Source organism: Squalius cephalus, assembly GCF_949319135.1.
Source record: "Squalius cephalus genome assembly, chromosome: 9".
Lineage (NCBI taxonomy): Eukaryota > Metazoa > Chordata > Actinopteri > Cypriniformes > Leuciscidae > Squalius > Squalius cephalus.
In genome coordinates this window covers 24,921,740-24,982,687 of record NC_137130.1, presented here as the reverse complement: position 1 = coordinate 24,982,687, position 60,948 = coordinate 24,921,740, and the positions used below count along the sequence as shown (strand labels likewise).

General features: G+C 38.1%; 1 protein-coding gene across 1 annotated transcript; it reads left to right on the top strand.

Annotated features, from left to right (window-relative positions):
* Positions 1 to 1,478: 1,478 nt before the first annotated feature.
* Positions 1,479 to 30,848, top strand: fn1a (fibronectin 1a). The gene is made up of 46 exons (XM_079881611.1): positions 1,479 to 1,797; positions 2,002 to 2,127; positions 2,281 to 2,418; positions 2,519 to 2,650; positions 3,166 to 3,303; positions 3,573 to 3,731; positions 3,900 to 4,097; positions 4,208 to 4,390; positions 5,094 to 5,270; positions 7,062 to 7,217; positions 7,311 to 7,439; positions 7,646 to 7,789; positions 10,194 to 10,315; positions 10,435 to 10,603; positions 10,771 to 10,956; positions 11,091 to 11,219; positions 12,316 to 12,405; positions 12,506 to 12,706; positions 13,792 to 14,070; positions 15,062 to 15,325; positions 15,436 to 15,530; positions 15,691 to 15,859; positions 15,953 to 16,039; positions 16,434 to 16,625; positions 17,098 to 17,370; positions 18,813 to 19,004; positions 19,112 to 19,201; positions 20,211 to 20,477; positions 20,574 to 20,690; positions 21,338 to 21,502; positions 21,621 to 21,776; positions 21,908 to 22,021; positions 22,635 to 22,904; positions 23,911 to 24,098; positions 24,512 to 24,599; positions 24,679 to 24,858; positions 24,957 to 25,046; positions 25,309 to 25,497; positions 25,639 to 25,728; positions 26,640 to 27,094; positions 27,960 to 28,098; positions 28,184 to 28,351; positions 29,235 to 29,360; positions 29,461 to 29,567; positions 29,647 to 29,763; positions 30,034 to 30,848. Exons 1-46 carry the CDS (start codon positions 1,668 to 1,670, stop codon positions 30,100 to 30,102), a joined length of 7,443 nt encoding a protein of 2,480 aa, XP_079737737.1. The 5' UTR covers positions 1,479 to 1,667; the 3' UTR covers positions 30,103 to 30,848.
* The last annotated feature ends 30,100 nt before the right edge of the window (positions 30,849 to 60,948 follow it).

Here is a 60,948-nt window from a genome sequence, read left to right as displayed (position 1 = left end):
CTGCTTACTGACACCATTGCTATCATGTTTGGAACATATTTAGTGATATAATCTGTAATTCATTCTTTCTTAATTCCCAATGTGTTTCCCCACTGAAATGATTACATCACCCCAAATATCAGCCTATGAACATTTGAGACACATCATCTAAGTGTAGCAAAAAAATAAAACATTGCGGTTCCAGTGTTTTTTTTTATTTTTATTTATTTTTTTATTGACAACATACTGTAGTTTCAGCCTTATCCTTGGGAAGACTTTTATAAAGGTCAAAACAGATGCACTGTAGGCTTATATGCATTTTCAGGTGTTTTACAAGGGGTCCATGAGTGTAAAATATGCAAGGTTTTGGAACTTTATAAAGTGTAATCGGGTTGCCTTAAATTAATATATTCAAAATTCAGCCTCCTAGCTTGGTGGAAAAATGTCTAAACAAAGTTAAAGCCAAGAAGTCAAAGCAATTTTGCAGCCCTGAAAGCCCATAGTTGCAATTTTGCAATACTATTTCTTTTTCTGAAAACAAAAAGCAAAAATGGTTTCAAATCATGATTTTATATATATATATATATATATATATATATATGACAACATATGTTTTTGCATTACTTCAACTCATCAAAATAAGTTAAGCCATTTTAAACTTTATTTTTTTTAAGTTATACGAGATCAAACTAATTATTTTAAGTCAGTTTAATGTAATTTAAGTTGACATGACTTACACGGCGCCGGCCAAGTTGATTGTACTTTAAAAAATTAAGGCAGCAAGTTTTTTTTTTTTTTTTTTTTTTTTTTTTTTTAAGTGTATTACATTTATAATTACAAATTGGCTTCCTAAAACACTTTTAAGGAGGAAAATAAAATAAAACATCATTATTATCAACGATAGAGTCTATGAGGGTTCAATACTTTTAGTATGTTGGTAACTAGCCATGTAAACTCAGAACTGAAATTATTTGTCTTTTATTTACCAGTTACATCTGTGGTATAAGTTCTCTTTCAATCTTTATGCATTTTTAAGGGTGACAGTAAACTGAGAATGACTTTATTTTACCACCAGGGAAGTATTATTAAAGTTAAGAGTTTGTCTAATTGGTTTCAGATGGGTGCAGCCCTGAACCATCTGTGAACGAGTCAACGAGACATGGACATTCATGCACTCCAACTGTAGCATGATCTCTGTTAGATTAGTACAGTCAAAGGCTTCCTTAAACGGACAGATTTGGGTCATTATTGAACTCTGGCGTTTGGATTAACAATATTTATAAAACAAAAGCCAAGTACACTCTATTGAGAGTGTTTGTTTGCAAGCGCTAGCTTTGGATTCAGTATCATCTTAAAGTTTTTACGCAAAAAGCGAGCTTCAGATTGGGTGTCTGTGTGCACGTCTAGTCGACGCTCTCATACGCGTGTGCACGAGTAGTTCCTCCTCCAGGGCGGAATGTTGAGGTCAAATAAAAGCGCTCCGCACATCTGAGCTCTCCGCAGAGGTGTGCGCAAGAGCTGGAGGGGCAGGACAGGCACAGGGAGGGAAACGCACAGAGGGAACTTGGAGACTGTAAGCGGCTGTAGTGACCCTGAATCCCGCAGCCAGTGTATTACTGCGTCTCCTGGAAGCTCCATTGGAAAGGAAGGCTTGGCTACTGTTATACTGTTTCATCTCACCTGTGAAAATGACCGGTGGCCCGTTGGGCACGGCGTTGGCAGTGGCTTTGCTCGCCTGCACTGTGCAGTGTATGCCGAAAGGAACGGGGAAACATAGGAGACAAGCTCAGGAACACTCGGTGTCATCCGTGTCCCAAGGTATGCGGTCCTCCGTTTGTTTGTTTTTGTTTTGATTGTTTTGAAATGGGCAATTAAGTGGTTTTACGCACGCAAATTGTTACTTAAAAGCTGGAAAATGTACTCTAGGGATTCGGTATTTATTCTTTGTGTGATCGTTGTTTTTTTTGTTGAGAAAGTTCAAATATTTTAGAGCTCAGAAGGGTTTTGTTGTGTCCTCTGCAGATGGCTGTGTTGAAAATAGTCAGTTTTATGGAGTTGGAGAGCAGTGGGAGCGCAGTTATCTGGGCAGCACACTGATCTGCACTTGTCATGGAGTTTCTGGTATAAAGTGCAAATCGAAGCCTGATGGTGAGTGCCTTTACATTGGTTTTATTCTTTGGGACACAGCACTGGAATTAATGTTTCCTGACTTGGTTGAATTAATAACCATATAGATATATGACAAGTTAAGTTTGAAGTACTGAATAGTATGAAGAACAAAGAGTCCATGTCTTTTCCCAGCTGAAGAGACCTGCTATGATAAAGTAAACACTCGCTCCTATCGGGTTGGAGAGACGTATGAGAGGCCCAAGGATGGGATGATCTGGGACTGCACTTGCATTGGCTCTGGCAAAGGGAAAATCAGTTGCACCATTGCAAGTGGGTAGACTGGAACTTTCCTTCACTGTACTTAACTGCACTTTGGGAATTATACTTTTGGGAGTTGTGCTGCTGTTTACCTTCTTGGACTCTGTTGTAGACCGCTGTCATGAGGGAGGGCACTCCTACAAGATTGGAGACACATGGAAGAGACCCCATGACACTGGAGACTACATGCTGGAGTGCGTCTGTTTGGGAAATGGGAAAGGAGAGTGGACCTGCAAACCTGTTGGTGAGTTTGGGCATTTAAAGACACTATCAAGCTGAGAATTTGATGGATTTTTTCTGTGTCTGCTTTGATATATATGATAGTATATTTTTAAACATTATTAGCAGATTATATTTAGCAGATATATGCGTTTAAAAATGACTTTCACTTCCAGGAAAATGGACCAAAATAACTGATGACTCATCCTGCACTACACAGATTTTTGTCCAATCAAATACTTTCTAGAATGAGAATCTCTCTTCCCTTAATACCACCTGTAAGCGACTAGCAAGTAGCAAATCATGGTTCATAACAAACTTTTTTTTTTTATCGGCCCTTCAATATGTCCCACCCAAAGTTCCAGTTTCAATATGAAATATGTTGACACAAGAAAGAATTTGCAATTATCAAGTAATTTAATGGGCTCTTTAAATTAATTACAGTGGTTTTGTTTATGATGGAAAGGAAATTAGATGTGTCATATTAGCAGTAGTATTAACATCATGTTATTTAACCCTTTTTATTCTTTTGCTTGATAGCGGAGCGCTGTTTCGACAATACAGCTGGCATGTCCTACATGGTTGGTGAGACCTGGGAGAAACCCTACCAAGGCTGGATGATGGTGGACTGCACCTGCCTTGGAGAAGGAAGTGGACGTATTACATGCACATCCAGAAGTAAGAACTCCACCCCTTTTAAAATAGTGGAACAGTCCAAACCACACAAAACTCCCTTCCATCTGTCCAACTGGATTTCACTTTAATTATCCACTCAAAGTGCATTTAAACCTCTGGCATCAGCGCAAGAGCTTTTTTAACTGGGCAGAAGAGGGAAAAGCTTTAACTTTACTGTGTTTTATTAACCAGTTATTTTGTTTGTGATGAAGAACCACAACATGGTTTCTGATGAGAAACGTCTGCATTGTATGATTGTTTGTGCATCACAGACCGCTGTAACGACCAGGACACACGCACTTCTTACCGGATCGGAGACACGTGGAGCAAGACAGATTCTCGTGGACATGTGCTACAGTGTTTGTGTACTGGAAATGGACGTGGAGAGTGGAAGTGTGAGAGACATGCATCACTGCACACCACTAGCCTGGGTAAGAACCTCACATTTTTGTTAAAAGAAATAAAATTTAAATATCACATCAATTAAAAAATTTGAAATCTTGAATTAAATACCCCCTACTAGTTTGCAGTGGCCTGGAGAATCAGTGTATGGATGTAGAGACAAAATGTGTATCCTCATGTGTTATTTTGTGCTCTAGGGACTGGGTCTCGTGTGGTGACCAATGTCCAGCCTGTGGTGTACCAGCCACAGGCGGTGCCTGAACACCCCGCGGAGGGATCCTGTCTCACAGACGCAGGCATTTCCTACGCCCTGGGAATGCGGTGGATCAAGACCCAAGGCAGCAAACAGATGTTGTGTACGTGCTTAGGGAATGGTGTCAGCTGTGAAGAGTCAGGTTAGTGTCTTTATTCATCAGGTTTGTCTGTGGTTTTATGTGAATGAATCTGCTGCTGTTCATTTAGAAAAGAAAAAAAAATCATTGTCTCTTTTCTCATGTGTGCATAGAGAGCCAGTCCCAGGTGTATGGTGGGACCTCAGGTGGGCAGCCGTGTGTGTTCCCTTTTGTGTTCATGGGGAAAACATTCTACTCCTGCACGTCTGAGGGACGCAGTGATGGGCAGCTCTGGTGCAGCACCTCATCTGACTTTGAAAAGGACTACAAGTACTCCTTCTGTACCAACAACCATGGTAAGTGTATATATACTACCATTTAAAAGATTGGGCTCGGTAAGGTTTTTATTTGTGTCTTATGACCACCAAGGCTGCATTTATTTGATCAAAAATACAGTAAAAACACTATTGCAAAATATTATTCAATTTAAAGTTTTCTATTTTTAATATGTTTTAAAATGTCCTGTGATGGCAAAGCTGAATTGTCAGCCTCATTACAGTTTTCAGTCACATGATCCTTTAGAAATCATTCTAATATGTTGAAAACTGTTGTGCTGCTTAATATTTTGAGGAAACCATGGTGCCTTTCTTTTTTGAAATTTATTTGAAATAGATTTTTGTAGCATTATAAATGCCTTCACTGTCAATTTTGATCAATTCAATGCATCTTTGCTAAATAAAAGCATTCATTTCTTTAAAACTGCTAGTGCAATTCTTAAAAAAAGGATATCTACTTTGATTTTCATTAGATTTTTTTACGTCTACATCTTTTTTCTTTTCTTTTTTTTACTATTCATGTCATGTATAGTGGTGTGGTTAAAGCACAGGACAGTTGGTTCTAGGTTGTTGGTTCAAGCCCTGAATGAGCCATGTACCCATAAGCAGGCTCTTTTTTTAACCCCAGGATCTTTTTGAGGGATTATCCCTGTCATTTTTTGGAAGTCAAAACCTCTTCTTGGAACTGCTACAGTTTTTCACTGGTAAATATCTTTATTTTTAGTTATGGTCACAACCAGAGGAGGAAACTCCAATGGTGCACTCTGTCAGTTCCCGTTCCTCTTCAACGGCCGTAACTACACCGACTGCACCGCTGACGGCAGGAGAGATGGCATGAAATGGTGCGGCACAACTTATAACTATGACCAAGAGCAGCGGTTTGGCTTCTGTCCCATGGCAGGTAAGTGCCAGTTTTACACTAGCAATAAGAGAGAGAGAGAGATAGTAACAGGTTAGGACTTGACTGGAGCTTGGCACTTAAGAAGATGGAGAACTATAATGTTATAAAGGCACTTTATTCCTGTAAGTATCCAGGTCTGCGTTTCCCAAAACGTATCGTTACCTAAGTTGATCGTAGAGGCCATTGGTGGGAACTTTTGGGAAACACAGCCCTGGATCTTAATAACGTGCATTGAGCAAATCATTTTATCTTAAACTTCTACTAAGATATTGAGGAACGTTGCAGTCCATGTCCCATGCTTTTACTTACTTGAGGAATATCAGCAAAAAGACTGAGTATATAAAATAAGTGACATTTCATGTGTCTCACTGCTTTTTCAATTACTTTGTGGTCTGTGCTGGAGAAGATCTGGTAACAGTTAAGATGAGGACGTTAACTACGTGGAATAAAGATCACTCCGCACCTATTCAGCCATATTTACATAAACACCTCATTCTGCCTGAGCTTTGATGGGTGTCTCTGTCACCAGGGTGCCAGTTAGAGCCAGGCGAACCCTGGGGAGTTTATGAGATTTAGTGATCTGACATAGATTGAAACCAGAGCTGCTCTTTGTGTTTCTTTGACGTGTTTGTTTTGTAGGGGGTAGGGATTTCTGTCTCAACACAGGAACCATTGTCATGAATCAACTTTTTTTTTTTTTTTTCAGTATAATAAGTAATATATTACTTGCCGTATTGAATGTGAACAATGTGGAAAAGAACTTTAAAAACTAGTACTTTGGAAGCTGCAGCTAATGTTTAAGCACGGATTTCTGCCCGTCTGTTATAGCCGTGGCCCCTCAGCTGTGCGGGGCTGCAGACGGAGAGAGGTTGGCTTTGGACCAGAGTCTGGCTGGCAGTGAAGCATATATATCTGGCTGCTCTCCAGGGCAGCTGTGTAGCCTTCTCCACTCTTAACCTTGGAGATATTTCCTCACTCTCATCCTCTTTTATTAACCAGATACACCAATCAGTGATATCCCAGTTGAAACAATGAGGCTGTTTGTGAGGAACTGCCTTGAGCTTAATGGATCTATGGTCATTAGAATTGAGTTTTAGCTGTTTGACCCTAATTGACCCCCTAATTACTCTTTTGGCCATTAAAAACTCAATTAACTGGATTTGGTCTCTTCCTCAAGCTAAATTATTAAATTTGGTGTTAACTTAAAAGTGAAACAAATGTCACTCCTAGTCCTGTCAGGATTATGCATTTTGTGCTGGCGATTAATTGTCATACAAATAAATGTTGTTAATGATTTAAAGAAAATTACGTCATTAATCACTCACCCTTATGTCGTTTCCTAACCCGTAAGACTTTCGCTCGCCTTCGGAACACAAATGAAGAATTTTTTTTTTCTTTTTATCTGAGTGCTTTCTATCCCTCCATTCAAAAGTTCATTCCATATGAAGAAAGGTCTTTGATTGTAATAATAATTGCAATTAGATCAAATCGGGATCGAATCGGTACTCCTTCTAGTTCCCATCGGCCCGTTCACACCAAAGATAATAACTAAAACTATAACAATAAAGACAATAGTTATTGTTTTTGATGTGAACGGGCCTTTAATGTTGTTCTTTGAAGGAGTTAGAGGGTGGTTTTTGGGAAAAGTCCTCAAGTGCTTCCAAAACCAAAACGAATAGAGATGTTCTTGTCTCATTGGCTAAAATGCCTTACATTTTTAAGAAGGACAGTTGAGGAGAATTTAAATGTGAAGGTTTGTGAATAATGTTGATGTTGATGGGTTTCCACCAGCTCATGAGGAGGTGTGCACCACTGGCGAGGGTGTGATGTATCGTCTGGGAGATCAGTGGGACAGACGCCATGATATTCTGGGTCACATGATGCGCTGTACGTGTGTGGGCAATGGCCGTGGGGAATGGAGCTGCATTGCCTACTCACAAATCAAAGGTGAGCGTTGTCATCTCCAATTTGTAAGTGATGAGTTTATAGGAAATATGTATCCATTATTTATATGTTCATGCATGTCTTTTCTTCTTTCAGACCAGTGCATTGTGGATAATTTGACATATGAAGTAAATCAGACTTTTACTAAACAGCATGAGGAAGGCTACATGATGAACTGCAGCTGCTTTGGTCAAGGCCGTGGACGCTGGAAGTGTGATGCTATTGGTGAGCCAGCCACATCTATGGTTTCATCAATTAGAACTGAAATGGATAATTTGTCTTCATTTGCTTAAATGAACTTTTCTTGAAACAATTAGAGTGCCTCTTCCTCTAAATTGTAGCCTTAGGATTAGCAGTTTTAGCCTTTTTCCCTATAAATGACTGAGCTAATGATTGGAAAATGACCGTGTTACTCCGATTTCCATTTTCAGATCAGTGCCAAGAGCCTGAGACTAGAGTGTTCTATCAGATTGGAGAGTCCTGGGACAAACTCATTCAGGGAATCCACTACAGATGTCACTGCTATGGAAATGGCATTGGAGAGATGAGCTGTGAGCCTCAGCAGTCTTTCTCTGGTGAGTAAACTGCATCTTTTTGAGAGATTTTTTTATTTTATTTTTTTATGAGGCACATGTTCCCTCTCTCGCGCGCGCACACACACACAGTATGTGGGTCACACTGTGTACTGCTATAAGTAGTCTTGTGGGCATGGGTGGGGAGAGGTTTGGAAGTCAAAGGCTTCCAGATGTTTACTGGGAGCAAGTGTGCTGTTTGCCATTTCTCCCAGGTGTTTTGTTGGAGTGGTGATTAGGATTTGCTCTTCCTTGTGATCTTTTCTTTTACAACGGACAAATGCTCGTCCTCTGGCAGTGTTTGAAATCAAGGATGTTGGTTTTAAGATGCCCTCATCCACACCTTGATTTGGGTGGGCCCATGCCTTGTGTTTGCCGTCTGTTCTTTTGAAGTTCCCTGGATGGAGAAAGGCACACACCCAATCAACACAGCTGTCTAAATCACCCCCTGCAGCCCTTTTGGCACTGTTTGTTTGTCTTTGAGTTTCTTCCGTCCTGTGTTGAGAATTAGTTTGAATTTCAACCAAACCTGTTACTTTTTCTGCTTGCACAGCATCTGTAAAGTAATTCAGAGATTATGTACTTTCCATTGTTAATGGTTGCCTCCGAACTTTTGTAGAGGAAAATCAACAACTAGGGTTGGATGGAATGACGGTAGAAACTTAACTTTATTATCCTTGAAGGCAATTCTTTATGTAGACATCAGTATGCATACACATACTCATACGCTGCTAAACAGAAACGTGTTAACTGGTCATGTAAAAAAAAAAAAACATCCAAGATTAAGAAGAAAACTACAGCATACTCTTGCAGTCTAGACAGCTTTGTTGATTTGGGAGTGGTTTTAATTTGACGTGTTGCACAATGCCATGCCAGGCCTGTTTTTTGCCTATTTAATGATGACTTCAAATAATGGCTCATCCAGTTATATTTGTAATTCACTATTGTTTTGAGTCCTATTGTGATAATATAAAGCTGGTTCCGTGCTGTCTTATCATTTGTTGGTTTGTTATGTGATCTATACACTACCTTTAAAAAGTTTGGGGTCGGAATTTTTTTAAAATATATTTGTCCCTTATGCTCTCCAAAGCTGCATTTATTTGATAAAAAAAACACTGCAAAAAACAATAACGTTGTGAAAATATGATTACAATAATAATAAAAAACTATTTTAGTATATTGTAAAATGTAATTTGTGATGGCAAAGCTGAAATTGCAGTAATCATTACTCCAGTCTTCAGTGTCACGTGATCCTTCAGAAATCTTTGGTGAATAGAAAGTTCAAAAGAACAGCATTTATTTGAAATATAAATCTTTTGTAATATTGTAAATGTCTTTACTGTCACTTTTGATCAATGTAATGCATCCTTTGCTGAGTAAAAGTTTTAATTTCTTCCAAAAGAAGACCCCAAACTTCTGAACGGTATAGTGAATATGATATAATATGATATACAAGTTTTTGTACCATTACCGTGATTTTGGTCATATTCCCCATCACTAATGACCAGTACAGAATGTTGTTTATATTAATCCATTCCTTTTTATCACAAAATTAATGTGTTGTTAATAATATGTATTTATACACAACCACTAAATTCCCCCACAAGATCTGACAAGGTCTGCATTAATAAAGTTTTTCCCTCTTTGTGAGAGCTTGTTGGGGTCAGAAGTGCTCCCTTTGCTCATTGAGTGAAAGCAACCCCAGAGCAATATCCCTCAGTAATGGCGTCCAGCTGTGAGAAGGCTGGGAACAGTGGGAGTGAGGCTGGTGCAGGCTGGCGGAACGTAATGCAGACTAAGTGAACTTTAAGTGCTGTACACAGACTACCCCCATGGCAGTAATTGGGAGAAATGGGGACCAGATTGAAATCAGAAGCAATTTGAGGATATTGCTACATGAGGCTACAAGACACTTGAAGAAAAACGAGTTTTAAAAACAGTGTTGAGAAACTTTGTTGGTAAATAATAGAGATTTATCACTTCAGAAAAGTTGCTGAGGGTTTCTGGATTTAAAGGTTTGAAAGCCTGAGACGGTGGTGGTGGTCCTCTCATCCTCATGTCTTAGTGCTGAAACTGTGGTAAGAATCTCACAAGCTGGTGCTACGTTTCCCATTTCAGCGTTTCCCAAAAGGAACAGAACACACTAACGCTACAAACAATTTTTTTTCTCTTTCCTAGAACACCTTAATGTATATTTAGGCCAGAAAACATCTCGGTTTGTTCTCAATATGCGAGTTGTGAAAACACTGTTCAAATACTCTGTGTTTGTTGTTTTATAGTATTAGCATGATGAGCTACTGGCATGGTATTCTCTTAAGACATAGTTTACGTATTGTAATTTGCAAGTATGTGTGCTCTTGGCTGTAAATATTATTTAAATTCTGAATATTTTATATACCTCTATCAGGTGGTCATCGTCCAGTCCAGGTGATTATATCAGAATCTGGCAACCAGCCCAACTCCCACCCCATCCAATGGAACGCCCCGGCTTCTGCACACATCACACAGTACATACTCAAATGGAGACCGGTGAGTCTCTTTTGAGACGCTATAAACTTTAGTGGCCCTTTGCTCTTTGAATCAAATTGAAATCTGTAGTCATTCAATAGTGTGTGATAGTTGAGCTGCAACCTACTTATTTTAAACAGAAAAACACCCATATCCAATGGATGGAGGTCACTATTCCAGGCCATCTGAACTCATACACCATCGCAGGACTGAAGCCAGGAGTCACTTACGAGGGCCAACTCATCAGCATCCTGCGTTTCGGACGTAGAGAAACCACTCGCTTTGATTTCTCCACCGTGCATGGCTCACGTAGGCTATTCATTCATTAAACGTGCATGTGCATGTATTTGTGAAACCACAGTTTTCAAGCATAAATAATTATTCATCAGCAAGTTTTTGAATGGGACTTGGTGTATCCAAAAACTGTATGTTTAAGAGCATGTTTGCTAATGTACCCATTTCCATAACCTCCCTAGTGGCTACCTCTGAGGGATTTACCACCCAGCCCCCTCCGATGGTGGACACCTCTGAGTCTGTGACTGAGATCACTTCCAGCAGTTTCGTCATCTCTTGGGTGTCTGCGTCTGACACAGTGTCTGGATTCAGGGTGGAATATGAGCTGAGTGAGGAGGGAGGCCAGAGAGGACAGCCCATGGTCTTGGGTCAGTATGTGCATCTCAAGTGTAGTGTCATTGGTTTAGTCAAATTAGACTAGTAAACCTCATTTGTCCACAATTCATTTGTGGAAGTTAAAGATGTCAATGTTTGTAATGTTATCTTGATTATCCGTTTCCAGACCTTCCTCATTCGGCTACATCCGTGAACATCAGTGAACTTCTCCCAGGAAGAAAGTATACTGTAAATGTGTATGAAGTGACAGGAGAAGGAGAACCCAACCTGATCCTTACCACTTCCCAGACTACAGGTGAACCTTTTCTCTCTGTCTTTCTTGGTTTTTCTTGTTCCCTCTTCCTCTTTCATCCTCTTTATAAAAATTAAACCTACTGGGAAAGCCATATATGACTTGACATATTTTTGAAAAACACACCAAGCGCAATGTTCTCTCACCATTCCTGATTTCTAACACGTGTTCAGCGTGTTCTTTAAAACACCAGGTGTAAAAGGGTATGTGTCTAACTCATGTACTTGTGATCCGATCGACCAAAACACATCTTAATGCCAGGTGTAAACAGGGCCCTAAAAAGCATAAAGGGGGTCAAAAATACCAATATTACATTTTTAAACCAATATTTATTTTCATCTTAAGTAAAAATATAAGAGTATGGCAAATGTTTCATTTCATTTGTTCACTTCTGATGATATGATATATGATATGATATGATATGATATGATATGATATGATATGATATGATATGATATGATATGATATGATATGATATGATATGATATGATTAGGGCTGTCAAACGATTAATCGTGATTAATCGCATCTAAAATAAAAGTTTGTGTTTACATAATATATGTGTGTGTATATAGTATAATTATTTTCTATATATAAATACACACACTTGCACATATATTTAAAAAAATGTGTTATTTATATATAAAATATTTATATATAATATAAATTATATATACACAGTATATACATGCAAATATTTCTTAAATATATACATGCATGTGTGTGTATTTATATATAGAAAATAATTATACACTGTACACACACATATATTATGTAAAAACAAACTTTTATTTTGGATGCGATTAATCGCGATTAATTGTTTGACAGCCCTAAATATAATATAATGTAATATAATATAATATAATATAATATAATATAATATAATATAATATAATATAATATAATATAATATAATATAATATATAAAACAATTAAATGATGTCTAACAACTTAAATCTCAAGCGTGTTTATGTCAGAAATTTCACTGCTGTAAAAAGTCAACTCCACAACATCTTCCACTTACAAATACTCTTACTTGCAGTATTTGATTGTATGATGATGTGATCATTTTAGCTTATGTTTTGGCTAATGCTTCCACAGCTCCTGATGCTCCTTCTGATCATGAAGTGGAGGATGTGGGGGAGACCTCTCTGATTATCAGCTGGTCTAAACCTGTGGCTCCTATCACGGGTAAACACAGGGTGTCTTTAGTAAAAAACAAACCATTATGTGACCTATAAATAAATTTTACACAAAACACAGATGATAAGTGTATATCTTGTACATTTAGGTTACCGTGTGGTGTACACCCCATCTGAAGAGGGCAGTTCTGGCAGCACTGAGCTGAACCTGCCTAACACTGCCACCTCAGTGACCCTGGGTGACCTCCGCCCTGGTCTGCTCTATAACATCAGCATCTACTCAGTGGAAGACAGTATGGAGAGTGAACCTATTTTTGTTCAAGTCACTACTGCTGGAGAACCACTGGCAGGTATGAAATCAATTCATGGGTGAATCTTGAAAAACTTGGATTAAATATATATATAATATGTATATGTATACTGTATAAAATTTATAATGGTGTGACATTGCAAAAATCTGTGATTTTCCTAAAATAGGCTTCTATCTTATTTAGTTAATATTATTTTATATTTATTTATTTTTGATTTGGGGTGAATTATGACCTTGACCTGTTCTTGACAGGTTTTATGAGATTCACCCACATCTTTAAAGAAGAGATGTGTTACATGACCTCAGATGTGTGTCAGGAAACATCTGAAGATAATAACTTCTGTTTAACAAATGGTTTGATCTTTGGGGTGCAGTGGAAACATAGCATGATGTCATCAAGCCATAAATGTCTTTTTATTGTTTTCTTTTGAGTGAATTTAGGTGTTTTGTCTGGCAGCCCAAAGATAAGATCACATTTGAGTTGAGTCAGCGAGTCGGCGTCCAAACGCCTGTGAATCCTTATAGGGTAATATGTCGAAAGTGTGTGGATTTTGATTTTGTGGGGACTGGCTTGGAGAAAATTACAGAGTTCTGACTGTTTCATACTGATCTGGTAAATCAGCAAACATTGCAACTTTACAAAAACTGTCTGAGTCTCAATGAGAACGTTTTATCTAATACATATTCACATTGACTTTAATAGTATGCTCTGATTCTTCGAAGGTGCAAATGCGTCAAAAAGGGTTCAACAGTTCGGCTTTACATGTAATGAGGTTTTTGATGTCTGCTGAAATATTATGGCTGCTTCTAAAACAAACAGTCCTGAAAGCCTATTATTCTTTTCCCTGTCAGGCCGTCTGGTCTGTCGGTAGGGTGTCTGAATTCCTTTGCTCAGATGAGCAACTTTTACAGAATGGTAAACACATGTCTGAATGAGAGGCTACAATAAAGTTAAGCCCTTCAAAGGAAGGTCACTCAGAATCAGGTTTGTGACTCAAAAAGGTAGAAAGAGTCATGGTTATGTTTTGTTAAGGAGCAACCTTTTATTTCTTGAAAGTATTAGAATAGCATGAAACTGTATTCCAAGGTCTGAATGAAGAAAAAAAAAATGTTTTCTACCCACAGAGGAAGTTCCCTCTCCAACCGATCTGCAGTTCTTTGAGGTGTCTGACTCTAAGATCACAATCACCTGGACCGGTCCATCCACTGAGGTGTCTGGGTACCGTGTTTCTGTGGGTGAGGTGGGTCCAGATGGATTGACCGAGAGAGAAACCCCGCTCCCGGTGACACAGAACAGCTATGCTGAGATCACACACCTCCAGCCTGGAACCCTCTACCGTTTCTTCATCTTTTCTCTCAAATCGGGTGAAGAGAGCGAGCCACTGGTTGGAGAGCAAGCTACAAGTGAGAAAAGCTACATTTCTACAAAAATAAATAAATGAATATAAAAAAAATTGACTTGAGAAACAACATTGCAATATAATTTAATATAATATAATAAAAGCTATTTGATGATTTTACAATACAAAAAATCTTGGCTCAGTGTTGCTATTATTTTTGGGGTAACACTTTATTTTGATACACAAAGCCTATTTCAAAGAACTAGCTATGTCGAAAACCGGCGTTGTCGCCTCGCGTCGGCTGCGTCTGGACCAAAAAGCTGCGCTTGATCACACAGCACAGACTACAGCCGACTGCAAACTAGCACATGCGTTCTGCGCCTGCGTGTAAGGAATTAACTGTCTATATCAGCAGGTAGCTCATGTTGTTATGAAAATATTCGCGTTTTGGAATGCACCGGTAGGATAACATAACATTAGATCAGCCTTCTGTCTGTGCCGTCTTGACTTACTTGCTCTCTTTCATCACTTTCGCTTTAATTCTCATGCTCTGACTTGTTCACTAAACTGAACATCCAATCAGGGTACCCACTCTCACCAACGGCCCCAACGCCAAATTTCAACATGCTAAATTGGGCAAACTGCCGCCGACGAGTGCCGACGCAAAAACTAGACGTTGTGAGATGGCCAACCATCGGCTTGGTGCCTTTAGACATTCTGTTGACTATAAGTAATGTTGCACCTACATGTCAACTAACTCTCATTAGAGTATGTGTAGACTGTGCTTAAAATCTACTAACTCTTCATTGGGATGCTCCCCCAACAGACATTCTACTTACTATAAGTAACTTTGCAAGTGCATGCCACATTATTCTAACCCTAACCCCTTATTCTACTAACCTTACCATACCTCTAACAGCCTACTCAACTTATTGAGAGTTAGTTGACATGTAGGTGCAATGTTACTTATAGTCAACAAGGGGACCATCAAAATAAAGAGTAACCATTTTTGGCACAATGATGCGTGCTAACCCTGTACATCTTTCTCTTCACAGAGCCTGACCAACCCACCGATATTCATTTCACTAACATTACCGAGGACAGTACTGTAATCCTCTGGTCACCTCCTAGGGCTCAAATCACAGGTTACAGACTTTTCCTGACTGTTGAGGGCTCAAACCCCAAACAGCTGCGTATTCCCGCCCGCTTGTCACAGTACACCATCCTCAACTTGCAGCCTGATACGGTGTACACTGCCACTCTGCATGCAGAAAAAGGCAACGTGCTTAGTGAGGGGTCCCTCGCCACATTCGTCACACGTGAGTTTCTGTTTGCCTGTCAAAACACTTCCAAATACATTCATGAATCATTAACGAATCATTAAATCATTAAGTTCTAAAGCAATTGTTCTGTATTTTCTGGCTTTTAGTTCAGCCAATGGGAAATGCTCCTTACTTCAGCACTGATGTCACAGACACTTCCATCATTGTCTCCTGGATCCCTGTGCCCAAAATTGGATACAAGGTAGGTTACCGTTGAAACACACCACTGAAGCAGCTATAGGCCATTACCTTTTGCTTTAACGGCTACTTTGAGAAAGCACTAATGAGAAACAGGCTTTTGACATTTCTCACATTCTGACACCCTCAATGCACAATGTTTACGCTTTAATTTTGCTCTGCAGTTAACCGTGAGGCCCAGCCAAGGCGGAGAAGCCCCTAGGGATGAGATCTCCGAGTCTGGTAGTGTCGTCATCTCAGGTCTAACCCCTGGAGTTGAGTACACCTACAGCGTCCAGCCGGTCATCAGCGGTCATGAGCACGGCAACCCCATCACTCGACGGGTGGTCACTCGTAAGCGCATTTTTCTGTTCTTATTATATTGAGCTTATTAAAGATGTGGGAGTGTGAGAGAGAAGTTTCTCACACTGTTTTATCTGTCTATAGCTCTTTCTCCACCCACGGATCTGAACCTGGAGTCCAACCCGAACACCGGAGAGCTGACTGTTCAGTGGAGCGATGCTAAAATCCCAGGTTAGTATCAAGGGGGGGGCGCCATCGCATTTTTCAAGTGCGTAAATTATTGTATATCATGTGATTATTTTTTATTTTTTTCACACATGCACAAGATATTCATAACATACTCCTCATTCGGAACCACTTTGCCTCTAGGACCACTGCTGTCAATCAAATCGTGAATACTATGTATTTGGACATGCTACTCTTTTGGCGCACTCTTTTTGCATAGTATATAGTAGGGAAGTATTCGATGTTGGCACAGCGACAGTGTTCCAGTAATTACAAACAGCTTAAAAAGTCATGGAAATAAAATAAAAAAATGCAGGATTACTGTGTAATAAAAGAATGTGAAGCACTCTCTCAAATGAGCTCATGTGTTCCCTTGGCAACACTTGTTCTGTTCCCGTAGACATCACGGGATACAGAGTGACCTGCACCCCCACCAAAGGACAGCAAGGGAACTCTGTGGAGGAGTTTGTGAAGGCGGGACATAACTCGTGTACGTTAGAGAACCTGAGTCCAGGAGTGGAGTATAATGTCAGCGTGTTTACTGTGAAGGATGACATGGAGAGCATTCCTGTCTCCAGCACTGTGACTCCGGGTAGGCATAAGAGCTTTTTGAGAGACAAATCACCCCGTAACTCAATAATTTTGCATCAGTAACTTTGCTTAAAGCATGTGTATTGTAATCAGTGCAGTCCTTGCTTGTAATGCCTATTGAGGCATTAAATACAGAGAACATGCAGATTACTAAATACACATTGCTTTCTCAATAATGACCAAAAAATGTGAAGCAACAATAAAATCAGCATATGTTTCTGTTGTCAGCTGATTTTGGCAAACAGAACATAAGAGCTCAATTTCTTTCACAATTTTGGTCTGTATTTTAATAAATAAAAAGAAATGGCATTAGAACTCTGATATACTCATATCACAAATTCCTAATGCACATCTCCATGGTTCAGCATTCACATGAACTATGAAGGATCTGTTTTTTTGGCCAATGACTTACCTCTGCTACTCTGTGTTGTGTCTGTCTGTGTTGGGCCTCTGGCACTTTCTCTCCTCCCCAGATGTGCCCAAAATAACTGATTTTAACTTCATCAACATCACTGACTCCACTATTGGCCTCAGCTGGAGTCCTCTTAACTCCACCGCCGTTACGGGCTACCGCATCACGGTGTTGGCTGCAGGGGACAGTGTCCCAATCTTTGTTGAATTTGTGGAGCCCACGACAGGGTTTTACACCGTGCACGGCCTGGAGCCCGGTATTGATTATGACATCACCGTCACCACAGTCACGGAAAACGGAGAGAGTGAACCCATCACCATCACCCAGCAAACAGGTAAAGAGTGTGGGGAACTTGTACGGACTTGATAAGTAACTTGTACTTGTACGCTGAACAAAATGTCTCCAAGACTTTACATATATGTATGATGAAAAATAAGGCTTTAAAAAAGCCTTAAGGCTCCAAATAGGGCTTTTTTTTATAATAATATTAATAATAATAATTTTGTTTACACCAAACTATTTTTTTCATATATATATATATACTATACTATACTATACTATACTATACTATACTATACTATACTATACTATACTATACCATTCAAAGGTTTTGGATCAGTAAGATTTTTTTTTTTATCTTTTTGAAAGAAGTCTCTTATGCTCACCAAGGCTGCATTTATTTGTTAAAAAATGTAGTAATAACAGTAATATTGTGAAATATTTCACAATTTATTTATACAATTTAACTGTTTTCTATTTGAATATATTTTAAAATGTAATTTATTCCTGTGACGCAAAGCTGAATTTTCAGCATCATTTACTGATCACATGATCCTTCAGAAATCATTTTTATATGCTGATTTGATGCTCAAGAAATGATCAATGTTGATAATATATTATTGATATTGTTGTTGCTTAATATTTTTGTGGAATCTTTGTTAAATTAAAAGTTCAAAAGAACAGCATTTGTTTGAATATAAATATATTGTAACATTATAAATGTCTTTACTGTTACTTAAGATCAATTTAATGCATCATTAGTGAATAAGCATCAACTCCTTCCAAAAGAATCTTCCTGGCACAAAATTTTAATGCATATAAAAAAAAATGCAATGCATATTAAAAAAAACGGGTTAGAGTTGGATGTTTTTTGGGAGTAAAAATAAATATAGTACAAAAAGAGATATATTTTGTGCACTTTTAAATGAAGAAAAACCTGTGAATGTAATGACCTGTTGGCCCAAATGAATTTGCAGTAAATCTGTGTCTTCATACTTGTTGAACATTCCTGCTCTTTGTTGCTACAGTATTTCTTTATGTACATATGGCAGCCATATCCCTGTTTGAAAGTGGATTGAGGAAAAACTAGCAGCTGTTTCTTGTTGCAGCACTTTATCCTTCTTTCCTTATTACTCTTTTTATTTTTTTCCTCTCTCTACCACACTATTTTATGTCTCTTTTTCTTCCTCACTCTCTTTTTGTCTGGAGAAAACTGATGTGTAGACCCACATGGCGTCAGTATGTGTGCCTTCTGCTTTTCACATAAACATTTTCTAATTCTGTCCTCCACTGGTTGCTTTTTAAAAAAATGAAATAAAAATACTATAATAGTATATAAACAATACTAAAATAACACAGTTTGAGAGCCTTCCACAAATGGGACACTGAAAATATGTCATTATATTATTGTAGATGTTTTACCAATGTTTGATGCTTCCAAAACACAGCTTTTAAATGGAAATAAAAAATATTGCACTTGCCTCCTGTCTCTTTTAGCTGTCCCTGCCCCGTCTGGCCTGTCCTTCAGTGGAGTGACTCCAGACAGTATGCTGGTGTCCTGGACTGCCCCTCAGGTCCCCAAATCCTCTGATATCAGTCGCTACATCATCCACTATCATCCGATCGACGACGACGATGACACCACTGAGCGCACTGTGGAAGGAAGCGAAAATTTTGTCGTTCTTCACCGTACGTGACTTTTACAGCCGAATTGATTTATGTTTGTTTGTGCAGTCCTGTCTTTAGTGTCACTAATGAAAAGGTGTTAGTAATGAGTCTCTCTGTGTGATTTTTAGATCTTGTTCCCAACACTGAGTACCTGGTGAGTGTGATTTGTGTCTATGAGGAGAGAGAGAGCTCACCTGCGATTGGAACTCAGAGAACAGGTAATAATGATGATTTTTTTGCTTTGACACAAGCAATATGTTCTATTCTGGGAGATATGGTTTAGCGTAGACCGAACTAATTTCTCTTTCCGTAATTATCCTTTTATTTCTGTGCATGAAATGAAATGAAATATCCCTTAAAGTTTTAGAAAACATAAAATAATGCCAGCTAAAAAAAAGAAACTAACAAGTGGAGATTTCCATTCAAGAATGTTATTTGTTAATCTGTACATTTATTATGAACTTTTGAATATTTTAAGGAGTGTTTTTTACTGTGGCATCTAAATTGGTATTGGTATATCATGAAATATCATCTATAAATATCAGCTCTTCTATCTAGTGTCCTAAAACAATGTTAAATGAATCTTTTAGTTAAATCAGGGTTCTCTAAATCAGTCATTTTTAGGACCATCAACTGTATTTGCCTGGAACAATATTTGTGAAAAATTCTATACAAGAAATTTTAATTAAAGTTTCTCGATAAACTTTATTTTACAGTGTCCGTTACATATGTTACATGTACTTACCATAGTAATAACAGTAAATTGTGCATAATTACATGCAACTAACCCTAAACCAAACCCTAACCTTAACCCTATGGTAAGTACAAGTTGTTAATTAATATTACTCAGCACTTAATTATATAATTACACAGTAACATGACACTTTAAAATAGGTGAAGTTGTTACAGTGTAATTACATAAATAGGTACTAAATAATATTAATTAACTACATGTCCTTTCTATAGGGTTAGGGTTTGGTTTAGGGTTAGTTGCTTGTAATTATGGATAATTTACTGTTATATTACTATAGTAAAGTGTTACCTTTTATTTCAATATTTTTTCAATGCTTTAATTGTTTTTATTTTATGTCCTTTTATTACATTTTATTTATTGTCTCAAACAGCATATTTGGGTTTTAATATGAAAATATCTAGCTTTACCAAATGGGATCATCCTATTTCAAGCCTGTTTCATTGGTTGACTAAGTCATGCATTTTACTTCACAGTCTTTGACGCTCCTGTCGGCCTGCAGTTCTCTGATGTCGGCACCAACTCCTTCACCGTGCGCTGGCAGGCTCCTCAAGCCGTTATCTCAGGATACCGTATCCGCTACCAAATGACCAGTGGGGGACGTGCTAAGGAGGAGAGACTGCCCCCATCAAGAAGCCATTTCACCCTCACAGGCCTGACCCCGGAGACGGAGTACATCATCAACGTCTATGCCGTCAGCGGATCCCGCGAGAGTCTGCCTTTAACTGGAACCCAGTCTACCAGTATGCTGCTACATCTCTTCCTCTCTTTTGACTCCTCATTGTGGCTCACTTTAGATCTTATTAGTACTAATTGTCTCTCATCACTGTTTCTCTTAGTCTCTGATGCCCCCACTGACCTGGAAGTCATTTCCTCAACACCAACCAGCATCACAGTTCGTTGGGACGCCCCCTCGGTCACTGTGAGGTACTACAGGATCACGCACGGAGAGTCAGGTAGGTCATTGGATCCTGTTGTTGATCATATAATGTTGTTGAGTTCACGCCAACGCAAATATTCGGCACAAAAATTTGGTCCGATTTTTGCATGTGATTGTCTGTTCAGACCAGTTTGTAAAAAAAGCAGTAGACGGACTGAATTAAAATACTAATTCACTCTCTGTGCATAAATACCCTGGTTACTTTGGGACACAAAGCACTATGTAAGTTTACATTTCAGTATTTGCATGTTTTCCTGCCATTGTTGCCTGCTTTAGTTAGCTTACGTACTAGCATAGCATACAGATACCCAATTAGCCTGATAGCTTAGCTTACACATTTGCACTTACCTTACATGTATTTGCATTAATCTTTTTGGAGTTACGTGTAAATTAAGTGTTAAAACATTTTAGATATAAAAATAACAATGTAACGTTCATTTATTCGTTTAGTGGGCCAGCTGTATTCACAGTGCAATAGAAAAGTGATTAGAACCCCTCTCTGTAAACATTTTTTTTGCATTGACAGTGTGCAAATAATCATGATGGTCTGATGTGAACAGATGTATTAACAGTCATTCATCCAATTTTTGCACTGAATATCTGTGTTGGTGTGAAGAGTTTGTGTCTGTCGTCGGCTAAATCATTCTAATTTTTCCCATGCAGGAGGGTTTGACGCTCCTCTGGAATTTACTGTCCCCGGCTCCCAGTCTACTGCCACTATTGAAGGTCTACGTCCAGGCACCGATTACACCGTCACCGTTTACGCTGTGACCGGCAGAGGGGACAGCCCTGCGTCCAGCACCCCCATCCATGTTATACATAGAACAGGTAAACCAACGCATCTGAGAATCTGAGTCTGTCGGGTCTTTGTTCACTAGTTTGTCAGACTTTTTTTGAGGATTTAGGAAGTCAAAAATGTATAAATGGACTTCTTTTCTTTAAACAGATATTGAGTCTCCACCAGGGATGGAGGTGACTGACGTGAAGGACAACACTATTACTGTACGCTGGAGTCCGGCGGTTGGTCCCATCACAGGTTATCGTGTCACAGGAACTCCACTAAATGGACAGGGACCCGTTTTCTCTGAAGTGGTTGCTCCAGGTAATATCACTCTCAATACAACTATTGTGTTGTGCCTTCTCTTATGTACATTTGAAATGAAGGAAGTAATGTTGTCAAAGTGAGAGTTAAGTTTGTGTGTTTTTATTTTTATTTTTTATGTGTAAATCTAGACCAGACTGAAATGACGTTCTCTGGCCTGATGCCGACAGCAGAGTACACCGTCAGCGTCTACGCCCTAGGCCAGGACGGAGAGAGCCCCCCTCTGGTCGAAAATGTACTCACAAGTAGGTGTACAAGCTGAGAAAAATAGTAGAAGGATGAAAGTGATTGGTTCCCTTATGAAACATAAGTACACTTTAGTATACTTTTAAAAAGAGAGAGTACTAGAAATAATATCCTTTAAAATAATATAAAATAATGTTATCATACACTTAATTGCATGTTAATCGTAATTAAATTAAAATCTATTATAGGTTACATGTATATTAAATGCAATTAGCTGAACCTTAAAGTGCTTTTTTGACTTGTTAGGGTTATTAAAGCATAATAATTTAAAATGTACTTTTAAAGTTAATGTTTAATTTGATATTATAAAATGTGCACAAAAGTGTGTTACGAAACATAGTCACGAAAGTCATGAAGTACACTTAAAATTTTGTATATGCTTTTAAGGGTTGAGGTGCACTACAAGTGCACATTCAATATGCAATTTAGCACACTTAAATTTCACAAAGGATATTAAAAAGACACAAAAGTGTCAAAAAATGGTATCAATTCACTATAATTCATTGTTTGTAAATATTAAAAAAGTGCTTGCAATGTAAACAGTGCAGATGTAATGACATAAGGTTTAATTGAAACAGATGAATTAATAGTTGAAAAAATTTCTCTCTCTAGCGGTGGACAAACCCAAAGACCTGTCCTTCAGTGACGTGGACTCAACTTCCATGCGCATCTCCTGGGAGAGTCCCGATGGCGTGGTCTCCTCGTACAGAGTGTTGTACTACAGTCCTGAGGAGGGAGAGAGAGAGCTGTTCCCTGTCCCGAATGGAGATGATGAGTCTGCAGTGATCCGTGACCTCAGACCGGGCACAGAATACACTGTTAAAGTCATCGCACTGCATGACCGGACCCCCAGCCCTCCTCTGGTGGGCACTCAGACAACAGGTATTACATTCAACAACTGCACTATTTAATAACATGTCCACCGACGTGCATTTATATTTCTAACTATAATAATTATTGACATGCATAATCATATTTTCAATATTTGTATTAATATAGAATTTTAATTTAATCAGTATATTAAATATATTTATTTATATATATTATTTTAATTAATTATTATTAGTAGTAGTACGGCTTATTATTACTATTTAATCAGTTTGCACTATAAATATTTGATGCATAAGTTCTCCACTGTTTTATGAACATGAATGATACCTACAGTAAAATCATTGATGCAATGATTGATACAATGATTTATAAGCTTATCTTGAAACATGAATATGAATGAGGCTACCTATTATGTATGGTTATTATTATTATTATTATTATTATTATTATTATTATTATTATTATTATTTCAAATGTTTGGGGTTCAGTAAGATTTACATTTTTTGAAGAATTTATATTTTTATTTAGCAAGGATGCATTAATTTGATCAAAAGTGACAGTAAAGACCTTTGTTATTTTAAAATTGCGAATAAATGCTGTTCTTTTAAAACTTGTTTGTCAAAAAAAAAAAAAAAATCCTGAATTTTTTTTACAAAAATATCAAGCAGCACAACTGTTTTCAACATTGATAATAATAATAATAATAATAATAAGTGTTTCTAGAGCATCAAATCAGCATATTAGAATGATTCCCGAAGGATCATGTGACACTGAAGACTGGAGTAATGATGCTGAAAATTCACAGGAATAAATTACATTAACTAATTTTCATTTTAATATATATATTATACATTTTAAATTGTAATAATATTTCACAATATTACTGTTTTTACTGTATTTTGACCAAATAAATGCAGCCTTGTTGAGCATAAGAGACTCAAAAACAATAATAATAATAATACAAAAATTGTATCCACCTAGCAATCAGCAATGTTCTTCAAAAAAATCTGGTAATATAATTTAATGTTTCTTTTAATATTCTCTTTTCTTTCTGTAGCTATTCCTGGGCCCACCAGTCTGCAGTTCTCCCAGGTGGGTCCAACATCCTTCACTGTCTCCTGGTCTTCCTCTAACGCCAGGCTGACGGGTTACCGTGTGGCCATCACCCCCAAGAGCAAGAACGGCCCCACTAAAGAGGACAACATCACCCCTGACTCCACTGAGTTCCACGCCACTGGACTCATGGTGAATAACCATCTCACACTGGAGAAGTTCCTTTTCTCAAAACTAGTGACTAGTGTAGAACAAACTACTTCATTCCTTGGAGTCTTTGCATCACACTTTTAATGCTAGAAAGTAGCCCTTATAAACAGCACTGAGGGGTTTCATGGAAAGATCACTATTGAAACAGCTGTTCCTCAAGTTTTGAGGCATTTACTCTTGATTTTAGCTGTGGTTGTGGGTTACTGGTACTCAGAGAGCAATGCTAATCTCCATCAGGCAAACCTCACATTGTATATCTACCTTGTCATTTTGGTCAGTGGATAGATCAAAGATTAAAGCCTTCGCCAGATTGTTTCAGAAAATTATATGGTATTTTGTGGAGCACATTTTCAAGGCTTAGCTTCATTTTTTCCCCCTTGTATGCGTGTTTATAGCCTGGCACTGATTATGAAGTGGAGGTTTACGGTGTGAAGAACTCTCTCACCAGCCGTCGTGTCAAGGGAGAAGTCACAACACCTGACAGTAAGCCACGTCTCTAAATCAGACCCAAATTCTTCATGTGTGCGCTGGCCAAAACTCAATCTAGATCTCATTTTCCCAGACATCAGTCCACCTCGACGTGTCCGTATATCCAATGTGAAGGACTCCTCCATCACTCTCACCTGGCGCTCTAAGACCGAGACTATCTCAGGCTTCCTGGTAGAAGCCACACCAACCATGGGCGGCCATAATCCTATCCAGAGAACCATTGAACCGGATTCACGCACCCACACGATTACTGGTACTGTACAACTCCACACAGCTATAGCAACTTATTTAACAGGCTGCATTTGCTTGGCAAATCATAATTTTATGATCATATGATTCTGTGTCCTATAGGTCTGGAGCCAGGAACAGTTTATAAGATCAATATCTATACGCTGAGTGAAAATGGACGTAGTGAGCCTTTCACCCTTACAGCTACTACAGGTACATGTATAATATAATATAATATAACATAATATAATTACTTTAAAGGTGCTGTATGTAACTTTTTCACTCTACTAAAGCATAAAAATACCATAATATGTTTGCATCTATTGCAGAAACATGTTTAGTTCACATACTCATTTCTCTGAAAAACATGACGATCTCCGATAATTTGAATTCGACTGCAGTACCTATTTCGACCACTAGTTCACTAGTTCACTAGTCATTCTTACAGACTGCACCTTTAATATTTTTTTTCCAGCGAAACCAGTTATTAGCCCACCTACAAACCTCCATTTCACCTCTCTGACTTCTACTTCGATCTCCTTCACCTGGGAGGCTCCACGAAGCACTATCACTGGATACTACGTGACCTATGAGGAGGCTGGAGACCGTCCTAAAGAGTTGACCCCTCGACCCCAGGCTGGCAGGACCTTCGCTTTTATCTCTGGTACTGCTTTTTCTCAGTTTATGCCTTTCATAATGTTCTACCTTTTGTTTCTCCTTATTTAAATGTATTTAAACTTTTTTCTTGCCTTTGAATTCACTTTTTTTTTTAGTAAACCAACATTTTTGTGGTCTGTACGTGTAGGTTTGAAACCAGGCACAGAGTACATTATCAAGATTGTTGCATTAAATAATGCTCAGAGAAGCACTCCACTGATTGGAAAGGCAAAAACTCGTAAGTACACCTTTATTAACATTTTTTTTTTTTTTTTTTAACTACTGTTCAACAGTATGGGGTCAGTAAAACAATTTTATATTTTCTTTTATGCTCACCAACGCTGCATTTATTCTATCGAAAATACAGTATAAATTGTAATTTTAAAATGTAATTTATTCCTGTGATAGCAAAGCTGAATTTCTAGCAGCCATTACATAAATCATTCTAATATGATGATTTGCTGCTTAAGAAATATTTTAAATTATTATATTTGTTGAAAACAGTTGTGCAGCTTAATATTTTTGTGGAAGCTGCAATAAATGATTTTCTTTTTACAATCCTAATGAAAGTTCAAAAGAACCGCATTTATTTGAAATGGAAATCTTTTTAACATTATAAATGTCTTTACTGTCAGTTTTGATCAATTGGATGCTTTTTTGCTGTATAAAAATATTAACAATATGTTTATATTAATTACAATTTTTATATATTAATAAAATAACTCTTACTGACCCCAAACTTTGGAACTGTAGTGTACTTCCACATCTACATGTTGAAATTAATATTTGAAGTATTTTGGGGGTGTTATTGGCAGTCTGTTTATATTATAATTCATTTTATAATTAATTTCAACTAAGCTATTTAATGCACATTACATAGCAAAGCTGGAGCTTTTATTTTGAAAGAAAGACTTTAAAGATACAAATTTTTTAATTGCTTTAAAACTACACTATGTAACGTTTGCCGTTCTAGCGGTTAATGATGTACTCGCTCATTATATACATTTTGCAGTTGCATAGTGTACCTAATTCAAAAGAAAGAAATGCAAGGCTGATCTAAGCAAAGCACAATTAATTAAATGTGCTTTACATTGCCCTCTGCTGGCAAAAATGTCTCATTTGCTTGCCCCAACACAATTTTTCTGCTAGAACTGGAAAGTCACCAGCTGCCCCCTCAGCTCCCCGACCCCAGCCGGCCCCGCCATGACATACTAGATGTCCCAGAGGACAATGACCACTTCAACAACCATGTGCAAATGCTGGGGCCAAACAGACACAACACACTGGGGCAGCAGGGCCAACACATCTACACTGAATATCAGAGCTTCAACCTGGGAAACAACGGCCAGCAGCCTCATCCCCCAAACCACCGCGAGCCCCTGGTCTACATCCCTCTGCCAGGAGCAGATGGCCAGAGAGTGCCAGTGGTGAAGGTGAACGAGGGCCCTGAAACGGGCTTCCCCTTTGGTGGCCTTTACAATGAGACAAACCTGCCCCAGGAATCTCAGACCCAGACCACAATCATATGGCAGCCTGTCCCGCACACCTCAGAGTATGTGGTGTCATGCAGTCCCATCACAGAGATCAATGAGAAGAGCTTCCAGGTGAGTAAACTAGCTGACAATATTGTGGTATTATATACAATATATAATGCATAAATGCATAAATAATTAATAAAAATCACAATTAATCACAAATATCAACACTTGCTAATAAAGCCCCAAATCAAGATAATTTAAAAATTACACCATTAAAACAATGGTCAGTAAAAAAGTTGATTTGAGCCACGTGTAGAAGGACATTTAAAATGAAATTACTATTAATTCTTTATTTAATAATAATTATTTATATAATTAAGTAGTTTATATATGCACTATTCAAAAGTTTGGGGATGAGAGTTTTTTAATGCATTCATTTGATCAAAAATACAGCAAAAACAATAATAATGTGAAATATTTTTACAATTTAAAATAACTGCTGTAACTATGTCTATATAAATATATTTGTATTTTATTATTATTAATACTCCAGTCTTCAGTCACATGATCTCATGTGATCTAATTCAGAAATCATTCTGATATGAAACATTACTTATTATCAAAACCGTTTTTAAACTGTACATTATTGTGGCAGACAAGTAAATTACTTGTATGCAGAGAGACATTTCAGGGGGCATTATTAAATTATTTAACTATTAATAATTATATACATTTATTTATTTTGAAAAATATTTTTATGCAATAAATTGTATTAAATTTACATTTAAATTGCCAGTGCTAATTAATACATTGGTATACTGAAACAATCACACAGTTTAAACACTAAAAATCAAAGTGCAAAAATGTACCTGTTTGGAAACTTACAGTATAGGTCCTAATTTATGCAACTTCTAGCTGTTGATGTTTACATATTTCTTTCATGGTATGATATTTTCAGTGATTATTAATTCGAATGCTCTCTCCCCTTCAGATGCGTCTGCCTGGTACGTCCACTAGCGCTACACTGATCGGTCTAACCTCTGGTGCCTCCTATAATGTTCTTGTGGAGTCTGTCAACGGAGACCAAAAGCAGAAAGTCCTCGATGATGTTGTGACTGTTGGAAACAGTGGTAAATCATCCAAAAGCCAAACAAATTTCACATAACCACATTTAAGAAGTTTACATGCTTGACCTTGACCCCTGATATGCTTTAGTTCCAGGTGCTGGAGTGACTCCCTCAAGCAAGGATGTGTGCTACGACACATTCACTGCCACCCAACATGAAGTGGGCGCTGAGTGGGAGCGCATGTCTGAGACAGGCTTTAAACTCTGGTGCAAGTGCCTTGGTCTCGGCAGTGGTCATTTCAGATGTGATTCATCCAGTGAGTGAATGAGCAGTGCCGCTAAATGCTAAACACCACTCCTCTCTCTAGCATGGGCAACCGTTTACCATTTCAATAATGTGTCATGTTGATTTAAAGTGCCCCTCTTATGCTTTTTCTTCGGATATGACCTTTCATGTAGTGTGTAATATAGCTGTGAATGTACAGTAAAAGGTCTGCAAAGTTTTAAAGATTAAAGTGCACGATAAATGGAGTTATTAGGGGCTTTCGAACCTTTTCATTGTTCCTAGAACTAATGGCGGAAATACTCGCTTTTTGGCGTGTCCACATCGCAGGAACTGGAAACGAGTTTAGTTCTAGGAACGGCCTTTTGAGGGAACTAAATTATCTCCTACTTCAGTGTAACCCAGCACAATAGGAACTACCAGTGACGTAATTCTACACTGATTGGCCGAACGCATGCGAAACACCAGCACCCGCCTTTAAAAAAAAGCTGTGTACACATGCAGATTAGAGCCTATATAGTATTTACTCCAAGAACTAATGGGTGTTTCGTTTCCGACACGTGCTGTAAGCGGTACTCGGTTATATGTCCGAATAGGGACAAATATTAGAATATAAGAAAATAACTTTAATTAGTAAAATCCAAATTTTGCCCCCATACTTTTGCCCATGTTAGCTTTTTCCTGACATGTTTGTAGAGGTTTTCAAACATGACAGTCAGCGATGAGGTGGCTCATGTCTCAGATTTGTATTGTCAGCCTTTAACCAGATGATATTAAACTCTGAGACCAGCTTATTAAGTGCAATAACCACTGTATGAATGTTTGTGAAGGATGAATACACTGGAAACTCAAATGTCTTTCTCCACACACTTCTGAGTGTTTATATTGCCAACCAACACGCATCTCTTAATCTACAGAGTGGTGCCATGACAATGGCCACAACTACCGAGTTGGCGAGAAGTGGGACCGTCATGCTGAGAACGGTCACATGATGAGCTGCACCTGTCTGGGAAACGGGAAAGGAGAGTTTAAATGTGAACCCCGTAAGTGTCGGTTTTTTTTTACAGTTGTGTCTAAGTAACTTTGAATGTTTAACTGTAGTTGTAAATCGATTAGTTGATTGACAAGCATTGTCTGCTGTAGATGAATCCACCTGTTATGATGAGGGGAAGTTGTACCAGGTGGGCAACCAGTGGCAGAAGGAGTATCTCGGAGCCATTTGCACTTGTACCTGCCACGGGGGACAACAGGTAACACTAGGTCCTATGTCCTAGTTTCCACACTATACATGTATATATTCCCATGTTTAAAACCACGCTGTCTATCCAGGGCTGGCGCTGTGAGAACTGTCGTCGTCCTGGAGCTGAAGTTGACGCGGACCTCATTCAGCCTCCAGTGCGCACTGATGCTTTCGACCGCTACAGAGAGAACGCCCTACGCAAACTAGTGAGTCTTTTACAGATGTGATACCCAATTTGTTGAGAATTTTTTTTTGAAAAATTTTATTAATCTTTGATGAAAGTCAGATTTGAGGGTAATTATATCTGATAATGTATATTATTATGCACTATGCATTACCGTTCAAAAGTTTGGGGTCGGGAAGAGGTCTCTTCTGCTCTTTTATTTAATCATCACATACATTTTAACATCTGGAGATTTTGTAAATGTTTTGGATTTTGCCATAAAACAAGTGCACTTTTTACTTTTGCCCTACAGAACATCCAATGTCCCATCGAGTGCCTGAGACCGGACCTGTTAGCAGATGCCCAGAACCCTCTAGAATAAATGCGCATATCAGTTTTGCCCAATACTGGAGAGGACACAACCCCCAGAGACTGTATCTAGCACCCTCGGTGCCTCTCTGTCCTTATTTTCACTCACACTGCAAACTCTGTCCTGCTGCTTCCACCTGTGACATCACGCCCAGAGACAAAACTTCTCACTCTTCTGATTGGTTGAGTCTGCAGCCAGTCTCCCTCTGCACGGTGGATGGAAGGACACCATCCGTCTACACCGAAATTCCACTGGTTTGAAATTTGGCTGTTGACATCGTATACGCTAGAAACTCAAATCAGTGGAACATCAGCAGAGAATCAACAAATCTTGCCTTTGTGTTTTTCAGTATTATTGCCTATTGTTTGATTGTGGGTTTTTTTTTTAATGATTTTGTGACCTTTTTTTGTGTATTTTTGTCAGTGATAAACTTTTATTGGTGTTCTTTTCTAAAACAAGCACTGTCTTACAATGAGAACCTTTGTGCCTTGTAGGCATCCTTTTTGTATGATGTAATATTCGCCCCTCCCTAATCTGATTGGTTGGTTGAAATCTGTGGCCTTTGTGTCTGCCAGGAGACAAAGGAAAGCACTGTTAATGAAGAAGTGAACTTTTTTTTTCTTTTATTTATCCCTTTTATGTATGCGTTTTGATGGAATGCAGATTATGGGTGTATACTGTTCTTTTTGTTTGTGTTTTAGGTGCCAAAGTCTTAACTACTGTGGACAAAAATACTTTTTAATAAAAACATTTTTTTTACAATGTTTGAGATTCAAAGCCTATCTGTAAGAAGCTTTCAGGGCACTAAAGCAGCATTCAGCTGGTGTCTTTTTTCTTGTGGTCTAATAGGTACATGAGGCTAAGAGATATCAGCATGCAAGGGTGTTCAGGAAACTTGTTTGAAAAGTAATTATATTTGTAATTCCATATGGGGATAGTGGTGAAATGTGTAATATTCTGTTATGTATTGAGGGAAAAAAAGATAAAAGAAATTGTGGCCCAATTCGTTCACACAATTTATTAATTCGTTCCCTTGTTTTAGGTCAGTTGTGGCCACATTGTACAAAATGTTTCCCTTTTTTTAGTTTTAAAAATGGCACAAATGTAGGTAAATTAAAACATGGGAGTGATTTTATTGACAGAATTTAATATTTGATTATTTTTTTATAATACATAGGCCTATAATAACATGCTCTTCACATATTTTCACTTAAATGTTTGGATTACAAAAATCAAATCTGAATTATTGGAAGAGCAATCATTTTCCTAGCTGTGAAGTATTTTTTAATGGAAGTATGTTTGAATGGAACTCTTCAGATATTTATCCTTCAGTGATTTCTATTGCACGAACAGATGGAGGTTGGCTGAAGCTGAAGCCATGCATGGAAATATGAGTAAAACGCAGGAATTTCTCTTTGAGTGAAATCCTTCACTTTGTTTCTTTTTGAAGATAATACTAATTTGTGTTCCCATGTTAAAAAAAATTGTTGGCTATACCGGTGATTTGGCCATGAATTTCTTTTCAAACAGATCCATTCTCTGGCTCCTCTCGAGACTGGGCACATTTTATTGGAATCTCGTTTTCATTTACATTTGAGCTTCGGGACAAAGGGGAGTTTGCTTTTGAGCTTCCAGAACAGCAGATCCAGCCTGCATATTTAAAAAAAAAATAAAAAAAATCACATAGTCAAATGTCTTCATTGAAAACCATTTCATAGTAACACAGATCACAGATTCATATACTGTACACTGAAGACTGTACTGTACACGGCCAAAAAAAAATAGGCAACTGCTTAAGAGTTCATGATTGTATCATTATTGCAGTGATTATTATGTTTCTAGCATGTTATATGTTTGGCAATAGTTCTTCTAACCCTAATTGATGGAGCGTGTAGCTTTTCATTTCTTAGAAAACCATGTAGGAAGACGCATCATGGTCATATTTCAGGTTAGGATGACAATGTCAAGATTCATCAGGCTCAAATTGTGAAAGAATGGTTCAGAGGGAGCATGAAGAATCATTTTCACACATGAATTGGCACCTCTGAGTCCAGACCTTAAATTCATTGAAAGTCTTTGGGATGTGCTAGAGTACAGAGTGCTGGACTTTAGCATTTTCTAAATTCAAGATATCTTGAACAAATATGTATGCACCTCTTGATGCAAATAACATAACAACATTTATTTCCATCTAGAGGTATAAAATCCTATATCCAGGGGGGTTTCTCTGTTACCTTTTAAATCTTCAGCATATGCTCGAAATCATGACTTGCAAGAAGCTACATAATTTCCTTGGAGGGAAAGCAAATCCAAGAACAAAGTATTAGGCTGGATCCGAAATCGCATACTCTTTTGAGTACTGATTTTGAATAAGTAATTACTTCACGACCGCTAAAAAAGTACGTTCTATAGTAGGCTATGAGTGTGTCCATTATGAATGTAATCTGAATACATCCGCCATGCTTTCATTATCATGTGACCTAGCGTAAGTTACATCGCATCACTGCTATTCACAAATCCTTTCCTGTGGCCTCATGGGATAGTAAAGTGTCCATCGCATGCATACTTCAGAATCTCACCTGAAGTAGTTGGTCATCTAGGTACTTTTTGCCAACTCTTTTATGTTTCTTATGCCACACGTGAAATTTGAGGCTTGAGCTTAACCAGTGTGTGACAGACAGACATTTTCTCCCTCAGATAAGACATTTTAACATTTTGTTTTTCAACAAACCTGGTCAGTCCAAAATCCTCCAAACATGAATGACCCTGTTGCTAAACTGATGCAAAATAAGGCACAAGTTTTCAGTTTTCCACAGCAGAGGGCAGTATTGCTCTTTACTCAGTTTGGGACTGCCATCTCACCCTACATCCTGCCTTGTTTCTCAGATTGGACATATTCAATGAACCAACTGTTGCATTCACTTATACAGTTTTCCTTTGACATATAATTCATAATCACTTCATTCAGTCCATGGATTGCAGAAGACAACTTATTTGGATCATTGTTATTAGGCTACGCCAGTTCATTGAGATGCCGCTCCACTCTACGTTGTTGCCCAAGGTAAGGTAAGGTTAGTTTGTTTTTTATCTCTGTTACTGAAGTAAGTTTTGGCCAGAGGTGGACAAAGTACACAACTTCCTTTCTTGAGTGAAGGTACAGATACTACTGGTCACATATTACTCTGTTACAAGTAAAAGTTGTAAAGACCTATTTTTACTTAAGTAAAAGTACAAAGTTCTCATTTTTAAAAGTACCAAAAGTAAAAAGTAAATGTCAATGCATTGTTATATTATTGTTGCATTGTTGTATGTTATACTTACAGTACCTTATGCAGTACAGTATGAATCTATGCCTGCCTATATCCTCATATCAATATCAAATTTATTTCTAGAACACAGTTCCAGTGGGATTGAATAAGTGCACTAAATAACGTCCACAATGGTTTCGGACACCCAAATGGCTGTTCCCTCAAATAGTGCCTATTTAATTTTTTTGGGCTTTTAGTATGAATATGTTACCCTTACTGTTATCTATAAGCTAATGTGCTCCAAAACAATGACAATTCGCATTTAGAAGACCAAACCCAACGTTGAAAATGAAAATCGGGTTGATGTCAGAATCCAACGTCAGTCTGGTTCTGACGTAAACCCGACTTTCATTTCCAACCAAAATGCAATCCCTGCAACCAAAATCATCCCGACTGACGTAACTACTTTCTACTCAAGGACCTTGACAGAAATGTAGTGGAGTAAAAAGTACGATATTTGTCTTTCAAATGTAGCGAAGTTAAAGTAAAAAGTTTCCAGAAAAAATCAAGTAAAGTACAGATACTCAAAAAGTGTACTTAAGTACAGTACTCAAGTAAATGTACTTTGTATGTCCACCTCTGGTTTTGGCCTTGCCCTGTCTTATTGGATCCAACAGGTTTGCAGAGGTGCAGTCAAGGAAAATAACAATCTCAACCACATCTGATTGTCTTTAATGGAAACGTGCAATTTCATTAGCCACCATTAAGATGTGCATTGATAATCACAGATTTCTTTTTCAAGGATTTCTTGGGGAGGACTAACAGGGTTTCAGTGAGCGATTAAACACCACATTCAGGCTCACTATTTTCAGTCTTTTGAAATAATGTTGACCATTCGTTCTGAATTCATTTGACTTGAAAGTAGTCTATAATCTAAAAAGGCTTTAATGAGGGATCCACCGGCTCACTTTGAATTATAAGAGTGTTATTTGAAGCCACAGAGCGTGTGAAGCTCGAAAGCTTGTGAAAGAAGTAAAATGGTAATTTCCATTGTGTTGTTCAAGATTACATCTCTCCATTGCCAATACTCTCATCCATCTTTAGGAATGTGATTGATTAGTCTGCATTTCCCAGCTTGTCCATCAATTAATTTATATGCCATTTGTGTGTATGACCAACACATCTCTATTAATCTTTCCTAGCACTCTCACTGTTTTCCTGGAGTCTTGCTTTCAAGTATGGAATTGATCAATGGCCTATGGTTTTGTGTAAAAACTGTTAAGATTTATGAGTCTGCAGTGATCTGAGTGATGAATGCTCTGACTCTATGCGTACACTTTGTGGGTCCTCATTACATGTGATTGCTACATAAATGATTCTAATCAATATTAGCTCTGAAAAGAACCCCTTTTTTAATTAGCAGAAGCTGGTGTTTTGTGTGTGTGTGTCTCTTTTAGTCAGCGTGACTCGCATACAGTGTACAGAAAGCGATTTTGAACCATTCAAGGTGTGACAGGTTTGACCTTTGACCCTTTCTTATAATTCCATATCACTTTCTTCTTTATATGTCATCCTGCTTTTAATTTATGACAAATGCAAAATGGTTTACAGAAGTGTTGATGCACCAAGTACTTCTAGAATATTTACCATTATCCTCTAATGCAGTGGACAGATGTGACAATAAAATGACAATATTTGGAACCATTTTTCAAGGACAATAGAAGTAATAATGAAATTACACATAAAAATGCTCTACTTAAGTAAGTCAAAAAAGCACTAATTGCAATTAAAATAAATTGAAACTATAATACATTTGATTTAATCGCAATTAACATGCAATTAAGTGACCTAAAAATATTACATTCGTTCACACTTAAAGTACAGCATTTTTTTAAGTATATTATGTCTTTAATACTCTTTTTAAAAGTAAAGTAAAGGTTTTTTTTTTTTTGGTTTTTTTTACAAGGGGTTACATGACGTCTCTGTGCATATTATCTGATCATGCTCTGTTCACTTTGTTCAGTTGTGATTCACTTATGTTTATTTCCTGGAATTGTGCTACAATGGCTGAGGATCATCAGTGTCCGGAGCCTCCGGAACTCCTGTCTATGCACTAATTAAATTCTCTCATTCATTCCATGCTGCCTGCTCTTTCAGATCTTAATTAAGGAACATGTTTATGAGAGCTGTTAGGTCAATTTAATTGGAGCGATGGCTTCTTAAGCTAGCAAGTGATTACCTTTTTACACACGTTTTGGAACTGGTAAATTTGACTTTAATCCCTAGTTTGGTTTGACAATTTAACTCCTAGTCAAAGAATATCTGTCTATGTCTTGTTCTTGTTTCTGAAAGATTCAAAGCAAAGCAGGTGAAAGTTTAGAATTCCACTTAAAGTTCATTCTCTCAAAGATAAAAGGAATTACATGATCTGTGATGGGCGCTGGTCTCTTTACAACAATGTGACAACAACACTGGTGTCTGAGACACAACTGAGGTTGTAGACCCCCTGTACCCGCTTGCGTCTGACTGTAACAGGTCTTGATAGATTACTCACACAGCGATTTGGCTGCTGGCCTGTTATTGGAGCCCCGTTAGGCGCTCTCGCCCTATGGCTGGTGATTTACTGCCTTATGTCTCTATAAATCAATCTGTGGCGAGTCCGTGGGCCTTCCTCTCTACCCTGCCGTGACGCACTGAGCTACTTAATGTCAGATGCTCTATGATGTATGGAGGGCCAAATATTTGATTTGGCGAAGAAGGAAATTCCTCGGCCGTCTTTGGTAGGATTTTAACATATTGGTTATTATTCTGTGAAGTTGAATAAAAAAGGATACTAGGGAGAGATAAAGGTGTGTGTGTGTGTGTGTGTGTGTGTGTGTGTGTGTGTGTGTGTGTGTGTGTTATTACAATTGACAATTAAGGTGGTTAACATTTTAGTTGACTGGTCTTTCGTTAAATGGCAGTCATAGCAAATTAGCTCAAGAGAAATATGAATAATTAATTATAACTCGTTGTAAATTATTATAAAAATTTGGATCAGTTAATAACTTAAAAATGTACTTAATGTAGCAGAATTAATACCACAACCAACTAGCCTATTTCGTCAAGCGAACGCTCAGAATTAATTATTTATTAATTCTAAGAGATGTTAATTTCCGGGGTAAGGCAAAATCTGCATGATTTGGTACTCCAGTATATGAGCATGAACCACAAACAACTTTACATGTGACACGAACAAGACTTTATTAACTAAACGAAACACTTAGACTAATCTAACATACACACACATGCATGTATACAGTTTAGCAATGGAAATAGAGATAAAAAGCTGGAAAGCAATAAGTTATAGCATTGTTTGAAATTGAGCAGACCAACAGCCTTGAGCAAACCATCAGTTTCTTAGTTTTAACACACCCTTCTTTAAAAGGGGTAGGGATACTTAATGTATCAAATAGTGAGACTAAGTTTGATACGTGCATGTCTCGCTCATTTGAATAAAACTTCCCAGATGCAATTTGTTGAGGCTCCAGTTGATCTTTGCTGATGTTGTCTTGATGAAAGAGAACCAGTTGGAGTCTTTGGTGAGTGGAAAGACAAGGCCCCAGCCTGGCACAAACTTAGGGGTCCTTAGAAGACTAGCTCAGCATAATAATAATAATAATAATAATAATTCGTTACATTTATATAGCGCTTTTCTAGGTACTCAAAGCGCTTTTACATGAAAGGGGGAATCTCCTCAACCACCAGCAATGTGCAGCATCCACCTGGATGATGCGACGGCAGCCATATTGCGCCAGAACGCCCACCACACACCAGCTTATTGGTGGAGAGGAGACAGTGATGAAGCCAATCAGTATATGGGGATGATTAGGAGGCCATGGTGGACAGAGGCCAAGGGGCAAATTTGGCCAGGATGCCGGGGTTACACCCTTACTCTTTTTCGAAGGACATCCTGGGATTTTTTTTAATGACCACAGAGAGTCAGGTCCTCGGTTTAACGTCTCATCCGAAGGACGGTGCTCTTTGACAGTATAGTGTCCCCATCACTACACTGGGGCGTTAGGACCCACACAGACCACAGGGTGAGCACCCCCTACTGGCCTCACTAACACCTCTTCCAGCAGCAACCTGGTTTTCTTAGTAGGTCTCCCATCCAGGTACTGACCAGGCTCAGCCCTGCTTAGCTTTAGTGGGAAACCAGTCTTGGGCTACAGGGTGATATGGCTGCTGTGAAGCATCATCTTCACGTCAGAATCGGCCGTGATCTTGTGATCAGTGATCTTTAAAGTGTGAAGATGTGACACCCTCTGGAGATGAGTGAGCCAATAAGAAGTTGTTCATTTGAAAGGAAACTTTACGACTCTTTGTCTTCGAGCATGGATTGGGTGTTGATGCAGAAATTATTAAAGATTCTTGTAGTACTAATAGGTTGCATTGGTATCAACATATACACGATTATTTAGATCATCATAATACAAATTTGTTGGTGCCAAACATGGTATAGGTCAGGGGTGCCCAATCCTGCTCCTGCCGATCGACTGTCCTGCACAGTTCATCTCCAACCCTAATCAAACACACCTGCCTTTAATTTTCAAGTGATCCTGAAGACCTTAATTGGTTGCTTCAGGTGTGTTTGATTAGGGTTGGAGATGAACTGTGCAGGACAGTCAATCGGCAGGAGCAGGATTGGGCACCCCTGGTATAGGTGATGTTACTTTAACTGGTGGTTCTATCATAAAGTATGCATAAAATGGTATACAAAAGATACTATACAAGACAGCAATAATCTTACACACAATGTCCTGGAGATATGCATGTTCCTTCATAGAAGGTTTTCTATGAATGAATGTGGAGGAGACCTTTTTTATGGGCCTTATATGTTTCAACCGGGGAATGGAGTGAGAGTTGACTTTTTACATTCTTTTTGATCGTAAAACCATGGTAAACAGAGGCCTGGTTCGATCATTTTGGGGGGTTGTCATAGGCACCTTGTTTTGTGTTTGGGTGAGGGGGTTTAAAGATTATTCGTTAAATATAACAAATAATTGTGTCTGATTTGTCTCAGTCACTACACAGTATAGCATTCACTGTCAGTATGGCTCTACTGCAAAATTCTTAAATTCAGTCTCTTCCATCTTATGTGGGCAGACTAAGAGCCAAAGCCTGGGTGCTTTTCTCTTTTTTCCCTTTCCTTTTTACCCCAGCAGGCCCATATTCTGAGATTTATGCAGCAGAATATGGACAGATAACCCTTCATCTGTTCACCATGTGAATTATTCTCTGCTCTCACTATCTGTCTCACCCTACACAGCCAGGATTCATATGGCTGCATGGCAGAGGGAAGAATCTGTGTCCTTCACAGCAACATGGCCAGTGTGTGTGTGTGTGTGTGTGTGTGTGTGTGTCCGGCCTGCCTGCTGAAATGTGTCAGTTGGTCTTTCTCAACTTTCCATTCTCTCCAGATTGCAGCACAGACTGCAAGACGTTAACGTATTCACGCCACATTTCCATTCTTCCTTTCAGAAGTGTCGTGAAACAGGGTATTAAGACGTTATCTGAAGGAGCTTCATCTCTGCAATGAAACACCAAATCAAGAAAATGTATCTTTTGGCTTGTAAAGGATTACTTTGTGCATTTTGTTCTTTAAATGACCTGTCATGAAAAAGGAAAATGTCTTCTCTCTGTCTGTTTCTCTCTGGGTTTTGGTTACAGATGTGCTGATTTGCTGGATTAACCTGCTGACTCGATCTTTCCTTAGCAGACAGACAGGAAATTAAAACAGAATCATTTCTTTTATAAAGTCTAAACTTCACCTGACCCCAGATCAGAAGCTCTGGCTTCAGAATGTTAACTGTAGAGTTCAACAGAATCAGAAACCTTTACTCTTCCCTGTTGTCCACCCAAAGTCTTAATCTGAAACCTTACATCAAAGACACACACTTGTCCTCCCTCAACAACATAGCAAACACAAAAGAAAATCCCCATTTCAGACTTCCATATGCTTCAACGACTCCAGCTGTTGGATTCTGGAACATTCATGTATATTTTAACAGTGGGCCTACTTTTTTTCCTCGATGTGACATAATAGTTTTTGCCACATCATTTATTTAGTCATTGTTATGTTTTCAGTCACCGTTTCGGTTCCACGTGAGTCAAGCTGTATTTGTTTAATTTGGGGTGACAAATGCCAAGTTACTTTTTAATTACACGTATGAATCGCTGTGTTATTAAAAAACAAATTCGTTCCCAGATTAAGGGTATAATGAGCATTATTAGCCGGTTTCATTACTGAAATCCAATCTCGCTTTGGCCGGTGGGGGAAAATAACCTTCCAGCAGAGCATAACGCTCGGTCTGAAAGCAGTTTGATGTCTCTGCTGCAGTCTGTCTGAGTCTACACATAATGCCTTTGGAATGTTGAGCGCTTTTTGAACATAAATTAGCATTTAGACAAACCATCAGCCCTGAAAAGAGCAGTTTCACTTGTTAACTTGCATCTAAATGGATGCTTGGCTCCATTGTGGACTCTGGTATAAGGCAGGCTGCTTAGTTGATGAATTTGGGTTTAATTCTCTTCGGAGACGGTGCACAGGCTTGCGGGCGCCGTTTGTTTTTCCATGGCTGACATTCATCTCCCTCCTACCTCTGCTCTTCTCCACCTCCTCGCCGCATACTGACATCCGTCTCCTTTATGTTTGAGACATTTGACATTTCTAATGTCATGCATAATCTTGACAAACAATCTTTTTCGATGCATGGAAAAAAAACCTTGCTATTTCTTCAACTGTGGTGCATTAGTTCAAACCGAGACGGCTATGATGATGATAATAATGTCACTAAATGGTTCAACGTTACAGGGATAAATTATTATTTATGCCCGTGTTTTCCGCCCCCGCTCGCACCCATCTCAAGGAAACGTGGCGTACTGTCTGCCGTTTGGGTTTCATTTCATTAAGCATTTTTAATTTTGCTCGGCTCATTCATTAAAGGGAAGAACAAAGACAAGTAATTAAAGCTAACAAGGCGGATCTAGTCACTATTCAGCTCAACTTTAATACACCTGAAGAGTAAATAATTAGAGCATGATATTAAAAATGGAAAGATAAAAGTGTCTGTCGTGCTCAGGGTTGTGTGGAAAGACAGAAAGGAGGGAGGAGGGGTACAGGTAAGCTCGTCAATGAATAGTGAAACTGTTAACCGATAATATTTAATTGTTTTCTTGGCTTCCTCTATGGCTAAATATAGCTTGTACTTGTAAGAGTGGTTTATTTTCTCTGAATATTACCCTATGCTTCACAAGGAAACACTGCAAAATTCTGTTTTTAGGAGAGAAAAAAAACCCACATTTTAACATCTGTTTTTTATTTGCAAAAAATGTCCACCAAAATAGTCATGTGATGCAATCAACATGCAGTAAAAAACATAAAACAGGAAACAATGTCATGTCTCTTACAATATCAGATAATTTAACCTTTTTATGACAAGGCAAGGTTAGTTCAGGTTATGAAATATCAAAACAAAATATTTATTAATAAATTAATGAATTAATCATTTGATCAATCAAAGAATTTACTGACACTGAATCACATCCACAAATACAGTACAGGCCAAAAGTTTGGACACATTACTATTTTTAATGTTTTTGAAAGAAGTTTCTTCTGCTCATCAAGCCTGCATTTATTTGATCAAAAATACAGAAAAAAATGTAATATTGTGATATATTATTACAATTTAAAATAATTGGTTTTCAATTTATTATACTTTAAATTATCATTTATTTCGGTGATGCAAAGCTGAATTTTCAGGATCATTACTCCAGTCTTCAGTGTCACATGTGACATCCAGTCAATCACATGATCCTTTAGAAATCATTCTAATGTTCTGATTTATTATGAGTGTTGGAAACGGTTCTGCTGCCTAATATATTTGATGAATAAAAGGTTAAAAATAACTGCATTTATTTAAAATAAATTTTTTTTAATATAAATCTTCTTTATTATCACTTTTTATCAATTTAACACATCCTTGCTGAATAAAATTATTGATTTATTTAAAAAAAAATAAAGAAAAAAATTACTGACCCCAAATTACTGACCAGTAGTGTATATTGTTGTTATAAAAGATTTCTATCTTGAAAACATTTGCTTCTTTTTTTTTCTTTTCTTTTTTCTTTTTCTTTTTTTTATTCATCAAAGTATCCTAAAAAAGTATCACAGGTTATGAAAAAATATTAAGCAGCAGAACTGTTTCCAACTTTGATAATGAATCATCATATTAGAATGATTTCTAAAGGATAATTTGATAGACTGGAGTAATGATCCTGAAAATTCAGCTTTGCATCACCGAAATAAATGATAATTTAAAGTATAATAAATTGAAAACCAATTATTTTAAATTGTAATAATATATCACAATATTACATTTTTTTTCTGTATTTTTGATCAAATAAATGCAGGCTTGATGAGCAGAAGAAACTTCTTTCAAAAACATTAAAAATAGTAATGTGTCCAAACTTTTGGCCTGTACTGTATATGTTGTTGTTTATAAGAAAAATGCACAAGACACAACATTACTTGACACTGAGAAAAAACAATGAAACCCACAAGTGCAAATTGGGTAATTCTGTTTTATATTTTAACAACTGCTTATTAATATAAAAAAAAAAATCACCAAATCGGTTATGTGGTGCAACCAACATGTCAGAAAAAAACAAAACAAAAAAAAAAACGAAACCAAGAAATTATGTCATGCGAGGCCCCTTGTCTTTGAAATATCATATAATTTGACCATTTTATGACAAGGCAATGTTAGTTAAGGTTGTAAAATGTCATGTGGTGTGACTCAAAAACATAATAACTATGAATGAATGAACAGACAAACCAACAAACTAATGAATGAATGAATTAATGCTGATTCACATCCATATGCTGTTTTAAAAGAAACATGCATGAGAAAACACACTATGATACTATAGAGTCCAGTTACCAGTTACTTGACATTCAGAAAAGCAAGGAAAAATACTGTACATTTGGGTAATTCTGTTTTGTATGGATAATATGTTTACTATACTGTAGCTCTACTAAACTCTCTTGCAAGGTCTAAATTCTTGCTGAAGGTGATCCATACAAATTTAATGGCGGCTCTATCCTGTAATGCTTGCATGGTCGACCATCTGTAGGATTAATTTCAGACTTTCATATTGGACTGGTGAGGTTGGGATCTTTGAGATGACCGAAGGCTTCAGTAAACAACGATTGTTGAACCATTGCCATTGATGTTAGGCTGTCCAGACAGGGGTCAAGAGCTACAGACATACTTGAACTTTTACAGAGAACTCCCAACGTCCCATCGGAAGGTGGAAACTTTCTCTGTGAAATAACTGAAAATGAAACCGCAGTAATAGGGTTTTGTGAAAACTTCTGTAGACTTTATATTTCCATGCGCAGAAAAGAAACTCTAGAAGCTTTTATGACTGTCCATGTGGCGGTGCTGTGATCACGATCAGAAAATCTTACATATGGAAGCCATTCGATTTGTACTTTCCATACATTTCTACATGGTTCTTGGGTAAATTAGCATGTTGAAACCATGCTGTGACTGAAATACAGTGAGGAAAATAAGTATTTGAACACCCTGCAATTTTGCAAGTTCTCCCACTTGGAAATCATGGAGGGGTCTGAAATTGTCATCGTAGGTGCATGTCCACTGTGAGAGACATAATCTAAAAAAAAAAATCCAGAAATCACAATATATGATTTTTTTAAACTATTTATTTGTATGATACAGCTGCAAATAAGTATTTGAACACCTGTCTATCAGCTAGAATTCTGACCCTCAAAGACCTGTTAGTCTGCCTTTAAAATGTCCACATCCACTCCATTTATTATCCTAAATTAGATGCACCTGTTTGAGGTCGTTAGCTGCATAAAGACACCTGTCCACCCCATACAATCAGTAAGAATCCAACTACTAACATGGCCAAGACCAAAGAGCTGTCCAAAGACACTAGAGACAAAATTGTACACCTCTACAAGGCTGGAAAGGGAAAGGCTACGGGGAAATTGCCAAGCAGCTTGGTGAAAAAAGGTTCACTGTTGGAGCAATCATTAGAAAATGGAAGAAGCTAAACATGACAATCTCCCTCAGACTGGGGCTCCATGCGAGATCTCACCTCGTGGGGTCTCAATGATCCTAAGAAAGGTGAGAAATCAGCCCAGAACTACACGGGAGGAGCTGGTCAATGACCTGAAAAGAGCTGGGACCACCGTTTCCAAGATTACTGTTGGTAATACACTAAGACGTCATTGTTTGAAATCATGCATGGCACGGAAGGTTCCCCTGCTTAAACCAGCACATGTCAAGGCCCGTCTTAAGTTTGCCAATGACCATTTGGATGATCCAGAGGAGTCATGGGAGAAAGTCATGTGGTCAGATGAGACCAAAATAGAACTTTTTGGTCATAATTCCACTAAACGTGTTTGGAGGAAGAAGAATGATGAGTACCATCCCAAGAACACCATCCCTACTGTGAAGCATGGGGGTGGTAGCATCATGCTTTGGGGGTGTTTTTCTGCACATGGGACAGGGCGACTGCACTGTATTAAGGAGAGGATGACCGGGGCCATGTATTGCGAGATTTTGGGGAACAACCTCCTTCCCTCAGTTAGAGCATTGAAGATGGGTCGAGGCTGGGTCTTCCAACATGACAATGACCCGAATAACCAATTATTAGCCAGGATAACCAAGGAGTGGCTCTGTAAGAAGCATATCAAGGTTCTGGCGTGGCCTAGCCAGTCTCCAGACCTAAACCCAATAGAGAATCTTTGGAGGGAGCTCAAACTCCGTGTTTCTCAGCGACAGCCCAGAAACATGACTGATCTAGAGAAGATCTGTGTGGAGGAGTGGGCCAAAATCCCTCCTGCAGTGTGTGCAAACCTGGTGAAAAACTACAGGAAACGTTTGACCTCTGTAATTGCAAACAAAGGCTACTGTACCAAATATTAACATTGATTTTCTCAGGTGTTCAAATACTTATTTGCAGCTGTATCATACAAATAAATAGTTAAAAAAATCATACATTGTGATTTCTGGATTTTTTTTTTTTTAGATTATGTCTCTCACAGTGGACATGCACCTACGATGACAATTTCAGACCCCTCGATGATTTCTAAGTGGGAGAACTTGCAAAATAGCAGGGTGTTCAAATACTTTTTTTCCTCACTGTGTATTAGCTACAGTTTATTAATATATCAGATGTCTCAGATCCCTGATTGCTTTTTTAATTTTGGTATCTTTTTCAAGAATGTATTACACCACACTTTTGATAGAGGCTTTTAATCTAAAAATGAAGGGTAGGATACACAAAGCAAACACGGGCCCATGTTTATGCATGCTGCGTTTTAAGAATTGACATTCATATTGAAGAGTCATTGACACAATGCTCATTTTCATCCATATTAATTACATTAAAAATTCAATTCATACCTAGAGTGCCTTGAATAGATTTTTTTTCTCTGATTAACCAGTTTTTAATTTCTGAATGAATTAATAATCATAATAATAATAATAATTTTGATATGGGTGTATAATTTCAAAAATGTTAGTGTAATACAACTGTCCTATCATAACAATGGGGGAAAAACATTAGTAGTTTTCCATAATCAATTATTAATATTTGTTAAAGTCCACCAAATTAAAGTTATTTGCTGTGGCCAACAAAATCACATGGTGCAACCAACATGCAGAAAACAGGAAATGGTGTCATAGAGAGGTCCCTTGCAGACTCTTGTAATTGTGTGTCAAGGTTATAAAATGTCATGTTGTGTGACTTCCCATTTGTTAAAAAAACAACACAATTAGATTTTTGACATCCATTTACATGACAACAGCGTTTTGGGGGCCTGAAAACGCAAACTTTTGAGAATGTATTTCAAAGTGCAAGTTTTTGAAAACAATACCGTTATCGTCTCCATGTAAACTAAAAAAACACCAATTTGTGAAAACAGTAACGTCATGCGGATGTGTATTACATGTTCAGTCTAGGCGTGTAGTGTTTCTTTACAAAGCGACATCGCCAACTACTGGCCTGGTATGAATAATACAGCGTTTTCGCGGATCCGTGTGAACGGGTATCATTTTGACAGCGTTGTCGTCTGTACACAAAAAAAACATAAAGGAAGAACTTTTCCATTTTTAGGACATCATTGTCGTGTAAACGTACCCTAAACCAGTTGTAGAGGTTAGCACTTAACCTGCTCCATGCATTTCATCAAGGCAAGTCTGAGTTCGTATTCTGACACTTTAGAATGTCAAAAGCTTTTCTGAACACTCTCTTGTGAGAGTGATGAACCTTTACTCAGAAGTTTGGCTGCCACTCATTCTTATCTAGAGAGCAGCATTTCACCTCTTGTGCCACAGTTACTCACCTCTGCACCCTGATCTCCCCATACCCTTCTTCACAGAGGAGAGAGCAATATTTAAGTGGTTTTAAGGGAGTAACAAAATGAATAAGCTCTTCTCCTTGAATGGGTGTCAGAGGGGTTAGGCACAGTCTAAGGCTTGACATGCCCGTGGAGACCAGGCTCTGTGGCAGTGCAGTGGTTGACACAGTCAGCCTTGGGGCCTCTAGCTCAGCTTGTCACTCACCTTGATGCTCCGCACAGGCCAATAATTACTTTTCCAATCATAGCAGCCCAGCATCCGACCAGAGGGACCCTCAGTCAGAAACACGGTACACAACACATCTCTTTTACTCTTTAGTGTCTCTCTCTCTTTATTCTTATAGAGCATTTCAGTGTGTCTCACTCTTGCACTCTTGCTGAAAACCAACTTAGGCAAGCATCTTTTTGTGCTGGTTACGGCTGGTTTTGTGCACAGGTATGTTGTTCGGCATCAAAGTAGGTGTCAGGTCGGACCTGTCGGTGTTTCTATTGTGATTTTAGGTCCTGGCAGTCCAACATCATTGAGATTTTTCACTGTTTGTTCCGCACCAGGGATAAGCTATACAAATACTTTGTTGCTTGCTATGCTTAATAACAGTTTTTGGGCATTCGGGCCAAAATTCTCGGACAGCATGCCAAATACGCATACTCTTTTACTCTATTCGATTATTTGTAAGTGTGATTACAGTGTGTGTTTCCAAAAATATAGACTGACCTAATCTGTACTCTTTACACTTCACATTATACACATTGTCATATACATCAAAGTGCCAAAAAGTATTGTTTAGGACGTGAATCAGAGCTATTTATGCTATTTATACCATAGTATTACCATCTGATACCATCACTGTACTATGGTGCTCAATCTCCCGTCACTGTAGCCTGTATTTATATTAGTATATATTTCTTTGTTTTGTGCATTTGTGTGCTGCCGGACATAGGCCTAGTCCTATTCCTTTTGCTCAAACAGTAGTGCATTGATGCTTGCAACGAAGCAAGAACTGATAAGAATGTAAAATGTGTACCTTGAAATGCAATGTAAGTCGCTTTGGATAAAATCGTCTGCCAAATGCATAAATGTAGAGACATTGAAGTAAATTATAATTAATATGGTCATGATTTAATTTATGTCATAATCTATAGGATGTTAATGAAAGGTTTAGCTGGGTATTGAGTTATAAAAATCAATTTTAAGTAAATAAAAGACACAAGTACATTTCAACATTAATGAATAATGTAAGAATTGCTGAATTAGAAGTTTATGCTGTACACAGACACTGTCACGCACTGCTCTGAGACAAGAAGGTTGAGGATCCAAATGCAGTTTATTTAAAGGGTTGTCCACAATCATATTCCAAATCCTGGCAAGGGTCATACACAAGCAAACAATACAAACAATAGCAGTTAATGGCTGAAGCACAGAGAGAAATCCGAGGGAACAGGCAGAGAATCAAGAAAACCAAGACAGAACGCTTGGAATTGCAGTAGAGACACCAAACAAGACTTCACAGGGAATGAATGTGAAAACCAGACTTATATGGGGTGAGCTAAACAAGGTAAAGACATTCAGGTGAATGTAATCATGGCTGATTAGTCTGGGTAAAGGATTATGGGAAATGTAGTTTGTGGATGTGTGGTGATTGTCCAGATTGTCCTCTGATGGTTATCCTTGGCACTCTCACTGGTGATCATTACAGACACATTTAGCCTGTCTTTATTAATGAGTCATCATTCACTCCACCAATTCAATCAAAACACTGATGCTGTATCCCAATTGGCATACTATCTGTCCTAAATAATATTCGAAATTAGAATTAGTGTATCCCTAATCGTAGTGTGTTGAAATGAGAATTCCAAAGGTACACTGATGGTCTACTTTTTCCGATTAGAATCCGAAGTGCAGGTCCGTGCTCTAATGACTAATATTGCCCACAACCCATTGCGCATTGGAAGAGGATTCGATTAGAACTACAAACACGATTAAAAAATGTAAAAAAAAAACTACAAAAATGTGGATGTGCGAGTCTGACTGGTTAAGTAGAGAGGTTTAGATAAAGGGGTTTGAGCGATTTTCAGAATCTAACCTTAGGAAAAAATATTTATCCAATGTTATCCACATTATATTTCATCTGCAACAGCATTGTGAACTTTTGTAATAAGTTTGGTCATTAACTTTTAAATGCATCATTATGCAAATTGCAAACACATGATGAGAGTTCTCAGCATTAAAGAATCACTAAGCGACAGAGCTGTCCTTTTAAGACGCAATTATGACGAAGTAGTATGTCCCAAAGCTTGCCTAGGCTGCATTCAAGTCCAATTTTAGACATGCACTTCTGCTCTGGGGAATCCCCAAAGCCATTTTGAAGTGCGTTCAACTTTGTCAAGTGGACGAGGGAAGTTTATTTGGACAAACCCTCGACCCTTTGAATTTGACCTATGGAGCGAGTCTACTCAATTCACAGGCTGCATCCTTCAAAGGCCGATTGCGTCACCGTGGAGTGATGAAGGCTGTCCCAATTCGAAGCCTCCTCCAAAAGCATCTTTCGTTTCCCGTGAAATGAAGGATACTACAGATGGATCCTTCGCGGCCTTGCCTACCCCAGAATGCATTGCACGCCAGTGACGACAGGATTTTTTTGAGAGAAATTGGTGAATTACACTTTTAACACTATAAAGCGGTTCATATGTTGACATATCTTGTCTGTGGTGAACATATTTAGACAGTCTGTGAACCCTGTTTTGTTTTCAGACAGTTTAATATAACTTTCTAAAAAGCTTAGTACAAATGTTACTGTCAGTCATCAACGGCAGCTGTCACAGTTGCTAGTTGACAAGAACAATCCTCCGTTAAAGTCCGAGTCCTTCGAAGGATGCAGCCTTTGAATTGGGACACAGCCAACATGTACACTTCAGGCAGATCCATAGACCAAAATGCACCATGATTGTGACATCACAGCAGATCGCGCACCCTCTGGTACTGTTCACGTGTTGGTCAAAAATGTATTTCAATGAAATGATGGTACTATATTTTAGTTCGATAATGTTTTTCATTCAATATTTTGTATTTTTAGGAGATTTTATGTTACTAAATTATATATTTTCAGTAGTTATAATTCATTTATTCACATTTTTTAGCATGGACCTGAAAAGAGAATTTCCAACATAAACTGTCATAAATCTTGAATGCTTTGGAGCACTGATTTAAGTTGCATGCATACTGAATAAATAGTTTAATTAGTATATGTGCCATTATATTTATATTTATATATTTACTTCACCAGGTGCAACAGCCAACCATAGTGAGAGGCCTTCATACAGTGTGGTGGCACTGGGTTCACAATCACACAGACTTATTCCGTGGGGAGTTGACAGAGCCTGCTTTTCTTCAGATGAACAGTGATGATCAACAAAATGCCATCAGGAATGTCCTGGGGAGTGAATTAATCTGAAGCAAAGGATGACTTTTTGTTTATATTTCAGTGTCAGGATGACATGGACAATTTTTTTGTCATACTGTGCTGATGAACAAGGCTGAAAGGTCAATCCCATATTCCTCAATCAGCAATTGCAGTAGACGAGGGAGGGAGGGAGGGAGGGAGGGAGGGAAAGAATGAAGGATGGAAAGAATGAATGAAGGGTGGAAGGAATGAATGAATGAAAGATGGAAGGAATTAATTCATTTATGAATAAATACATTTAATGAATGAATACTATATCCTCCGTGTTTCTTAAATGCAGCCATTTGTTAAAACTCAATGGGCTCAGGCGAGGCAAGAGAGACGCGGACTCCCACCGTACCTTTACCTGAGGTTGTCGCTGTTGGACAGTGTTACTTTAGAAAAAAACAAGTGATTCATACACTTTTAATGTCATATTTTGTAATATTTGCATTGTTTTATTTATTTTTCCTGTGGATTGCTTTTTTATTATCCAATTGTTTTGAGGAGACACTGCCTCCCTTGCCACCTCAGATGAGTATGTAGGTATATGTTCTCTCAAATGAGACAGGAATTAGATATACTGTAGATACATGACACATTGGCTTGCTTTCTCAGTAAAGCATATCTGTATCAGTATATCAGTAAAGAGTTGCTGACTACGTGTGTGTGTGTGTGTTTACCACCATGCTACACATATATTATGTGTGCCGTTTTAGCTCACACATATTGATTTGTTGCTGCTGATGTGCTGACTTGTAGAAGTGAAAATAGAATTGTGTTAAAAACTAAAAGGAAGAAACCAGATGTGTGAATTTGTCTTTAAATTTAAGCTATTGTGCCAGCAAAAAAGGACTGGGAGTGTGTATGTGTGTCTAAAGATTACATTTTTGCTGATGTGCTGCCTTTCAAAAGCGAGGCCTGTGTATGACATTAATTTCGGCTTACTGTGGCATAGAGGAGATTAGAGGAGCAAACTGTCCTGAAAGTACTCTGACTGAAGAGAACTTACTCTTTCCCCACTATTCTGGATCTAGCACACATGTAGTTTTCCTCACCAGCTGGAAATAGGCTTAGCGCCATAAAAAAATGACACTGTTTTACTTGCTCTTTAATGGTGGTCACCAGGGAAGAAATGCAGTGAGGTGGGAAACCTCTCATGTGCCTCTGAAGAGACTGTCTTTAATGATTTCACCAGCTCAGCTCACTGCGCTCAGGTTAAAGGCTTTACCGTGACTGAATCATGCTTTAAATATGATATCAGTTCAGAGATGTTTTGCATAAGAATTCAGCTTACTAGAAGTCTGGCATTCATTTTCATTGTAATTGACTCGTAGGAGGTTTGCAGTGGGTCGACTTGGTACAATCCATTCCCTGGGGCTTCCTCTGTTTGTCCCTGTTTATTGTTTCATCTTTCTCTCAGAGAATCAATTTGAGGGGCTGAGATGGGATTTCTACACTCTCGGGGAAAGAATCCTCAGGTGCCAAGACAAAATCAAGAGCAGATATCTTCTTCAGGCCTGTGGAAGCTTTTGAAGAGGTTCGATCAATATTCAGACCCCATTCTCTGCTGGCTGTGCTGAAAAACATCTCACTAAAATCTTCTGACTCAAGCTATGAAGTCAGAAGACATCTCTTTTAGTCACATGTGCAGTATGCACACATGCACTCATTCCTGTAGATGTTTAAGGCCCATCAAACTTCATGTAACTGCCTGTTCTTCCCCAACCACATGAGAAAGAAATCCAGTGTTTGTTTACCTCTGTGGTTATGTTTGCATAGATTTTGAGATCTGAGAGCGATGTGTTTATCAGATTGCTGAAATTCCATTTCTCTGATACACAATCCGTTTTATATAAGAGCATGTTGGAAGGAGATCAAAGTAGGCATGTGTTTTTCATTTCACTGTCCACTTTGCAGTATAGGGTGGATTTCTTGGAGTGCTCTGTACTTTGTAGATGGTATCATGTTCATTCTCTTCTTTAGCGCCATCTGGGTATGTTAAGTGTCTATTAGGAGCACTCCATAAATGTCTGTATATATCGGTTTAAAAAGGAAGCTCTCAGAAGCTCCCAGACAAATTAGATTTATGGATTGATACAGGACTAAATTAAATTTGTAAACAGTGCTTAAACAAATCTTTGTAGAGCTTTAGTAAAGTATGATAAATTCCAAAGATTCTTGAGCCTCAGTTTAGAAGTTGACATTGGCCCCACCAAAAATAAATGAATAAATAAATAAATGATAAAAAAAAAAAAATATATATATATATATATATATATATATATATATATATATATAAATGTGTGTGTGTGTGTGTTTCCTTCATTAAATGTTAAAGCTACACTGTGTAGTATTTTCTCCCATCTAGTGGTGAAATTGTTTATGACTACCAACTGAATATTACTTTCTAGCCCCTCCCATTCCGAGGGCGTTTTAACTCCTATGGTGGCTGTATTATTTCAAATCTGCTGGCAGTCGCGAGTAATCTCCCCCTCGCATTCGTCACGGTGCCACTGAGTGTCAAAACGCGAAAGGCGAAGCTTGAATTTCCAGGTATGTCCCTCTTTGGCTAATGTATTTTCAAGATGGAGGTGTAACATGGCTTCCGCCATTCAAGCGACTCGCTCGTATGTATCCTAAATGGCAGATTCTACGCTTACGAGAATACTTAGCTGGTAGAAGTAATTACACATTAATGAGCACATATCATTTTGAAAGAACGAAGTGTTTTTTGCTAAGAATCAACTTAAAAATTACAAGGTGTAGCTTTAATGAATAAACATTTTTTGTGCACTTCGTTTTTTTTGTTGCTTTTTTTCATAAAATGGTTACAAGCTGAAAATTACAGCATGTTTATCTTAAAGTTTTCATCACAATCTTGAGAGGTGCTTTGGGTGCAGGCACACAAAAAGCTGCCTGTCAGACAGTTATACCGAATTTACTCTTTTAATGGGCGGCAGTGGTTCAGTGGTTCATGTAGGTTGTCTACAAACCGAAAGGTTGGTGGTTCAATCCCCGGTTCCACTTGACCAAGTGTCGAGGTGTCCATGAGCAAGACACCTAACCCCAGCTGCTCCCGACGAGCTGGATGGCGCCTTGCATGGCTGACACCGCCGTCGGTGTATGAATGAGTGAGTGAATGGGTGAATGTGAGGCTATGTAAAGCGCTTTGGTGGCCATAGGTCTGTGAAAGCGCTATATAAATGCAGTCCATTTACCATTTATTTACCATTTACTCTTTCACGGTTTATTACACTTCTTTTAATATCCCTGCCTCTTGCTTTATTTTCTCTTTGATCGCTCTAAAGTGCCAATAACCTAAAGCAGTTCTGCACTGTGTGGATATATCAACACTCTGTGATATATATTATATCCCTATCAACTGTCACTTTATATTGATCTAGATAGGCAGCATTTCTCCCAGCGAACGACAATGGCGGAGGAGAAAACCCACAATCATTTTCGAAATATACTGATGTGTCACGAAATGAGTTTCTAAGGTGAGAAAGTAGTTGTTTAAACCTCAAATTTGCAGTTTATTTATAAAGAAAGCGCCTATTTGAAAATTTGCTCCGATTTTTCGGAGTTGTGAGATCTGGGCGATCTCCGTACAGTCAGAGGTTATGTACCCCACTGAGAACAGCATTACCTCTGCATTTTGTTTTAAGTATGTAACGGCCAATCTTTGGTATCATGAATCTATTATATGTTCCCGGGCAAATCGTATTGACTGAGGTCAAAGTTAAGTTTTATAATTTTATATTTTAACTTTAATGCTATAGGCTTACTGAAGCATTTGTAGCCTACTTTTGACTGAAATGTTTGCTTGTCTATTTCCTATTGTACAAACTTCTTATACTTGTTCATTAAATATTATTGCTCATACTGTATATCACCCAGCTTTAGTGCAAACTATAATTTTCTTAAGTAAACCTGTAACCCTGTGAGTAAGAGCTGTTATTTATTTCAAATGTGAGAACTTTATATAGACATTACAAAAATAGACAAAAATAACTTTAATTGTCATGTTAAACTGAATTATGACTTATGTTTTTGGTGTTTGGTGTTGTAAACCTTGACTTGCATTGCAAGTGGAACCTAAGTGAATAGAAATATGTATGATATGACCCCTTTAGAGTTTTATATGTGACACATCTATGGTAGGCTATCACATCATGAATCTTAAATATCACAACTCTCCCATGTAAAACTTTCTATCTCGCCGTTCAAAGTAACTGCCTCCTTTTTTGGTAATGCTTAAAGAAAGGTTAAATGTGAAATGCTAATTAACCTTCTCATGGTTATGATGATAGTCTCAAGAGAGTGATAGTGGTTTAAAAGATTCTTAGCACAAAGTGTGATTGGACTGGTAATGTCAGGATTAACTAAAGTTCATTAGCATGGCCATCACCTCTCTGACAGCTCCAGGATCAGTTCCCATGCACATACTGTATGAGGCCCCTCCTCCTCTTCCATTTAGCCCTTTAAGGGCTCAAGAGAGAGAGAAGATAAAAGCAGAAGGGCAAAATTTGCTGACGGTGGTTGTTTAATGCCAATGTCAGGCCCTGGGTTACAAGTTATCGATGGTGGTTCATTAGTAATTTGGTAGGAGTGCCTGTAATTGCTGACTGTCCATAACCAGGACAACTCCCTTCGGACATATCCATAATGATAGAGTGATTGGGGTTGGACCTCATGCTTCTTGTGATTGACAGACCAAAGCTTGCAATGTGCAGGGCATATTAGGCTTGCAGACTGCTGGCAATTTGTATTAAAGCCATTTAGTGACCAGAAGAACCTTATAGACTTTTTCAGTTTAAAGGCGAATTGTGTCATTTTTCAATTGTTTAAAACACTTTCTTTAATCACCGTTTATTATCCAGAGATTAAGTAGGTTGATTTAGTGTACGGGACTATCAGTTCATTTATGCACAGTCATAATTGAACTATAGTCTTCATCTCTCTGTCCAAGTATACATTACACAATACGTAATTGAGGATTTTGTCACCTCTGTCTTTTGGAAACCTCTGTCTTTTGCACAATGTTGAGGCCAGTTATTGTTTGATTAATATGTATACATGCTGGATGAAGCTGAGCTACAATCACATTATCTGTTAAGTGTTATCCCTGTCCGATAAAGGAATATTCCTGATTCAATACAAGTCAAGATCAGTCAACAGCTTTTGTAGAATAATGTTAATTGCCAAAGAATATAATTTGGGTGAAGAAGATACATCTCTCAAGTGACGTTTGCTGGACTTCCAATCACTCAGTCCGTTTAAACCCCACCCCTTTCTTACAACCAATTGCAAGCTTGCATTTAGCTGATATGTCTCCATCCAATCAACAAACAAACCATGTCCTCTCCCTACATTGTTTTTCTTTGCGATAATCCATTTTACTCTTGATGTTTGTCACAGTGTAGAAGAAATGATCTGTTGCTACATCCATTTTATCTAGACTTTAAGAAAAAGAGGGGCATGTTGATTAAGCTCAATCTTTTGAGCTCATAATTTTGTTAATGTGACATTTTAAAATGTTTTAGTCCAACTAAACTCTAACTTTTAAAGTTCATGTTAACATACTTGCTGTTTGTTTGTTGCCAACCATCTCAACACTCATTGGTGTCAGTTTGATAGTGGGACTGTCTGTTTGTGCAACCAATTGGAGATGGTGGTAGTGTTTGGGAAACCTGTTTGAAAAGTCATCGTTTTAACGCTTTGGCGTTATCTTAAGTTCATTTGGTGAGCTGTGGAAGAAGTAGGCTAATTGTGAAATATTTAAATCCCAGTGAAATATTTAAGACCAGCCTAGCGTTTTACTTTTACAAAAACATGCCGAGAGACACCCGGACACATCTGCTCACTGCCGCAGGAGCTCCCACTAGTATCTCAACCGCAGAATGTCTGAAAAATGTGCCAGACGAGGTTAACGCACAGCATACGACTAACGTGCCCCACAAGTTGCGAATTCACCACCTGAACACTCAACCAACTTTGACGAGCAGGAAAGTAATGAGTCCTCGACTGAAACTACGGGAGAAGGTCTCAACGGTTCAGTGGATATCGCTATGCATTTCCACAAGGCATGGAAGAGAGTATCTAATTAATTCCATTGTGTATGATGCTTAAGTTAGATATTGAGGGTAATTGAACGAGTCCTATTTAACAACTGTCTCTCATTAGAGTATCCGGGTGTTGAGATCAAACTCTAGATGATGCCTTTGGGGAAGTACTCACTGTGAAAACAGTTCAGCTTGAAGATGCACCATTTACAGATAAATGCATCTACTTTCTCCATATTCTTAATGCAGCAGTTCCAGATCGGGCACATGTATGCATATCTCAGGCCCTTGTGACAGGGAAAGCATCATGCATGCCAAAAACATCCCTCTAATAGGGTCCTGTGCTCCATTTTCAATTGGATTTTGCTAATAGGCTGTATATGGGCCCCAGGGGAACTTCAAATTGGCTTCATAGTGTCTCTAGCTTTGTTCCCAATAATCAGCACCCATCTGGCCCAGAGAATAAGAGGCAAATACTCCCCAAATGCAGCCCTCCCCCTCTCTCCCTCCACCACCAGCTGCTCTGGGTCCCTTTAACGAGAGTGGAGAGAGCTGATCAGCAGTAACCACTGTACGGAGATGCACATCTCACCCCATATGTGTTATACTGTAATAAAACATTATCTGTTGTGTTCGTGTGTGTGTGTGTGTGGCCTGGTAAACCCTACATTACAAAGATGGCAATATCTGAAATCCTTGTCCTTGTGGGGACTTTTTTTTTTTGGTCCCCATGAGGAAAACAGCTTATAAATCATACTAGTGATGTTTTTTTGAAAATGTAAAAATGCAGAAAGTTTTCTGTGATGGGTAGGTTTAGGGTTTAGGGGAGAGAATATACAGTTTGTACAGTATAAAAATCATAATGTCTATGGAAAATCCCCATAAAAACATGAAAACTAAATGTGTGCGTGTGTGTGTGTGTGTGTGTGTGTGTGTGTGTGTGTGTGTGTGTGTGTGTGTGTGTGTGTGTGTGTGTGTGTGTGTGTGTGTGTGTGTGTGTGTGTGTGTGTGTGTGCGCGCATGTGCCAAGGACGCCCTGGGTGGCAACGTGGCCACTGTCCAATGGGCTGCAGAGATGGTTCATGACAGAATGGAGCTTTTGGGAACTGTATATGCCTGGATTGGGCAAAATTCTGAATATACTGTAAGGATTGGTTCTTTAGATTGCATGAGTGTTAAATTTGAGAACTGAATTGTTCACACTGCACATGATGATGAATTAAAATTTGAATTGGCATGACAGGAAGAAGTATTTATGGAAATTAATTTTAGGAAAGTGGAAGTTAATTTATTCAAATTAAATATAAAATTCCTGTATGAGGTCTTTCAAGTATAGATCATCACTGTTTTCATGACTGAAATACCCCATATGTTGTGTGCATGTGTATGATAAGTATTATGGGTAATTCATTCTGAAAAATTAGATGAAATATTGAAAATTACACTTATAGCAGCTGAATTTAATTCCATTTGAATGATTCTTCCTTCCTTCCTTCCTTCCTTCCTTTCTTCCTTTCTTTCTTCCTTACTTCTTTCTCTAAGTCAGAGTATGTTCACTTTTTGTCTTGGCAACAAGTTTTTATATGAATTCTCTGTAAAGTAATTTCTAATGTAAATATACATTCATGTCACCTCCGTGACACAATTGTGTTGTTCCGATTGACAGGGTCCCTGTTGAAGTTGACAAAATACAATTATTTGGAATAGGGATGCACCGAAATGAAAATTCTGGGCCAAAACCTAAAAACTCAGAAAGCACTTGGCCGAAAACTGATAAAATAAATAATACATTTATAATCAGTTAATTAATCGGTAACACTTTATTTTGATGGCCCCTTTTGAACATTATGTACCTTTGTAACTACATGTCAACTAACTCTCATTAGAGTATTAGTAGACTGTCTGCTTAATATCTGCTAACACTTTATTGTGATGCTCCCCAATAGACATTCTACTGACTATAAGTAACTTAACAACTACATGTCAACTTATTCTAACCTTAACCCTACCAGTCTACTCTATTAATACTCTAATTTTGAGAGTTTTTGTTTAAGTCACAATTTTTGTCTTTTGGCAAGAATAAGTTTGTCAATATTTTGTCATATCATATTCATTTGAATCAGTGTTACTCTGAATAAAATCTAATTTTAGTCGATGAAAGCAACATTTTAGTTGACGAGAATGTGCCAAATTAAACCAAATATTCAAACATTTTATATATTGATTTAAACATCTATAAATGTTTAAGAAAATCTGATCTCATGAAATAACATTATAACGAGTGCAATATAATGCTGTGAATTCGCTGAAACATCAATCAAATCTGTGCACATGCTACTACAGTAGGCTATATCACGTTACCTCTCTTTATATTGCCCTGTGATTGTGAAGTTGGGCTCTAATTTAAATGACGCATCTCTAAACTCCTCCATTACGAGGATATAGTGAACCTTTGATGGTGTGAGGTCACAAGTGGTGTTTACTTTCTGCCACCTCAGTCGCAACACTGCATCAAGCACACATAGAAAAGTCATGCATCAAAATATGCATGAAACTTCAAGCCCAGGGGGCCGCACTCTCTGGTACACAACAGAGCCCAAATTAATCTCTGTCATTACTAATGCAATCGCAGCCTCTTTGTTTAATAAACAGTTTGTCAGTGATTTATTATAGGGTGACTGTAATTTGATTGCCAGAGGAACAGGGCGGATATGCATATGGCAGCCGGTTCAGATAAACAGAATTATTAGTGCCTGTTAGCACGAAGCAGACATCACAGTCACACCGTACCGCAAGCTCAGAGGAGGGATGGGGGGGGCGGGAGGGGGCAATTACCCCCAAATTACATAATCAGCCCCTGACGGATGATTCCTCTCGTCCGTTACAGCCCCCGCAGAACGCATCCACACAAACGCAATAATGTCAAGGAAACGGAGGAATGCCTAATGACTTGTGTTTTTGTGCTTGTGTCGCTTCTCGCTCTCTCTTCTCGGGTTGATTTAAGCACTGAGCCGGTAAGGTCTCTGTCTGGCCTCAGTTAATATAGTGAGGAATGATGACTTTTGTGCGTGCTTCTGAAAGGCAATGCCCAATCAAGCTGTGTTTTCTTCAGTTTTGCCAAACTTTAGTGAGGATCCAGCAAGTGCCATTATTGTCCCTCCTTTTGAGATGTTAAGAGTAAGGGTTAAATGAGGATTTTGGAACCCTAAAATCTGTCTGTTATTCTGGTGCACTAATAGGCAATGACATGAAGGTATACTAATGGAGAACAGTGCCATCATAGACTAGAAAGAAGCATAATACTTTTGGGGATACACAAATGGGAAATGTAATCATAAAATAAGATATTTTGAAAAATGTCGTCTTCTTGTTTTGTTCGTAAAATTGAGTCAAAGCGGTCCAAAGTCGTTATATGAACAAAAACAGTTTTTCAAAATATATTCTATTGTGTTTCACTGAAGAAAGAAGGTCATGCAGGTTTAACATTAGGGTCATATATATATACACTCACCTAATGGATTATTATGAACACCTGTTCAATTTCTCATTAATGCAATTATCTAATCAACCAATCACATGGCAGTTGCTTCAATGCATTTAGGGGTGTGGTCCTGGTCAAGACAATCTCCTGAACTCCAAACTGAATCTCAGAATGGGAAAGAAAGGTGATTTAAGCAATTTTGAGCGTGGCATGGTTGTTGGTGCCTGAGTATTTCACAATCTGCTCAGTTACTGGGATTTTCACGCACAACCATTTCTAGGGTTTACAATGAATGGTGTGAAAAGGGAAAAACATCCAGTATGCGGCAGTCCTGTGGGCGAAAATGCCTTGTTGATGCTAGAGGTCAGAGGAGAATGGGCCGACTGATTCAAGCTGATAGAAGAGCAACTTTGACTGAAATAACCACTCGTTACAACCGAGGTATGCAGCAAAGCATTTGTGAAGCCACAACACACACAACCTTGAGGCGGATGGGCTACAACAGCAGAAGACCCCACTGGGTACCACTCATCTCCACTACAAATAGGAAAAAGAGGCTACAATTTGCACGAGCTCACCAAAATTGGACAGTTGAAGACTGGAAAAATGTTGCCTGGTCTGATGAGTCTCGATTTCTGTTGAGACATTCAGATGGTAGAGTCAGAATTTGGCGTAAACAGAATGAGAACATGGATCCATCATGCCTTGTTACCACTGTGCAGGCTGGTGGTGGTGGTGTAATGGTGTGGGGGAGTGTAAAAGTAAAAGGTGTAAAGGTGTTTTCTTGGCACACTTTAGGCCCCTTAGTGCCAATTGGGCATCGTTTAAATGCCACAGCCTACCTGAGCATTGTTTCTGACCATGTCCATCCCTTTATGACCACCATGTACCCATCCTCTGATGGCTACTTCCAGCAGGCTATAGCACCATGTCACAAAGCTCGAATCATTTCAAATTGGTTTCTTGAACATGACAATGAGTTCACTGTACTAAAATGGCCCCCACAGTCACCAGATCTCAACCCAATAGAGCATCTTTGGGATGTGGTGGAACGGGAGCTTCGTGCCCTGGATGTGCATCCCACAAATCTCCATCAACTGCAAGATGCTATCCTATCAATATGGGCCAACATTTCTAAAGAATGCTTTCAGCACCTTGTTGAATCAATGCCATGTAGAATTAAGGCAGTTCTGAAGGCGAAAGGGGGTCAAACACAGTATTAGTATGGTGTTCCTAATAATCCTTTAGGTGAGTGTATATATGAAGAGTTCAGATGCAAAAGCCTCTAAGTGCCATCAAAAATTTTTATCAAGCTCGTATATTTAAGTTCAGTAATTTCACTTAAATGACAATTAATAGGTAATTTGCATTGCCATTTAAGTGAAATTACTGAACTTAAATATACGAGCTTGATAAAAATGATCATTCTAGAAGAAAATTTCAGATGGCACTTAGAGGCTTTTGCATCTGAACTCTTCATATATATATTTATTTATTTTTTTTATTTTTTTTATTTTTTTCAACTGAAAATTCATCCAAAGAAAAAAAAAAACTTTTAGAAAAGTTTTGTCAACTCTGTCAGGTTTTATGTCTGATAGAATTGACGTGTGAGCTGATGGAGCTGACAAGTGCTCACAAAGCTTTTTATATATTACATGGGTCATTCTACAGAATTGCATCTATTTTTTATGAGGAATTCACGTATCCCTCTCTCTAATAGCCTCTATTTATAGTAGATAGGTCCCATCATTTTGAGGTAAATGTGTTAAAATGAAAATCTGTGTGTAACTTGAAGGAACGCCACACCTTTTTTTTCTGCAATCAAGAAAGCTTATTTGGGTGTTATTCCATAAAATGTAGTTTTTATGTTTTATGTTCAGAACTGTGCTAGGTAACCATGTACTGATTAGCATCATAACGTCTACTGATTTGCATGATTTTGAACCAATTCTGTATGGTCCATATATTGGTATAATAATATACTTTATTTTAAGGTGACGTAATTACACGTTTCTACATGTACTTACTATAGTAATAACTATCCCTGAACCTAACCCTACTGTAACTCCATAGTAAGTACATGTAGTTAATTAATATTACTCAGTACTTATTTGTGTAAGTACAATGTAACTACGTCAGCTTAAAATAAAGTTTAACCATTTTTATTTTATTTTATTTTTTT

Coding starts and splice junctions, on each gene's coding strand:
- fn1a (XM_079881611.1), top strand. CDS start 1,668: ATGACCGGTGGCCCGTTGGGCACGGCGTTGGCAGTGGCTTTGCTCGCC. Junction 7,790..10,193: donor GCCTCAGCAGTCTTTCTCTG/GTGAGTAAACTG, acceptor TACCTCTATCAG/GTGGTCATCGTCCAGTCCAG. Junction 19,005..19,111: donor AAATTTTGTCGTTCTTCACC/GTACGTGACTTT, acceptor TGTGATTTTTAG/ATCTTGTTCCCAACACTGAG.